Below are 72,089 nucleotides of genomic sequence, written 5' to 3' on the forward strand. Positions count from 1 at the left end.
GATGGATGGACTCAGTATTTTGGTGGGCCAACGTAGCAATTTAAAGACCCAGTCACAACAGAAAGTGACACAGCAAAGGTCATCCATGTGTGTTTCTGAAACAGGCCGTGCTGGAAGCTTGGTTACATCATGACCACTAGCATGGCTGCATGATGAACTACCAGCTGGGAACATGCTAGCGCTGACTGGACACAAAAGACTTTTGTGGATTCATTTCGCCCCTGTGATCCTGGTGATTGGAATCTAATAAATTGCATTTGCTGCAACAGTTCCCAGTTTAAAATGCTGGTGTGACAGAGCCTTACACTTCTTTACGTCACTTCACACCGCCATGTGTAGAATTATTACGTGATTATATAACATCAAAACTGTTTTTGTATGTAGATAAAAAGGAACAATACTACTTGGGGCCACCATAGGCAGCAATTTTTCAATCCTATAATTTCATAGTAGCTTTAACATCAATCTTATTGTCTTGTCATTCTTCACACCCCGATTCTTCCTTTTTATCATCTGTAATGCAGGCCTTCTAGTTCGTGTCTACAGTAAAGCCGCCAGCTGGACCATCCAGTACCGTTACGATGGTTTGGGCCGACGGGTGGCATCTAGAAACAGTCTGGGCCAACACCTGCAGTTCTTCTACGCCGACCTGAACTACCCCACCAGGATCACTCACGTCTATAACCACTCCAGCTCTGAGATCACGTCCTTTTACTACGATCTGCAGGTAGCTGCCCATTATGTCAAATTTTACAAGCAAAGTAGTTCTACAGTATCTCCAGATAAAGACAGGCAAAACATTGGATGTGGAGGAGTCTAGCTTTCTCCAGACAGAGCTCTCAATGACTGTTTATGAGTAACCTTTGGTTTTCACTCTCAACTTTTGACCTATGATAGTCTGTGTGGAGCAGGTTTCCAGACGTGAACTTGTTTTATTGTGAGGAATATGCTTAGTGATTCAGCAGCAGCGCGACCCTCAACAATTAATAATAATAATTGTGACATTATTATTCACAGCCCACCTCTTATCACTTGTGGCGTTACAGAATACAACAGCAATAATAAAAATCATCATTACTATTATATTCATGTCTTAATTGGAATATGTATTGTTGCGCAGGGCCATGTGTTTGCTATGGAGATCAGCAGTGGAGAGGAGTTTTACATTGCGTGCGATAACACTGGGACCCCACTGGCTGTCTTCAGCAACAACGGACTATTGCTTAAACAGGTATGTGTGTGAGTGTTTTCCTGTGGGACAAAGGAAGAAGGCGGTTGAGTGTATTTTGTGCATCTGTTCAAATTCTATGATTGAAATGGTTTTGTGTCTCTTTTTGTGTGGTAGGTGCAGTACACGGCATATGGCGAGGTTTACTTTGATTCCAACCCAGACTTTGTGCTGGTAATCGGTTTCCATGGAGGCCTGTATGATCCTCTGACACGACTGCTGCATTTTGGAGACAGAGACTATGACATCCCTGCTGGGAGGTAGGCAGTCTGTCACTTACTCGCTCTTTGCCAGTCCAAGCATAACATTCTATATAACAGGATGCTATTCCAGCTTTGTCGGTGTCACGTCTGACCAGAGTGTGTTTGTTATGAAGGTGGACAACCCCTGACATCAGCACATGGACACGTGTCGGTAAAGACCCCCAGCCCTTCAACCTCTACATGTTCCGAGGCAACAACCCCATCAGCAAGATTCATCAGGTCAAAGAATATGTCACAGGTAACAAGAAGATATTTATAGTAAAAAAGTTTTGGATAATAGCTAAAACTAAAAGCTTGTTAAAGCTGAATGACCATACATATTTGTATGTATCTAGCTGCCCTTAAAGATAATTTCATTTATTTGTGGATGATACATTATATAGTGAAGTGGAGGGTTTTATGAATGTGCTGATGAAAATGAATTGTAGATAAGTCTGTTGCTTTTCATCAGAAAAAACAGCAACTCACTCTTCAACTTCTTTTATTTTTCTCTATCCCACTGCTGTCTTTTTATGTAGATGTCAATATCTGGTTGGTCACATTTGGCTTCCATCTCCACAACGCAATCCCAGGATTCCCCATTCCCAAGTTTGACCTGACGCAGCCGTCGCTGGAGATGAAAAAGAGCCAGCTGTGGGATGACCTGCCTGTATGTATCCTAAGTGGTAAATGGGCTGTCCCTGTATAGCGCCTTTCTAGTCTTCCGACCACTCAAAAAGCTTTTACACAACATCACATTCCTGCTGATGGCTGAGGCTGCACATCAGAAACAGAAACTAATCCTGAGTGTGGCACAGCAATCACGAACAATTTGGGGTTCAATGTCTTCGACATGCCTTCTAATCTTCCAATTACCTGGTGACCAGCTCTACCTCCTGAGATTAATGAATAAAAGATAACATATGAGCAACAATCCCGTGTTGTATTAGCAGCACACTGTTATCTGTCATCACAACTAATGGGCAAATCCACATTCAACCACATGGAGCAGAAAATGCTGCACTGCACAAACCTTTAAGGTGCGACCAACCAACCGGTGACGTGACAACAGGTATTTTGTTGTTACCTTATATGACGTCACTAGTCATGACTGTATTAGACCAATTATTTGAATTATATTTTATCTTATAAAAAGAATAAACAAGACACATGATAAAATTACCATTAGGAAAGAGAAAAGTATTTTAAACATGCAAAATAAAAAACATTAAAATAAGCAAAAGAGATGAGAAGAAGAAATGGAGAGGAAATTCATGGAGCAATATATTCAGAAAAAGGGCTAGGAAATCCAAACATAACCTGACGTTCACAGAGAAAAGAAAATCAGGAAATGGAGGGGAAAGAGGAAACTGTAGGAAGAAATGGGCTGAGAATAATGAGCAAGACAAGAGAAGACAATAAGGAGTCATCCACCGAGACCACTCATTCATGTATGTCTCGGATTAAACTCGCATTCGCTGCCCATTCCTTTTCTTACACTCGTTCAGTTATTGTGGCTATTTATAAACTTGTTTGGTGGACAGGTTATCAGTAATTCACACTTGTGCACAAAGAGTGAGAGACGGCGCAGAGATTCAGTGAAATAAAGACAGTCAACATGAACACTGAGGACAGAGACAAATATAGATGCGGCAGATTCAGAGAGGAACTGGAGAGAAAACGAGGAAGCGTTGGACTGACTGAAGGTGTTGTTTGAAGTGGGAATGTACTGGACTTACTCGTGCAGTTTGGGTGCAGTAGTGGCCTTTGTCACCAGGAAATCCAGAAACAACAGGGGTGTTGATCAGACGAGTAGTTTACTTGTGGTCATATAGAGGGCTGTGGTGTTGGGAAAATGCTGTAAAGTAAGAACGCTGCTCAGAAATAGGGTTTAAATGGCAGCAATAGTTATGTAAAAATGTAATAATTATTATCATTACTATTATTTAATAATTAATAATAGAATTTAACTTAAAGTTAAATTCACCTCGGGTTCTAGTCTTAAACAAAAGAAAATTGATAGCCAGTTACCTCATTTAGTCTCATAAGATTATCAATGTAGACAGTGGCGACATATTCACTCTTACGCAACATTAAAGAAACCAGCATGCATAACTACAAGCAGTTATTTACAGATAAACAAAAGTAAAACACACCAGGTGAAATCTAACTAAAATGTACGGAACTAAAGGACGAAGAGGTCTGTGCAAAAATCTGTGCAACCTTGCTGTTGGGCATGCCGTCGAGACAGCGGCTGATCGTCGACAACATAAAAAGAAAAAGTCATTATCAGTCAGAAAACGCTACCCCTGACATCTTAAATAAAGATGGCATAAGATATGTAGTATTTCAACATGCTCCTCGTCTCCTCACAGTACACGTGGAGTGAGGAGTGGTGCAATGTAAATCGATTCTGTACTGGGATATGAGTATATCAGAGTACGCTACCCTGAAATGATGTTATAATACTGTGAAATATAGGAACACATAAGGTAGCATTTTTCCATAGGGCAGAGCGGCTTGATAGACTATTGATTTGCGCTTCGACAAGGCAGCATATATCATCAGAACACCGGGAACACCCCGCCAGACCCAGTCATCTAGCCATCATAATTTGGCCCTTGTCAAATCCTGATGCTTGCCCATTCTTCCTGCTTCTAACATCAACTTTGAGGACACAATGCTGCCTAATATATCCCACCCACTGACAGGTGCCATGGTAACCAGATAATCAGTGTTATTCACTTCACCTGTCAGCGGTCGCTGATCAGTGTATAATCTATTAACATGTCTATTTTTGAACTAACTTTTGCACAGTACTGTATGTGCAATATTTGTTTTTTGTGTTTCTAAATATCTTGTTTGTATAATATCTAGTGCTGTTCTGCAAATGTGCCTTCCAAAATGAATCTGTTTTTTTTTTTTTTACGGACAGTAAATGCAACAAAGAGTCAACCGATACACTGTGCAAAGACACCAAGGCTACGTTCAGACATTTTTTTTGGTCGTATGTGACTCAGATCTGATCTTTTCACTTCGCTGACCCTCGCCATGAACAAAAAAAATCATGTGACTCTCTTCCTCCTCTACTTTGCTATCATCTTCTCACAAATTCCCCCTCTTATACCTGAAATCCATCAGGTCACCAGCTCTTTTCTGAGTTATGTGCATGCTATTTTTCCGAGCGGACACAGTGGGGAGAGAGAGAGAGATGTCCAGCACCAGAAACCGTAATGAAAAGGACAGAAAGTTGTGAACATTTGTCATAATTCGGCAGAAATGTGACCCGTGAGAAGACAATGAAAAACGGGAGTCTCCCGTGAGCTAACCTCTGTTGCTTCTTGTTTCCTTCTGTAACCGCTGTTCTAGGTTACTGCTGTGTGTTCGTCTTCTGTGCATGCGGGTCACTTTCAGGCCGCGGACAGTTCACATTGGACTCTGATATATAATATATAATATATAATCCTTATTTGTAGAGCACTTTTCAAAAACAAGTTACAAAGTGCTTTAACAAGTGTAAAGAATAATACAAAAAAAAAAAAAAAAAAAGAGAGAGATAAGAGCATGAAAAAATAATATAAAATTAGTAAAATACAATAAAATAAAAGGGATAAAATAAAGTCAAATAAGATTGGGAAAAGCTCTCCTATAAAAGTATGTTTTAAGAAGGGACTTAAAAAGATATGGGCCACATTTAAGCAATAATGTGAACTGTCAAACAAAACCAAAAAAAATTTATCATTAAGGCCTGCACGCTGAACGTAGCCTAAAATCTATTACACATATATAACACGACAATAACATACCTCACAGATATAAAAACGTACTGAACATGATTCTAAACATTCTTTAAAATTCTTCACCGTTAGAGCACTTGTTTTTTGTTAGCTACTGTTTGTTTAGGGCAGTGTTTTTTGGACCAGTACCAGACCATATAACACCTGTTGAGGGCACCAGGAAACAATATAAATTGGCAAAAAGAAACATATAATAGTTTTAAATAAGCTTTTTTTTGTTAAAAGGCTGGTCGTCGCTGACACACTGTAGCTGCCGGGGCTCCCTTCACATGAACTAACATCGCTGATATAAGCTTTATGGATAAATGGATCAGCCCACTCACCATAAACTGAGTCTGAAATGTACAACCTGAAAGTATCAAACAGTAGACACTTCACTCAGGTGCCATCGGAACTTTGATGATTATTTACTTATTGAAGAAGTCACAATGTTTTCTGAAAGTCTGCTGCAGATTTAGTCTTAATGCCGACGTGAGTTTAGGAGAGACCAGCCCATATAGTTTTCTGTGTTGTCTGTATTATCATGCAGTGTTATTTTAATGCACATGTTAATGATGTCCTAAAGTTACTTCCTCTTTCTCTCATCCACAGTCTATCTCAGGTGTCCAGCAGGCGGTGATTCGTCAGTCTCGGGCCTTCCTGTCCTTTGAGCGCATGCCAGAAATCCAGCTCAGCCAGCAACATTCACACCAGGCCAAACCCTGCCTGTGGTTTGCCACTGTCAAGTCTCTGATTGGCAAAGGAGTGATGCTCGCTGTGATCCAGGGCCGCGTGGTGACCAACGCTCTCAACATTGCCAATGAGGACTGCATTAAGGTGGCTGCGGTCTTAAACAATGCCTTTTACCTTGAAGACCTACATTATACAGTGGAGGGACGAGACACCCACTACTTCATTAAGACCAGCCTGCCTGAGAACGACCTGAGTGCACTGCGGCTCACCTCAGGCAGGAAGTCACTGGAAAACGGTGTAAATGTCACAGTGTCCCAGTCCACAACGGTGATGAACGGGAGAACACGGCGCTTCGCTGACGTGGAGCTGCAGTACGGCGCCCTGGCCCTCCACGTGCGTTACGGGACGACGCTGGACGAAGAGAAAGCGCGAATCCTGGAGCAAGCGAGGCAGAGGGCGCTCTCGAGCTCCTGGGCCCGTGAACAGCAGCGCGTGAGGGACGGGGAAGAAGGAGTTCGGCTGTGGACAGAGGGGGAGAAAAGGCAGCTGCTGAGCAGTGGGAAGGTTTTAGGTTACGATGGCTACTACGTCTTGTCCATAGAGCAGTACCCCGAGCTAGCCGACAGCGCTAACAACATCCAGTTCCTACGGCAGAGTGAGATAGGGAGGAGGTAACACGCTGATTTCTACCCCGTGACTGTCAAAGACTAACAAAACGTTTTAATACAAAATGGATGTCACAGACTGAACTGACTGAAAACTAGCCACTGAAGAGACCCCATGTTTGCAAATTAGTTTTATTCTGAGGACGGTAACATAGTATGTATGGACTGATGATGTAACCATCACCACAAGGCAACTGACCTGACACATTATGAAACTACAGCTGTGATGGTTTGAAACAGTCTTCATGCGCCTGCAAAATTTCAGTCTTTTGCCTTTTCTCTCTTTCTTTTTCTATCTTTACTTTCTTTCTTTCGCCATGTCGTCTGCACGCATGCCCCCCCCCCCCCAGGTAGGCAGGGCTAACCTGAGTGCTATAATCATGTGCTATTTATCTGTGAAACTGGGGGATGTTGACACTTCTAGCCAACTGAGCATTTCAACAGCCATCACAACCAGATGAGCCTGCAAGCATTTAGACAGTTGTAAACTGTCAGAGCAGTAAGTATGACAAATGCCTGTGGAACCCTAACAGATGTTGCAGGTATAATATCTGTGTGGGTCCAGATGTGACCCGTCGCTCTGGGTTATAGACCTCTCTGAGCCACGTCTATTGTTTCCGTGGCTGAAGTCCGTGGAATGGACTGTTGTGGACTCGAAGATCGACGAGCGACAGACACAAAAAAGGACTACAGTTTGTACAAAGGAAAAAAAGACTGATTTTTCTGTTTGGGGTTTGAGTTTTGTTTTTATATATAAACTTGCTTCAGACGAAAAGGGGATATAAAAAAATTACAAAAAAGTGTTTACATACTATTACCTATACCACTATTACTACTATTACTACACCACCATGATCTGAAGTAAACGAAACCAGAAACTTTGAGTTTGGTTTTTGTTTCTTTCTTACTGATATCTATGATCTGTCTGGTCGGTTCTAAAACCTCTCCTCCTAATCCCCTGTGCTTTTACAAGGTCTATAAGATCGTACAGTTTCAGACCACTATCAGCAGCGGCGTGTGAGGGAGCAGGGCAACCACGGCTGTTTGTGATTCTTTGTGGATGTACTCTTTGTGGACCGAGTGGGCTCCCTGGTCCTCTTGTCAGCCCAGGTGTCCTTCACTTCTGCAAAATGTGACTCAGCCTCATAATGCATAGACCTTGTGCTTTTATCGGTCGAAGGTAGTAGTGTTGCTTGCAATAGAAACATGTTGTCATGGCTTTGGGGGGGCAGGGTTGCTGTGAGTAGTAACTAATCGTTGCTTCTCTCCTCATTTTTGCTCGTTTCTCCTTCGAGGGACTGCATCGCCATCAGTGACTTTAATGAGTAACAGTAATAGATCAAAAATCGATGTGGACGTTTTCTCATTGATTGTGGGTCTCTGTACTGTTTTAGAGGAGTTTTCTTTGTGTGTATGTGTGTTTACAAGGGTGGTACGGCAACTTTAACCATTTTCAAGGAAAGAACAGGAACTTTATACAGAGAGTTAACATCATATGCTACCAATCTTTTTTCAGAGACAATTGAGATGAGTTGACAATGTTTTATGGGTTTATCTTTTTTTATTTTGAAGGTTGAGAAATTCCACTTATCCGTACATCAATATTAGTCTCAGAGAAAGTAATTTATGTACAGTGTTTCTACAGTAAAGAATAAAAAATCCTTGAAACTATTGCTGGGTTTTACTGTGTTGTACGTCTGTTTCTTTTTCTCTCCAAACAGTAAAGGAAGTTCCTAGCAGAAATGAACATGGTGTCACAGTGTGATGAACAACTGCATGTCCCACAATTCCCCAGTTGCTCCATGCAGCTTTGTGGTATTGTTATTGTTTACAGATACTTGCACTGATACAGGTGGGAAGTACTGCACCACTTTGAGGCTTGTATTTGACTTTATTCTTTCCATTTTATGCTACTTTAAACGTTTTCAGAGGGAAAACACTCTGACAGCTATAGATACCAGTAACATTAAAAACACAAAAAGTAGTAAAAATACAAAGGAGCAGTGTCCACAGTTGTTGTGGCCCCTTTATGATATGTTTGAGTGATTAGTAGGTTGATCCCCTTAAAACTTCACTGCCCAAAAAGGTAAAGTTATCCCCTTACATTTATCCTGTGACCCTTTCAGAGGCGACACGACCTCTAGGTTGGGAACCACCAATCTAAACTTTTGAACTGTAGCGTAGTTTCATTTTGATTGTTTCTGACTGAACTTTTGTAACATCTGGTTGAAGCAGAAGTACTTTCAGAAACTGAGTTGAACGCAGTATGAATGGTGAGAAGGTGAACGCTTTTACACTGTCTTCACTTTACTTCCCAGCAACTGTCTCCTCCTCTCATTCTTGCTCGAACTTTATTACGACAAACACACTTGGCTGACAGTGAGGCTGACAGAGCGGGTTAAGACTTTGTGCTCTCTCTTTCTCTCTGGCAGCAGTAGCCTTATCTCAGCTGCATCACACTGACTAGTCATTTAGGTTATGTCAACAAGGATTTTCTTTCATTCAGACTCTGATTCATGTTAGATCATTTATGCAGAACTTTGCTCCCTCTCTTTCATGGTTTCTCCGACTGCATTGAGGACAGCAGTAACCTGGGGGAGGAGCAGGGGGCTCCTAACAGGATGGCTGCACAATGTAATCAGAATAAAGCCATTCTACTGTGGATTCCCCGTGTATCTCAGGAACGAGTTATATTAACCAACTTGACAGAATGTCATAGAAAATGGAACTACAGTTAGAATTCTGACTTCATACTCAGAAGTCAAATAAAAACATAAAAATAAAGTCAGAATTCTGAGAACAATTCGATTAATCCTAAATGGCTGCATCAAGTCTGCATTCAGAGACTAATGCCATAAAATCATTGAAATGGCCTGCACATATATGCGCAAACGGGAGTGGAAGAGAATAATATGGATAAATGAAACTGACAAACTCTACAAGATCAGCCTCGATGGAGCAGCAAGAGAATCTGACCAACGTCACGTTGTAACGTGAACCCTGAACATCTGCTATGAATTTCTGCATCCTGAATATGTTATTTAATCTAGAGGCCAAGGCCTTGACTTGGTGCACTTATTTATTAAGTCAATGAAGACTCGCTCTCTCTTTTTTCCTCTCCATCGTCCATCTTTTCCTCAGTCTGCCACTGCTTCTTCCCCATGAGAGTGCTTTGTCACTCCTGCTCTGTTCTTCCCTCAGCAGCGCCTTGGCAAATATAGCATGTGATTCAATTGTAACCACTCCCTGTGTTTGTGTAGTATCTGCCTCGCGCTCTTTGTTTAGTGACCAAAATCAAAGTGCAGCCCAGTCCAGCCATGCAGAAAGTGCTTAATGTGTCTCAGAGGACTGTGGTTTTCAACAGGAGGTTAGAATACCAAGCTGCCTCAGATGAACATATTTTATCAGCGGGGGTTTGCAAGTGTGAATGCCAGATTTCAGGCTTTCTGCACACTCCATACCCCAAAGGCATTTCAATACATGCCCAAACTCTCAACTACCTCCATTGTGAACTTTTGTTCAGCGATCCGTGCAAGCATGAGGGAACAAACAGTAACCAGGTCTTGGTCCAAAATGCTCTTCTCTGGGAAAAATGTGTCCCTGAAATGTTCTTGGCAGGGAGCAACTGTCAAAACAATTAACAAATTTGTATGTTGTCTCCTTATCCCTTCACATTCAGCCACCGAAACGGTTATAAACAACCTTTTAAAAATCGCCAAAACACACCTGACCCTTTACATTTTTCTGCTGTTAAGAAGAGATTGCATTGTTGGTGATATTATCTCAAACCGCCAGCTTCCACTAATTTCTAATTCAGGCTGTAAACTAATGTGTTTATCATTTATTTATATTATTTTTAAAAAAAGTTTTTCATGTCACCTCTGCAACAAAGTCTAAAGGTTGTACTCTGCTGTACATATTTGTTAAATAAGTAAATCTATCTTGTTAAGATAAAGTATTAGACATTCAACTAAAAAAACACCTCCTGTCAAAGCATTGACAGAAATGATGTCAGGGTCTGTATTCCATGCAGAAATGGGCTGCTGGATGCATTTAGTGCCTCCGTGTGTGGGCACGTCAGCAAAAGTGTTGAATAGCAAATATAATACAATGTGTTTGACATTGTGTGTTTGTGTTCAGCAGCTGTATCAGTTGAATGAATGCTTTAGTGTGTGTGTGTGTGTGTGTGTGTGTGTGACAGAGATAGTTCTTCCTGTATGCATGGCAGTCAGAAGGAGAGAAATAATGAAGTATCTGACTACAGGCCCATAATTTTCCCATGAATATCTTGCTAGCAGAATTTCAAACAATACTTGCAGATGGAATATTTGAAGGGAATTGAAAAAACTCTAACTTGGCATTTGGGTTTTTATTAAAAAGCACAGCAAGGACCAACAACACAGGTCAAGATCCAGAGTTTAGCCCTTTATGGGAAGTTGTATTCGTGCGGTGGCAGTAGGAAAAAACTGTACTTTAAAGTATCTAACAGAACATGAAGTGACATTTAGTCAGTAGCCATGCATTTATGATGTACAGGTGCAAAAGCTCATGGAAATCAAAAATCCATCTCAATACATTTGAATATTAGAATAAAGAATGTAAGATGTCTATGAAGATTCTCAGTCATCCAGGTCATAGTTATCCAACGAAGGTTAAAATGAAGGGCAACTGGACTTGGTTGAAGCTACTAGAAGACGTTTCGTCCCTCATCCAAAGGACTTCTTCAGTTCTGACTGACTGGCAGGGAAACTCAGCTATTTAACCTCAGTGGGGTCGTTGGCCCGGGTCATCGATACCGCTGGTTCGTTGGAACACTAACGAACCAGCGGTGACCCGGGATAACGACCCCACTGAGGTTAAATAGAACTGAAGAAGTCCTTTGGATAAGGGACGAAACGTCTTCCAGTAGCTTCAACCAAGTCCAGTTGCCCTTCATTTTAACCTTCGTTGGATAATAAAGAATGTATAATACACAAATGTCCTTGAAGTGGCCTAGTGGTGGTATAGATATATCCAGGTGCCTGACCATGCAGGACTCTATATGTAAAAATGAGCACCTTAAACGGAGTCCTGAACCTGACCGGGAGCGAATGTAATGAAGACAGGATTGTTGTTTTGTGACTCATCCAGCTATAACTGGTATAGCAGCGTTTTGAACCATTTGTAGACGGTCCAGAGACGGCTTGCTGAGGCAGCTGAAGAGGGAGTTAAAGTAGTCTAACCGGGATGAAATAAAAGCCTGAATTATCATCTCAAATTCTGGTTTTGACACAACAGATTTGAATCTGGCAATGTTTCTTAAATGAAAGAAACATGTACGTGTCAAAGATTTAATATGATGATAAAAGTGCACAGATTGGTCAAACATAACACCAAGATTCCCGAGGTTTGACTGAATCACTGAGTGATTATGGGAACTAAGCTATCAGGTGCAACACAAAGGACCTCAGTCCTGTCTGTGTTCGGCTGTAAAACATAATTAGCCATTGAGTCCTTAATGGCAGTCAGGCAGCTGTTCAGTCCAGTCATTTTGTTATCCTCATCAGGCCCAAAGGAGACATACAGCTGGATATCATCAGCAGAAGAGTCATAAGAGACACCTTTGAATTTGCTAACGATGTGACCTAAGGGGAGCATATACAAAGAAAATAAAATCGGGCCCACAACAGAACCCTGAGGCACACCACGGGAAAGGGCAGCAGTTTCAGACATGTAATGGCCCTGTGACACAGAAAAGCTTCTCTCTGAGAGACAGGAGGGGAACCACTCCAGGGCGCACTGATCTCAGAACTTACTGGGAACTGGTTCATAATGTTGTGTTTTTCCTCCCCCTGTATTTTAGCAGCAAGTAAGAATTATATGCAGAGCAACCCTGATGAGATTCAGCTGCATTCAACCAATAAACATAAAAAATAATGTCCTGTAAATGTGAAATTTGTATCAGGGTTTGATGATTAGAAAGTCCAGCCATACTTTACTGTATACTAATAATATATTAAAGTACACGCAGCTTGTAACACAGAGCAGCTCCCAGTACTCAACATAACAAAACTGATTTAATGGGCAGCTTCCACTACAAATTAACTGAATATCAAGGTGCCTCTATATTAATTTGGAACCTTGTTTGAAGGAGATAAAAACAGATTTCAGGTTTTCCCCTGTGCAGACTGCCATCTGATCTGATTCACAACACAAAAGGTTTTAAAATCAAACACTCAAGAAAGTGTGTTCAGCGTCCTTGTGTATTCCTTAGCCCAAAGGGAGTTTTAAAAGACAAAATTGTGAAAGCAGCATTAAAAGACCTTCCGCCACAGTCAGCCACATAGGGCGAAGTGTCAAATTAAACTGTCTTGAATATCTGGTTAATCAAAATATCAAAGGAGGCCAAAGTCGAGGTATCCTTGAGTTTTCCTTTGGACAAAGCGGGGGGCAAGAAGACATACAGAAAAGAGGCATCAAAGTCCCTTTCAATCTCGTCAGTTTTCCTCTACTTCCCCGCCTCATTCAGCAGCTCCCCAAGGTGAGCTGTTTGCATTTTCACTTGGATGCGCTGTTCAGCATTCCAGGGTGGTTAATGGAATTAAAATCAATGACAATCTCTTCTCTCTTGGGGTTGATGTGTCATGGAGAAGAAAAACAAAATACACATAAGTCCGGGACGCTTAAGTATGAGGACACACATGGAAAACAGCAAAAACCATGGATGAGGATGAAAGTCCCCTTTCATTGTCTTTCTAGGTCACACTTCCATCTGTCCCCCCACCCCGGATACATTTTCAAGGACCGGCAAGATGGAATCAGACAGAAGTTAGTGTGGGAGAGAAAGGGTGCAAGATGAGGAGGCTAAAACCCATGGGCACTAGCATCAACCGCTAGCAGTCTCTTAAGGTGTCGAGGAGTGAGGTTTACTCACTGCACAGTCTAGCTGGCTACCGTCTGTTGGCTGTAACAGCCTCTATGCTGCATCCTATGTGAAGAAATAGGGTCGGGTGTGCAAAATCCATTGGTTTAGATAGGCTCAAAGCCGATGTTCCGATGAGCATCATCAAAGCACGTGAATAAATCATGTTGTGCTTTAGTTGGTTCTAGTTAGATAACGTTAGCTTGCCGGCTAACAGCGACCAGTTGCTAACGTTATCTGGTGCCAAATACACACTACTTCACCAGCTACTGCAACCCATATTACCATCCTGTGTATTGTGGAAATTATGTCAAAGTGTTGATTTAGCCTGCAAGAAATGATGGCACGGTATACAAAGCAAATGTGGAGCGATTTGTTTATACTAGCCTATATTGATAGGGGCATTTTTTGTGATGCTGTCTCCGGTGTGTCAGTCTCTGTTTTGGCCCACTTTGAGCATGTGCATCAGGAACACGCTTAGGAAGGTAGTGGTTGCAATCTGAAACCTCACCGCTAGAGGCCACTAAGGACTACACATGGTCCCTTTAAGTGACTAATAAAAAAACACATAAAGACTGCAGACTACTGGCAGCCCGATGCTTCAACCAGCAAAATGGGTCAATACACGAAAAAACAGGTGATTTGAATTGAAGCATGTATTTGATGTAGCTCATTCACATTGGCAATATTACTACTTTGTTTACACAGTTCAAAGGAAGTGCGTCTGCTTAATTTGCCAGTCAAACGCTGTCCTGAAGGACGTTAATGTAAGAATTTTTTTTTTTATGAGTGCTCTAAATCCCACACAGGTAAAGAGCGAGAAGAAAAGGTGACCTTTCGTTTAACCCCTTCTCCAAACAGTAACTGTCCAATAAATGTAAACGCTCTGTATTTGTTTTACACTACATCACATTCACTATTCGTACTCAAACAGAAAATAACATTCACACACATTCATACACTGAAGGAATTAGGGGTTCCGTGTCTTGCCCAAGGACACGTCGACATGTAGCCTTGAGGTGCCGGGGATTGAAGCGCCGATCTTTCAATTAACGGACAACCCGCTCTACCTCCTGAGCCACAGCTGCCCCAATTATAGCTTAGTAACTGTAACTAGGCTCTGCAGGCCTGGCCAGCTTTGGATTTCTCTACATGTTTAAGCAGCGTGCACAGGGATCTGAGTTATCTCTATGAATAAAGATATTGGTCTTTTTTTGTAGTTGTAGTCGCAAACATGTAAGGAATAGATTTAACTTTGTCTTTATCTTCTCGTTGCATGTTGTCGGCCGCCTGCTGCCACCGGGTTCCTGCTAGACACCCACTGCTACAGTTATTATTATTATTATTAATCAGATTAATATTTCTACTATTCATTTGTACTGATGTCTGTACCACTTCCACTTTACTGTTGTTATTGCTTTTCTGTGTGGATACTGGGCTGCTAAAATGATTGACAAGATGTAGGTGCCCATGCGTTACTCCACCATTTCCACCACTGTATGTTGGGTAAAAAAGTCTGTGACATATTCTACAGATGTAGATATTAAAACTGTAGCGAAGGGTGTGATGCTGCCGATATAATGTCTATGACTATGAACAGATCATGCTCACTGTCTGTAGCACAGAAACACACCCCAGCTCTGAATGAAACATTTCCAAAATTTCTGTTGGACTTTATTGACTCTAAAATGAAGTCTTTTAACCTTGTGGATATTCAAGTCGACATTACAATTTTTGCTTTGTGAGCCTATTAGCTGGCCTAATAAATTAAAAATAAAGTTTCCATTTGTGTATTCTTTTGTTGTTGTCTGGAGGCTTTAATGTTCTCAATTCCCCAGATATTAACATGTAGCTCTTTTTAATATTATTTTCTTATGACACTGAAGATGAACAGACTGGGGCCCCAGATACCTTAAATTACATTTTTATTTTAAATATTTAGTTTCAAAAGTAACCTGACAGCCCAAACTTGAATTGTTTAGAATATTTCATATTATATTAAGGATATATTATATATATAAATATATAATATAAATATGCAAATGTGTGCACCTAAAACAGGGGGGAAATGGTAAGATGGAGATTGTTTATGAACCTGACATGATTAACATAAAATAAGAAACTTTACTGATCCTGCACTGGGGATATTTGCATGTTGCAGCAGCTTCAGAGACAGTGGAAAATTAAACATAATATAGAAACATACAGATTAAATGTAAATAAAAATAAGGTAAAAACGAATAAGCTATTAAGAGCAAATACAAATTTCACATTTCGTAATGACTTGAAAATTGTTTTGGTAAGAGCAGTGTGTGAGTGAGCTGCATGTAGAGTGTTTTTTAACAACCGTAGCTTACTGACCTCCTTAGGCGACATGCCAAAATAAATACCAGCTGCCCTCTTGATGTACGCCTGCAGCTTCTTCTCTTGGTCCACAGAGAAGACTCTAGAATGTGATCTGTACCCTGGTGGTCTGCCCTCCTCCTGCAGTACCTGAGCAAAGTGACTTGGCATATGCCATGCGACTTAGCAGCTGCCCTGAGACTGATGTTTCTGACAGAGATGTCCAGAAACGCCCGCTCATGCAATCAGGGCACTGAGAAAATCGCCTTGTTATTTTCGCCCCGGTTTACCCCTACTTTGTATCCCCACAACACGAATGACACAATTACAAAACTCTTCAGTCCAAGGCCCAGCATCACTGTTCCCATTAGGAGTAATAGTTACTGGCGAGTGACATTTATTAGTGATAAAATCTTCTTACTGCATATTCAGGTGCTTAAAACTTAAAAGGCTCAGGGCCCAGGACTATACCTTTCTCCCTGGCATGAAAAGTCTCTTTCTCCTTTTTGATAACTGTAAATGACCCATGTAAACATGATGAATACTTTCTGTGTGTGTTGAGAATTGTAAATTAGCATAATTGACGCCCCAATAATACAGTATAAGCCTCAGCGTCCTGCCCCACATGTCAGCAAGTGTTCATTCATGAAAATGACATGAAGAGTAAAAAGAAGAACTTTAGGAGTTCAGAGATTGAATCATCATTTTTAATAGCGTCAGCAGTGGAATTAAGGGGAAAGGGTTGGATCTGTTTGGCTGTCTGAGTAGTTGCAGCTTTAATAAGTTTCACATTTGTAGAAAAACAGCCCGTGGTGATCGAAACCGCAACAAGCACCATTTGTCTGTCTCTGCTAATATATCAGCACGCTGTCACTCTCTTCCAAAGGCCCGACACACTGAGGCATCCAAAGATTACACTTCCAGCCGACCTTATTATATACAGAGACAAGTTAACCTTCAGTTAGTGCATCAGTTAAGTTTATTAAGTTTAGATACGTGTTATACAATAGCATCAATAGCCAATTTAAATGAACAATTATATTGTTATTGTGGGAGATTCTTTCCTTGCTAATTTATTCTGTATACTAGAAGTGTGTATGCTGTTAATGTGCTCATTTATTGTAGAATTGTGATGGGCTCATGTTAATCCAAAAAGCATTATTACTCAGAAAACAGCACAGGAACAGTGGCATGGGAACCAAGGTCATTTCACTGTACAGAGCCTGGGAAGTTCAGTGATAAGCTCTCGATTTGTTTCATAAAGACAGAGAAAACGCCTTTATAATGAGCAATATATATCCTCCCGTCCTCAAGAAGCCTACTGAAATATACCTTACTTTCTCAAAAACAACCTGATGTTATCCTGTCCCACAACAGCAAACACTTCCAACTGTTGTTGTCCGCTGGAACTAGATGTTTTCTTGTGTAATGGCACCATCAAGTGTGTAAAAGCGTAATGGCATATGATACTGTTTTAAATTTTGAATCCATCAGACTGTTAATGACTTCTGTGTTTTGACTGAGAACCAATAGAAATATCCCAAAAAGTCTGCTAGGAGGAGCACATCTTAGAAATATAAATTGACTGATCAACTCTATGTGAAGGAGATGTGCTGCACTGCGTGAGGCAAATGGCGGTCACACCACATACTGGCTGGTTTCAGGACCCCACCCAATACAGTGAAACTGCACATTTTGGAGTGGCCTTTTATTGTGGCCAGCCTAAGGCACACCTGTGCAATACTAATAAAAAGAAACACTAGGAGCAGACTAACTACAAACTTATACAGGATGTAAAGCTAACAGAAACATAGAGGGAAAGATATCACAAAACATAACACACACGTGTGTGTGCATAAAATCAAATCCCTCAGCTTCAGCTCGGAGTAGGCCTCTCCCTGGCTCAGCTTCCCCTGTGCTGGACCCTGACTCTGCTTTTACGGATTGTACAGCTACATATGTACGAGAGGAACAACAGTAATAAATATGACTTACAATAATCCATTCTCTAATTCTACAAACACACTGTCCTGTACCTGTCACTGTTTTGACTGGTTCCATTTACCTTCTCCTCCTGCTGCTCCTCATCTTTCTTCTCTTCCTCCTCACCAACATGACTGGGGTCATCGTCATCCTGTCCCTCTGCATCACCTCCACTGACCTCAACTGCTAATATACATAAAGACATACAGAGAATCCTCGGTGAAATAGGCAAATTTAGCTGCCTCTTATGCCAACATTTTTTCTTCTTAATTCTTCTTTTTTCGGCATCACATTTCTTTTTCCTTTTTCACTCTCTTCTCCACATTTAGGCTACTGTCTCTGTTGAGCTCATCACACAACCCAGCGCTGACACAACGCCACAATGGCCAGTCCGTCCCTGGCTGGGACGTGCACAAACAGACATCAAAAGGGGGCCCTGCCCTTTTTCTTCCTCAAGAGAAAGTCCCATTTTATATAGGTATCTTTTTAAAATATTGTTACAAATTAAATAGGCTGTAAAATGTATATTCTTGTTTGCGCACAGCTTCCCTGTCAAACAAATATATATCATGAATAAGAAATTTAAATATGAGGTTGGCCGATTTTTTTTTTTTTTGGTGATGAACAAAAGACTAAACTACCAGTACCTCAAGTTTACAACTAATTAGCCAAAAGACAAAAGGTAATAGTTAACTTCTGTCTTGCTAACATGCATGAATCTTGAGCTACTAGGCCTAATAAGTTAGCTAAAGTTTAGCTAAGGCAATATATCAAGGCCTTACAGGCTATTGAACTGTAGCCTACTTAATGGAGACACTACAAGCGAATACAGTAAAATTTGTGTCTAATAATGTCATCAGAATTGCGACATTGATTTGCAAGATAGCAATAAGGTGAAACTCCCCAGGGTGAACCCAATTCACAGGTAGCTTGGAACAATTTATCCCTGGCTGAAACTAGATCCCAGACACTACAAGGGGAAGTGGTTTCTTCTTCCGTTTCTTCTTTGGTCTTCGAGCTCGTACCATTCTTGGAGTCAGGTGTTTTGCAGAGCATTGACTTCAAGAAGGCAGCGGGGGCCAGATGGACTTCATCCTGTTTTGTTAAAAATGGCTGCAGAAACTATAGCGAAGCCACTCGTTTACATCTTTAAACTTTCCATTTACACAGAGCCTATTTCATTGAAACAGGCTTATGTCACGCCATTACTGAAATTACTGAAATAATTATACAAGAACTATCGCAAATCTTTCGGTTTTAGCAAAGGTTTTGGAGAATTTAGTGTCTGCATCAAACTGGTTTTAGATCCGGCCACAGTACAGTTTCTGCTACTTTAAAAGTTATTGATGACATAAAAGCGGTGACTGATAAAAAGTTGTTCTTTATGGCTGTGTTTGTTGACCTTACAAAGGCATTTGATACAGCAGACCATTTCATGTTAATCAAAACCCTGTTGAATATTGGTGTTGGGCACAGAGCTGCAAATTGGTCTCAGAGTTATCTCTCTGAATGGACTCAATTTGTAAAGCATGGGGATGTAACATCTGACATCTGTCAAAGCTTGACCCTCTTCATCATGCGGCTCTTGGGTTCATCACAAATGCTATCAGACACATCACTGCATCTTATATAGTATGGCCATCACTCAAACTGTGCAGGATGCAACACTGGTACATTTTTATTCATAAAGCTATTTTAAGTCTTTTGCCTATTTATATCTGTTTAAAGTTTGCTCATTTGCAAGTTATACATATCATTTAAGATCTAGTGACGGTCTTCTTTGTAAGGTACCAAGAAAGAGGACAGAAGCAGGAAAGAGGAGTCTGTCTTACTATGACCCATCGTCCTGGAATGAACTCCAGTCTAAGTTTAAGATTGGCGCGCCAAATTCCTTAGCTGCTTTTAAAAAAAGAATATCAGACATTCTGACGGACATATGCACTTGTTTTTAATTAATGGTAGGTAGATCTCTACATTTACTCCTTCTAATTTTGTTTGTTTTACATATTTAAACGCATTGCATTTTTGTCTATGTAAAGATCTTGTAAACTTTGTGTTACTTTGTTAATTTGTCTCAATGGCACATTTCCAGTTTAAATAAAGGTATAAATAAATAAATCAGGTGTTAATTATTTTCATAGATTTGACGAGGCACTGCAGGTGAATAGGATAAACAAAAGAACTAAAGCATATCGCCACAGAACTTCCTCAGTTAATGATTTACATGAAGAGTCTTTTACCATGAAATGTTATGTTTAAATATGCAGATTAGATTATTTTGGTTCATTTAAAATAAATTTTCAAATGCAGACAGATAGAGGATATATATATATATATATATATATATATATATATACACACACACATATGGGCTTAAAATAATCTCCATCTAAGATTGTATTTTGTAAGTTTCTTTTCCTTTAGAGTAAAAGAAAATATTGAAGAAAAATACTACAAAAATCTCTAAATTGACTACTGGGCTACATGAAAAATGTGTCCTGCCTTAAACAGTAACTTCATCTCCTCATCTAATAACTATCCATTCTATAAATTTGTTGTATGCTGATATATCTTTTAGTGTTGGGCAACGATTAAATTTTTTTAATTGCGATTAATCGCATGATTTTCTGCGATTAATCACATAGTTATGCACAAACTTGAATAATGAATTCTAAAGTAGTGTATTGTGCAGTTTTAATTAAAATGTCTTGCTATTTACACAAAAGTGCAATAATGTGGTTTGCAAACACTTAAAACAAATAAGGCGATTTTTACCAGCAGTATTCCCTTTACACAGTAGCGATAAAATATTTCGTGTAAATCTCAACGTAAACATTAAAGAGGTGGTATTCTGCTCATTTTCAGGTTCATAATCTTATTTAGGGTTTGTACTAGAACAGGTTTACATGGTTTAATTTTTAAAAACCACCACATTTTCTGTCACACTGCACATTGCTGCAGCTCCTCTTTTCACCCTGTGTGCTTCGTTTTAGCTATGGAGTGATACATCTTGCCTCTTATCACGTTAACATAGTTTTTATTATTATTATTATTATTTTGAAAGTCCGTTGCTCACTGGCTCTGAATACACATCCAGTCAAACCATGGGTCACAGGAGGGGCGGGATGTTGATCAGCCTGCAAATCATCCATCCAAATAACCAGTGGAGGGAGGCTTCGGCACGCTGGATGCAGCGTGTGGGAGAAGCAGATAAACAAAAACAAGACAAGCGATCAAATGCCATAGTGAAGTGGATGCATGCTGGTTAGTACTGGGGAAGATGTCAGATGTAGGAATGTTCTTAAAATCCCAACGCAGGGTTGCTCTGCCCTCCAGTGATATGACAGGAGACAAGTGCTCCGCGAGTAAACGCCAGGCGCTCTATGGAGAGTAACCATGGCAACGGCTTCTGTGCATTACACAGCTGTACTAGCTGTCCTATTTAGTAAACAGTAACAGATTCCAGAAACTCAAAACAGCGAGGATCGGTCATAGACCGTTTATGTTGCTCCCTGATAAAAGAAAAATGTTTCTGCCGATACCTGTTCAGAAAAAACAAACAAACAAGAAAACAGATTTATAGCCTATATGTTAACTTGCTGCTCAGAAGGTCTGGACTTCTGGACTCTGACTTGTTTTAACAAGCTGGATAAAAGGTAATGCTTTGGTTTAATATTTGTTTTCATTACACTGTTTACTTTGAGATTTACAAAACATATTTTATTGCTACTGTGTAAAGGGAATACTGCTGGTAAAAAGCACCTTATTTGTTTAAAGACAAATGACATCTGACATTTAGTAAACAGCGTCCATCTTGACAGCGTTTGAGCACCAACATCATCGGTGTAAAACAGAGACCCTCCCGGGAGTCTTGCACTGACAGCTCAGAAAACTTGACCCATTAATAATGATTGACTGAACATATGTAGATATCTATTTTAGATTTTAAAATATTGCTTATTTCACATTTGATGAAATGCACACATACACTCACGAAGCCTACACATTTGTTAAACCAAATGTACACAACTTTTAATTTTTCTTGGGTAAAAAAAAAAAAATAATAACATGACCGCAACCATATTGTTAACAGATGAAAAAACAAACACATTCACAGAGGCAGAATAGAATTTCATTTTGGAATTCATCTTCTGTAGTCTTATCAGCCGGGGACTTCATTTTCATGATAATATTTCTTCCTCTACAGTAATTACACTTGAGACTTCAGTTAAAAACACCTGCAGGAGTTTATCTGCAGCTAAAAGGAACTTATTGGAAAATAAAGCAAGCTAATAAGTACATAAAAATGAAAATCAATAATGCATTAATACCAAAAAGCGGCAAAATTGCGGTGTGACATTACATTAAACCAAACTAACATGAAGATCATGGGTCATCATTTATCTGCAGGGTGTTGTGGAGCATTTAGTGTTCTTCATCAGAGTGGAGGTTATCTGCAAGATCAAGAAACGATAAGATTAAAGTCTGGAGAGGCAAAGGCCCTGATTGGAATAAGGTTATTAACGAAAAAGCCACTGTGGAAGGAATCAAAGCTGAAATGGTTAGGACTGTAGTCTTGTTGGAAGGCCCAGAAAAGGTTCGGCACTGACTTGGAACAGACAAAAAAACAGATTTGGCCATTGAATTGAATGCAACATTGGTCTGTCAGAAGGGAAAAGGAGAACGCTAAATCAAAACCATATGCCCCAAATGTTTACAACACAGCAATTAAAGTAACAAAAACGTCCTCTGCTGTCTCACCTATAAAGCATCAGACACTGAGCTGGAAGAATAGGAGGAGCTTGACGACGGACATGCTGGTGGGACACTTAACTAAGAGAGAGAGGTGAGAAAGCAAAGAGAGACAATAGAAATATCATTTTGTTTGAAAATATTCTTAGTCCAGGGTGAAAACCTGAAAACTGACTCAGTGCTAGTTTGAAGCTAAATCACATTTTTAACCACCCGTGAAGGTTCCCAAAACTGCAGCTTCACTTCTAACTATGGACAGAATTTACTCCTGGCTAATCTGGTAAGTGCAGTGACATTCCTTCACAATGCGAGAAGGATGGAGCATTAGACTGAAATTCTTTGATTTGATATTCATAACTCAACCTCCTTTAGCGCTCGTGGGTTTTGGGCACTGACTTTCTTTTTGATGACTCTTAGACGCCTCCCGGTGGAGGAATTCCAGGCAGGTAACACCGTACAGCAACAGAAGTTAATTTCATTCATTCAGAGAAGATCCAGTAATTCTGTCTGACAGTCTATAGCTGAATGGGATAACCTGTATTTTTAAAATATGCGCATGGATGACATAATAAAATACTCAACGCTCTATTGTCCTGGTAGCAGCAACAGGGATCACTTCCATTGGTATGATTTGTATTGATCATATTCAGTTTAACAACGTAAAACTTCAATTAAAAGCAGAGACCCAATTACACACCTGTCCCTTTTACTGTCCTGGTGTGGCTACACATTTTGATAAATAAAGGCAGGTCTCAATTAGAGTTCTCTGAATGTATAACACCTCTTTAAAGTCCATTGGGTCACCAGCTTGAGCTAGTTCTAAGCGGTCAGTATGGACATGCTACACATCGTTAGATCGGTTAGACTCTCCACAGTTTAACCCTGTTAATTTTTTACGGAAAGAATTCTGATTTACTGTCATGGTAAACAAGAAAAAAAAGGCCTAATTGTTATACAAGTAATAGTCATACTGGTTGAAATAAACAATTTGATAGTATCCTATTTCCTTTCTCTGCTAGTTTTGTGTGAGGGGGATTAAAGCCTGTCCCAAATGTAGGCTGGGTGAGTTCAGTGGTTTAAGGATATAAAAGCCCAGAGGATTAATTTAGGTTTTACGGTAGATGGTATAATAGGACAACAGAACACTGTTAAAACAATGTGTTAAAATTGTTGGCAGCATACAGTATCCTTACATAATACCACAATAACTTGCTTTTACCTTTATATATTGTGTACCGTGTACTTGTAGCTGTTGCAAGCTAATTTCCTCCGTAGAATCACAGTTTTTCATCATATACACAACACAGTGCTCTTGCTTTGATTGGCAATTTGTTTAAGAACTATACGACTACACGTGTTTAATATAGAGGATCAACACTATAACAGGCAGAAACAGTAACTACATTCTACACGGAGAAGAAATCACTTGTCCTACCTGTTTATTGCTGAGTTCTAGTTTAGTTTCCAGTAACAGGACTCGGCTCATAAGATTTTCCCAGCTCTCTCTGGATATGGTGATGACTTGTGCTTCATTCTGGAATTGGATAAGATAAATAGAAAAGGTGAGGGCAATTTCATGTTGTATTCAATTTCCTTTGCTTCATGTGTAATTAGAAAAATCTATTAAAAGAAGTTATTAAAGAAGTAGAGTAAAGAATGTGTGTTATCAACCTTTTCTGTGTTTCTCTGTCTCTCAAGTTCCTCCAGGCGTTTCTCCAGGACACTGAGCCTGTCTAGCCCTGACAAAAGACTCTCTTGTTGAGCTTCCAGTGCTGAGAGCCTTCCTTCTGTCTCTGATGACTGAAAGACAGAAAAGACATGAAGTTACATGACATTTTATAATGGCATGTATTCAAACTCCTCTGGAAAGCAGTAGTACAAAAACTCAAACCAGATTCTAGGGAGCACTCGAATTAAGTAACAGGCAGAGGCTTTGATCCATGTTTAAACAACAAGTTACCTTTCTAGATAAAAAAAAAAAAAAATTCTGTTATGGTGAAAGCTGCAGCACATTTTTTAAACAAACGCAGTTTAACAAAATATTCATAATTTCCATTTACATCATCTTTACTGCTGGTGAAATATACAAAGATAATCAATCTTTACCATTTCCATTGTATGAGAAGTGGACTATGTCACAACACCCTTTTTATTTAAATCGTATTGGCTCCATGTATTGGCAAAGTGGTTTAACTGAAGTTTAACTCTATTGGGCTGGGCGATATGGCAAGAAAATGTTATCACGATAAAAATTATATATATCACTCGATATTGATAATTTTCAGGATAAATGTTAAATCATTATTTCTTTCGAGTTTAAAGGCAGATTGTTCTGTTTAAAAAAAAAACCAGATGGTTAATTGTGGTTTTAAACTTTTCTTTATGGTCAGAAAATGACACTTGATGCCAAACAGTGGATCAATTAACAAATCTGAGGTACAACATTCTAAACTATTAGGTAATTATTGTTTTACTGCATTCAGTTTCATTAATGACTAATTGATTCATTTAATTACAGTATTTTCCATATCGGTGAAAATATATTATTTGTATTATTAATTATTGCATATATATGTTTTATGTTATGTCAAGAGATGACTTGTGTATTTCACGTAGGTTGAGTATACTGTGCCCCGTCTACTGTAATCCTTGGGCCACTCTGTTTCAACAGGCCTCTGGGGGCTCCTGAGGAAGAAGTGGAGGGGTCTTTGGGGGGGGTGGGGCCCATGGTAATAGTAAATGGTCTGTATTTGTAAAGCGCCTTTCTAGCCTTTCAAACCACTCAAAATGCTTTACATCACATTCACCCCATCACATACATTCATACACTGATGAGCAGAAGCTAAGGTGCCAACTACCCACCAGAAACAGGAATTAACTCATTCATACACATTCACAGCAGGGAGCAATTTGGGGTTCTTGCTCAAGGACACTTCGAGTTTCTGGGGGAGCCGGAGATCAAACCACCGACCTTGCGATAAGTGGATGACCGCTCTCCCCCTGAGCCACAGCCGTCCAGCTGGACTTGTATGACAGATGTAGCGCATGTTGTGATCCATTTCAGAAAGACCATAACACTAAATCTAAAAGGTTTCGGTCCAAATGGTGGAGAAATGCCGTATTTACTCAGCGTCTTCTGACACTGTAGTCTGATAATTGTATCCAAGTCCAAGCACAACTTTCAAAGCTTATTAAAGTAGGTCTACTTTATTAGTACAACATACAGAGCTCCTTATGGCTGTATCCATAAATATACAGCTTTGTTCTTGTTACGCAAGTTAAAAAATATGCATGAATATTTTCCATTGACATATAATAATGTATTTTAGAATCTGAAACAGCCCCGCGGCATTGCCAGAAAACTTTGAACCCTGTAAGAAGATGAAGAAAGAAAAGCTTACACAAAGAATGTCATCCTTGTCCTTCTGCCCTCCTCCCAGCTCTCTGATCCCCATTCCAGGAGAATGGGGGGGGTTTAAACCAGTGTGAGAGGTGTAGGTTACACTGTGGGAGGAGAATGCTTCCACATGGGAAGAGTCTGTGGGAAAAGTCAAGGGATTTTCAATGTGATTCACAAGAAACGGCCTCTCAGATACCTGAAACACACAAAAACACAATGCCATTCAACTACAGACATTTATTTCACAGATTCACATTTCTAATCATTCACCTTACTCACGCGTCACACCTCACCCTCCTCCCTACTGTCAGTTACCCTTTGATATCCTTGTTAATGCTCCCATATATCCAATGACTTCAACATAGCATATTTAATGTGCCCGTGACCTTGTGCCAGCTAAAGGTTTCAGTGACTTTCAGGTAACCAAACACACCCTATGGCAGGAGCACATTCATGGCCCGTAGGTCTTTTGCCAGCTGATTGCATTTACAAAAAAAACTTGCTGAGAACAAATCCACTCATAATAGGCATGTGGTTTGTTTTGTGTAGCGGTCATATTGGCTTGTTAGCTAGGTATCTGTATATTTGAAAAGCCAACTTACTTTTTTTCTTTATTAAGACCCGATTACTTCAAATAGTACATGTCTACTCAGTAGTACAGCAGCAGTGTGGCCGGCCCGCATTCATCAGATCCGGGTTTGAATCCTGGATAGAACACCATCGCATAATTGTGTCGGCCAAATGACTAAATGTTCTTGCCCGGTTTGGTCAAATAATATACAGCGAGATTTGTGTGAATTAAACTATCTGTGCACATTAACTTCAGAAATAGTCTCTGGTTACCACAGAGCAATTACTACGTGCTTATTACGTGGTCCCACATTTTGCTCACTAGGAAAACATGTTACTTTAAGTCAGTTTATCTTTTTAATGTAAGTAATAGTACTAATTACAATGAAAAATAGATTATTGGTGATTCTAATTAATGGTGTAACTACAGTGTGATTTGGAATAAAACAAGATTTCTAAAGTCGTGCAGTGCATGCCCAGGGCAGAGTTTTCAATTTATGCTTGGGCAAAATGATTTCAGTTGTCTCCATGGTAACCTCCTTCAGTCTCTGGCTTTAAGTGAAGCTAATGTTCACTGTTTAATTCACACAAATATCCCGCTGTATATTATTTGACCAGAACGTCTAACTTATTCATCAAACAGGCAAGAACGTTCCTTTTCCATGTACTCATTTGGCAGACATTATTATGTGGAAAAAGAGTCACATTATAAAGTTTTTTTTTATCCAGGCCTCGCTGTACTACTGTGTAGACATGTGCCATTTGAAGTAATCCGCTATTACTAAACGTGTCTTTCGTTGTCAACTTCCGCTGTGGTCCATTTCTGTTGTGGCTTTCGTATTAGCATTGTGGCTTTTGTATTTGGCCTGACATCTCTGGGCCACCGTAGAACTGTAGGCATTGCTGCATTTTAGAGGTCACGTGTTTAAGTTATTGTATTATCATTGAGTGGTGCGCAATAGTATACAGTACTGTGTACTTTTAGTGGTGGTATAGAGCTACAATATACTTACAGCGTCTGCATCAGTCAGCGTCGGATGAACTTGTCCTTTGCCATCCTTGTACGAGGCTGGACATCTGACTCTGGGCTACAACACACACACAAACACACAATATAGAATTGCTGTTTGTTGAATGTTTTTTTGTCTGCTTTGATATTTCAGGTCTCCTCTAAACTTAATTAATGTCAACAAACAGATAGAACACATGATTCATTTTAGATCTGTGGGATTTAATTTAACGCCAAGCGTAATGGCTGTTCCGGCTATTACGACCATCCATTCGTTAAAAGCAATGTTTCCCCTATATGCATTCAGAAGCGGTAATGCACCGCTGCTAAAATTTCACACACAATCATTAGGCCTATTATATCAATGCACTACTGATATTCACTCACACACTATGCGAACACATTAACACTCATCGCTTGGCTCGCTTCCTCTCTTCAAAGGACATCTACGTGACAGGTGCTTTTAGCCTATAAGAGCAATGTAACTCTTGTGTTTGATTGTCCGAGGGGCAGAAAGTGATGGTGAATATGAGGAGGAGGAAAATATTCTGGCAGTAAATGTACTGTGTCGGTTATGGTGTGTTAGCGTCTGTTGTTTCCCCAACTGCTGTAAAAGTGAAGCCACTTTGTGCTAAGTTAGCTAACATCTTACCCTCCCCTTCAGACTGTGTAGCTGAGCAGGAAAGCTTATACAGTAGGCTACGTCTTGGCTGCTATGTCTTAATAATAATAATAATAATAATAATAATAATAATATTTCATTTTATTTGTGCGTGCCTTTCATAGCACTCAAGGACACCTTACAGATTAAAACAGTTAAAATACATTTCAAGGAGGCAAATACAATAACAAGAAAAAAAACAAGACACAATTTAAAGATTAAGATAAAATGGAGAAAAAAAAAGCAGTTCATCATAAAGCCGGTGGAAGGTGGAGTTATGTGGGGCAGGCCTTTCGAAATAAGAGGGTTCTGAGCTAAGTTTTAAAAGGAGGATAGGGACGTCTACGGATGAATAGAGGGAGGGAGTTCCTAAGGTGAGTCGCACAATAGCTAAAGGCTCTGAACCCCATTGTGGACATGCGGGCAGGAGGAATGGAAAGTAGTGAGGAAGAAGAGGATCGGAGAGTTCGGGATGGATGTAGGGCTGAAGGAGTTCAGAGAGATAAGGAGGAGCAAGATTATAGAGTGCTTTGAAGGTGAGGAGAAGAACTTTCAAATCAATACAGTATTTGACAGGGAGCCAGTTTTGTTTTAGAAGTGGAGTAATGTGTTCAGAGACTGGGGTTCTGGTGATAGTACAGGCAGCAGAGTTTTGGACCAGTTTATGAATGAACTTGAAAGAAGGGAGTTACAGTAATCAATACGGGAAGTGACAATAGCGTGAATGAGAGTAGCAGTGTTATGTTGTAAGTGAAGGACGAAGATGGTTGATCGTGCGTAAGTGGAAATAAGCAGACCAGGTAAGATTATTAATGTGTTTTTCAAAGGAAAGTGTACTGTCGAGGATGACATCAAGACTCTTGACATGGGAGGAGGAGGGGACAGTGGAATTGTCTATGAGGAGAGCGAAATTTGGACATTTTGCTAGGGTGGATTTGGAGCCAACAAGAAGAATTTCAGTTTTATCATTGTTTAGTTTGAGGAAGTTTTGAGTGAACCAGGTTTTAACTTCATCTAAGCATTCAGTTAGAGAAGACAGACAGGTTTGGTAGATAAATAGAGCTGGGTGTCATCAGCATGGCAGTGAAATTGGATATTATATTTCCTGAGAATAGAACCAAGGACTGATCCCTGGGGAACACCACTGGTGACTGGGGAGGGTTGTGATTGAACATTTTTAAGTTGTACAAACTGAGCGTGGCCATGCAGGTATGATGTGAACCAGTTCATTGATGTGTTGATGATATTAGCTCAATTTATTAGTCTACATCTCTGTCCTGTACAGACTGGTTCAGCGGGGTGGTGATGGCGCATAGATAAGATGCTTGCCTTTGGTGTGGAAGAGAGACATCCACCATTGTGTCTGTGAGCAAGACACTTAAACTCTGACATGTATAGCAATTGTAAGTCGCTTTGGATAAAAGCGTCAGCTAAATGAATAAATGTAATATAATATTAGGAAAAGAAGTAAAGTAAAGTTAATTAGTGGTCCAAACTAGTCCTTTTAAGCTAATGAGGATATGTTTTTTTGGATTTTAGTGTGCAAATAAAATGCACCCCAGAAGGGAAGTGGTTTCTCATGTTGCCTATTATTTTTTTTTTATTAATGTCTATACAGATAAATATCACAAACTTTAAAATGAAGACGCAAAAGGCAAACATACAAATTTGTCCAACTATTTGTTCAAAGAAATGGTAAAAAAAAAATTGGTCAATATGATTTTTTAAATATTTTTCATTGGAAAACTTGAAATTTTAAAACCCCTGACCATAACTACCACGACCAACACCAAAACATTCCCCTAAAGCGCACATTAAACTGGGAAAACATTGAAATTTGAAGAATTCTAATGTCCATCGCATGCTCATGGACACAAGAACAATACTGCTGTGTTGGGGTTTTCTATTCAGACATACTACGCGCACAAAAAAATTTTTTTCCTTCACCTCCACTGCTACAACTCCATCCTAGGGGAAACACTGAAAAGCTTTGGTTGTCCAACAACCAAAGGATGCAGGCCTAACCTGAAAAAAACGCTAGTGAGATTGATTAACTTTCTCTCACCTGCAGAGGCCAGAGAATACCAGGCCTTTATTTAGAAGTAGGGATGCACTGAAATGAAAATTCTTGGCCGAAGCCGAAAATGAATATAATGAAAAAAATTGCCAACCTCACAGTATGTCTATACAAATCAGCTTCCTATGATATGTAGATTCCTACATCCCATATGTTTTTTTACCCTTTCAGATCTACACTCATACATGGCCTCTCTTGAATCCGATAAATGGAAATCCATTATAGTGACAGAGAACTTTAATCTCATAGACTTCAAATGTAGCTGCGGTCATTTTGTAGCACTTTATATGGTTTTATGCATTCTTCATTCTGCACTGGGGGTGGTTTTAGACTAAGGGGTAGATGTGAACTACTGCTGGCTTCAGTAGCCATAATTTTGTGGGATATTTTGCAGATGATAGTAGGTTCTTACACATCTGCTCTTCGGTAACTAAACCACCTCAATCTGATCAACCTGCTGTCATTTTTTTCTGGAACTGATGCTTAATAAGTTTGGAGAGTCTGTGGAAGAGAGAGTCTCTCCTGCATGTAAACGGTTGTGGAAAGCGCCTGCAAACTCTCAACACATAATGAAATAAACGCAAAACACACAGGAGTTGAAGTAATTGATTGTAATTACAAGGAGACCACAACCTTAACCCAAAGTCAGTCAGGGGTGCGTCTCTCAGATGTTAATATGATACACTTTTATAGCATTTCAAGACAATAACTACATTTGCTTGGCCATCTGCCCAAAGAACTTTCATCCTATCATAAAAAGCAATAGAGCTGAACGATAAATCGTTTTCTACTTGAAATTGCGATATAAAAGAATGCGATTAGCTAATCGTGAAGACGGCGATTACAATGTAGGTTAATTATACAGTGCATCTGACGCAGTTACAAATTCATTCCGTTGTCATCCTTGTGTGACAGATCTGCTCGCCAATCACAAGCGCCGTGCGCCTCCTGTTATGGTCATACTCACAGGGCGTGTGCATTTTACAACAACCAACGAAACTAGATGAAAACATGGGATAATTGTGCTGGTGGAACCGACACAGGCAGCGGCTGTGCTGCAATTTTGTCCGGTGTCAACTCACACTGAAGTGTTTCAGCAGCGAAGCGTTTAGCCTACACGTTGTTGATGTGTTGTTAATTTGCAATTTTGTGTGCTTCAACTACTGCTGTCTGTGAGCCTGTTTGGTTCCACTCTCTGCAGGCTAACATTACATATCCTCATGGAGCATTTGCCTGTCTGATTTTACTGACATACAGATTTTGCTTATTTGTTCAGTTGTCCTTGATTTTTGTTCTTCTACTATGGTCAAGTAGGCTACGTAGTTAAATTGTTTCTTTTTTTGCCTGTTTTAACCAGTGTTGGGAGTAACGTGTTACAAAGTAATGCATTACTGTCATCAGATTACTTTCATCTGTATTTGCAGTAATTTAAGGGTGAGATTAGCTCCCCTTAATAAGACATCAGCTCCCCTAAAAGCATGATTTGTGATATTCAGGGGGGGGGGGGGGGTCTCTATAATATTGACAGCATGCTTTGAAATGAACCTCTATATTTCTCTATCATTATGGATCATGTGGAGCGTCAGACTTCATCCAGCGAGAGGGAACGATCACCGACCATCCGCACTGGGCCGGTGTCTCTGCGATCTCTTGGCCCGACACGCTATGAACAGTTCGTGATTATTCCCTCTGGCTGGATGAATATTACGCATGATCTATGCACTACTGCAGCTAAGGGGTTCTCCACAGCGCCACGCAACTTTCTAAATTCTTCCCTCTCACGGAGAAAAGAAATAAATGTTTCCAATGAAATGTCCAAATAAAGTTTTAAGCATTATAGTAGGCTACTGTACTGTAGCCTTGTTCTTCTCTTGACAAATGTTTGGCTGATGTTCACATCTTTGTTGTCAGCTTTGTAGTATTAAAGAGCATAAAAGAGAGATCCTGTGTATTTCTTCATTATAATAAGGATTTGTGTTGATCTGGGCATACATGAGGTGTAACTTTATTGTTATTGTGCATCACAGGTTATGTTATGCAGTAATCCAAAAGCAATGTAACTAGTAGTGTAACTAATTACTTTCAGCAGTGAGGCAAAGTAAGGCATTACTTAAAAAAAAAAAAAAAAAAAAACAACTAGTAATGTGTAATCCATTACCTTTTTTTGAGTAACTACCCCAACACTGGTTGAAACTGTGTTTATTGTTGATGTACGATCAAGAGTCTGGGTGGGTGTTTTATTTTGAAAATCAACTGGATTCTCTATGCCATTCTGTGTCTGACTTCCTGCCTGGTTCATCTGCTCTGTGCTGCTTGACGCGGCTTCCATCAAAAATAGACCGGCAGAGAATATTGAACTTTAGCAAAACTTCAATTAAAAAAAATAAATAAATGGCAAATCGAATCGTTATCGCAATATCTGGCAGGAAAGTCGCAATTAGATTTTTTCCCCCAAATCGTTCAGCCCTAAAAAGCAACTTGTATAGTATGATCTGAACATACTTGGTCCATGCTCTGAAGTTACTTATATCATGTACAAGAACACCTGGTTCCACTTAACATGATGTCTCAACAGCTCCCTGTAAGGGCCTCATCTACACATTCCAAGACCAACACCAGAATTAAACAAAGCCACACAATGGTTCAAGGGGCCTTCAGTGGCCTCTATCAGTAAGGTTTCAGATTGCAGCCACTACTGTCCCAAGTGTGTGCTTGTGCGTGTCCACGAACTAATGAGTGAGCCAAAACAGAGACTGACACACCGGAGACAGCATCACGCTGCAACGTTACAGTAATATTTTATCAGCTTGATGTTGAATTAATCCATGTTCACTGCATAACACTACACTGACTGCATTTCGCTGACATGATACATCTGAATATTATAAATGAGATTGTTTCCACACATTCTAACAGTTAGACCACAGTAAGTAACATTACTGTAGTATATATATATTTATGTTGTATTATTGTGTGTGTATCTCTCTCAATAAGGTATTTAGAAAAATGTCAAATGTAAAAGTCTTTACTTGTGTGAAACATAGATTGGAGGATATTTGTTTACATTTTGGAAAATTAAGTTAGTCAAATGAACTAATAACAGTTTTTTGCTGTGTGCCAATGGATGTACTGACAACTATTACTGAATTACTTAAAAACTAGAGGATTCTCAGGCATGTTCTGAAGCGTCCCCATTCTTGTCCCTGTCCAACTAGAGATTTTCCTAATCCACACATTAATGATATTAATTTAGTTATTTAAATATATATTTTTGGGGCATCCAAAAATTGATATAGTGGATGCTGCCTTTCAACAGAAAAGGTCCGTGTTGCATCAATCCTGATACTTTCGTCCTGGTGACAAGGTGCAGTTCACCTGTGGTGTCCCTCAAGGCTCAGTGATTGGCCCCGCCCTGTTTAACCTCTACATGCTCACCCCTCGGCCGTGTCATCAGTGTGGCTTGGAATTTCATTCCACTGCTATGCTGATGACACTCAGCTCTACCTCAGGACAAAGCAAACCCCCTCTGCTGCCTTGCCATCATCCACTTGTGCCTGGAAGGCGTGGATGAAGCCAGACCTTCTCCAGCTAAACAGCTCAATGATTGAAACCATCTTAGTCGGCACCCCAACAAGGTCCAGTCGTCCATCCTCACCAGCATCACCTTCTCTTGCCAGGATATTCCACTTTCAACATCAGCCGCCAACCTGGGTGTTAGAATGGAATCTCATCTGACCCTCTAGGCTCACATCAAACATCTGCGCAAGACCTTCTTCTTCCACCTCAAGAACATGCCCAAACTCAGTCCCACACTCAATCGGAAAAGCTTGTCCACACCTTTGACTCCTCCAGGCTGGACTACAGCAATGCGCTTCTCACCGGGATCCCTGGCAAAAGCTTCCAGAAGCTGCAGTAAATCTAAAACAGCGCTGATCCTGTTGAGGGTGCGCAAGCATGACCACATCAGCCCTGTCCTCAATGGGCCAAATACAGGCAGGGCAAAATAGTTCAGGTGGTCTTCCTGGGGGACGATCCATGAGGCCAGGCAGACCAGGAGGGCCACAGAGTTCAGGAGGCTGTCCCGGAGGACGACCCAACAGGCCGAGTAGAACAGGGGGGCCACAGAGTTCAGGAGGCCGACCCGAAGGTCGACCGAGCAGGCCAGGGTGGAACCACAGCTCAGGAGGCCGTCCCGGAGGACGACCGAGCAAGTCAGGCAGATCAGGCAGGAGACTGAGATTAGGTCGTCGTGCTTGAGGACGACAGAGAGAACAGGGCCTCACCTGAGGCCAGACAGGTGACCGAAGAAGGTGAGACCTCTTTGGAGGATGGGCTGGAGACCGGCGTAGGAGGCCTACAGGTCTCACTCCGCACCCATAGAGATGGATCGAGTTTAATAGGATACTAACTGCAAATTTGCATACTGAGTGATGTGATCACTACTCACTTGAGTTTTATTCATAGTTTTCTGTCACATGACATACGCGTTGACCTGGAGGACAAAACAACAGACCAAGATAGCGGCTCACACCGGACTCCCTTGTAGAAACGCTGTTAAATTTTATTTGGATCACCTCTCAACTCAAGAAAAATATGTATAGACACAAACTGCAAGTGTTGGGCACTTGCGATCCATATACAGCACCCGCTGCAGTATTTTCACCGTTACAAACCGCTAGGTCCCTGCCAGCGCACAACTGCGGTAATATTTACATTTACCTTGTAGGGAATCCCTCACCTAACACAGCTCAGGCTCATCTCCTCGTTGATTAGTGCATCCGAAAGCACAACAACCATCCAACATTTTAGCAACACAAAAGTAACTCAAAGTAACATTGTATCACTTGCTTCCTCGTCGGCTGGCAGTGGAAAATAATTATAATAATTCAACAATTTGGTGTCACTAAACAGAACTGTTCGACTGAGTGGTTTAATGATCTTTATGATCTAAAATCCCAGATTGTTCTATAACCAAACACAGAGATGCTTTGCTGCCTTTAATGTTACAGATACAGTTACAGATTGTGCAATCTGCATTTAAGAGTCACATAAACATGTGAAATAATCCATTGAAAGGCTCTGTACCTTCTTTAGTTGGTTGTGTTTCTGCACAACCAAGTCAATCACGTCACAGATGACAGATATTTTCCTTTGAGAGAAACCCCACTGGAGGAACTGCTGTTTGGTCAGAATAGGCTTATAGTGGAAGATATCTCGTAGTACCTAAACACAGACGAATGGATCATTACGGGCTAGTGGCAGGCATCTTCACAGAATTTTGTTATACTTTACAATAGTCTTTGTGCAACTGAGAAAACAGCACTCAGAATGTGTTACCTTATAAAGAGTGTCAGTGAATCGTAGGTCAGTTTTGCCGGTCAGCTCCAGTCCCGCCACCATGAGTTGCCCAGCAATAGGTGGAGAGAAGGAGGTGAGTGCGAAGCTCACTATTGGTAGAAAAGCAGAGGGATCTCCTTTGGAAAGGCTAGTGAGGAAACAACAACGTGCAAGACAACTGAGAAAATGGATAATCTGATATGCGATATTCACACTGCTCAAACATTTTAATCACAGCTCATAGGAGTGCTAAAATCAGATTCACACGCACAAGTGTGCTAAGGCAGAGAGTGACAATCAAAATCAGTCGCTACAGAATCACAAATTTCTACAGTGTGTCAGAACTGCATTAGAACATATCTGGCAAAGTCAATAACACAATCTAACTTCATAATCTAAGACTACTTAATAAATAATTTTATATTTATATTACTCTAAGTGAATCTGGAATAGATGTTCTTTGTTCATATTGGGCCCAAAACAAAACAAAGATACTGACCTACAGGTTATCCGGCTATGCAACAGTTGTCACGTGGATTATTTGACAGATATGTGCACTGAAAGAGACTCTATAATGCATATTTATTTGAACAGACTCTAATTCAAGTGGTGCTAATAAGCATTACATGATGGATGTGCTATAATGGTGTGGTGCATTTGGTATTAATTATGGAATAAAATTTGGTCCGATATGCACAATAACAAACATTAGGAATGCCTGCCAGCCCTCAAGCCAACATATCATACTCATTACTGTGTTGTTCTTTATTTTTTGTTTGTATTGGATATATATGTCTGTGCTGTTACTACTCAACAATGCAAAATATTAAAAAGAAAAACAAGTACAAGGGAAGAAAAGGTCTGGAGTGCTCAAAGGTCAACAAAGTGTAATGAAGGTGCTCTTTGGTGGGGGACAAAGAAGAAAGGTCTAAGGCCCTCTTCTGGCAAAAAAGTATGTCATGGGAAGAATTTGAACACTGAACAAGAAGCCAATGAGCTCACAGGTGAGCAATGCAAAGCATGATCCATGGTTCCAAACCATTTTAGAATAAAACGTGAATGAAGGCAAGTCTGTGCCCATGTGCAGTAGCTGCTCAGTGTTACACTGGAACAATAATGATGTGGTTACAAAAGGCTTTCCACACACACACACGACTTTGTGTGTTAAATGTTCCATTTAAGCAAGATTAAAAAAAATAAAATATAAACTGTCATAAAAAAGGCATGAGAATTTCTTTCCATTTGAGCATACTAGACAATTTGAGTTCATCCTGAGTCTATCAATATCAATAATATTCAACTGTAATACATGATATTTTACCTGACAACACAGTAGAGCTGCAGTGTGATTAACTGATTATTTTTTGCTCGTAATCTAACTACTTTGTTTATCGTTCTGCTAGGTTAGTGTTAAATCACCCTTCATAGTATTTTCAAAAATAAAATAAATGTTTCACAAATCTGAAAGTGTGTTTTAAAGAAAGTTTAGCGTTTCTGGAACAATCTAGTCCAGATTTGACAGCTGCGAACTGGAAGCTAACTTCAGCGTCGTGTTGCTGTTTTGTTAATGAACTGTTAACGTTATGTCGTGTGTTGTTAGAGGGCCTCTGTGTCCCTGAAGTAACGTTAGCTTTACGGGAAGTTTAATGGCCTAACTTAACGTTAGACTTAACTTACCCGTTGTAGTCGACATGCCCGGTGTACTTTATCACCCGTAGGAGAGTTTCCAGTTTACGAAGACAACCTTGCACATCTCCAGTAGACAGCATTTTATCTGCAACCTAAGCGAGACAGAGAAGCAGCAACTTCATTTGATTTGTTATAACAAAATATTAGCTAGCTAACGTTATATTTTAAAACCGAGGTTAGCTAAAACAGAGTTAAAAAAGCGCAACCCTAACGTTAACTACTTCTATTTAAAGTTGTGCTTGAATATTAATCCACAATCACTTACCCCTCCTGTTCCAGAAAATGCTGCAACTCGACGACTTGACGATAACGACTCGCTGTTTTTGTTTCTGCCGGGTTCACCAACAGCACGAAACATGATTGGCTGAAGTCTTTCACGCAACGTAACGACTTGACGTCAGCGACGTTGGCTGTACGTACACTACTTTCTGCTTTTTTTTGGTTTGTTCTTCTGTTTACTTTATTAATTTGTCACATGCGGCGCGTATTTACGCATAAAACGAGCACGTTTGATTCATTATTGTAAAATTAAAAATTGTCTTTCAGTACATCTGTTTATTTTTTTTTAGTGATGACGGAAGAGAATAGGGGAGGGGCAGAAGTGACAGGAGGAGGGCGAAAAAAAAAAAAAGATGATGTTTGTTAGACAACAGTATGAAATGTTCCTCCTGAACCAAATGAGCAGCTGCCCTGTTTTTATTTGGTCTTGGTTTGATGATATGACAACCGGCTACGTTTGATAGCAGAGAAACCGCGTTCCAGCTGTCCTTGTGTGCAGGTCAGGTTGTCAGTCAGAGGAAGCCCTAAACTCAGGTAGGTAACGTTAGCTCGGGTTACGCCGCTTTGTCTTACTCATCGTGAAATAGTGCGTCGTGTTTGGAAAAGAAACGCTAAAAATGTCCCTTAATATGGCGGCAAAAAATCAGTTTTTGCCGACACTGTGTCAACTTAAACTAGCTCGGGGGGAGCTAACTCGGTGTTTTTAGGAACACATCGTGAGTGACAGCCAAAGCGGCCAATCGCGTTTTACTTTGAATGCCGTCGCGTTGTGTGTGGCCAATGGTGTTGAAGGGAAGGCGGGACTACGGGTCAAACTACCGTGCTCGATGGAACTTCCACAACAGTGTAATAGATTTGTTTATGCGACGCAGCCGAGCTGACGGTGGACAGGCTGAGACATGGAAAAGACGACAGGTGGTGTAACTTACACGCTAATATTGAGGTTCATAAGCGCGGGGGAACCGGGGACAATGCTTTGAGCAGATACTGTCATTAATATTTCAGTTACACGTCAGTGCAGTCTGGCACAAAACACTAGAAGCACTGTGAAATCTTGTTTAATATAGGAAACAACAAAGTTTTATGACTGCCACACGTCTCTTGTTAACAAGATGGACTTCAGTCTTGTGCAGGCAAGAATATGTTACAGATTGGCTCCCAAAACAGTCAATTAACAATATGTCTATCTATCTATACACATTTAATTCAGCCTTAAGAGCACAGAAGCTCAAGCACCTAAAGCCAAAGTGCTGCATGCACATTTTACCTGCATGCTCTCACAGTTAAATCAGTCTGCTTTATACCACTTTATTCATTATATTCCCCCCCCACACAGTTTTTCTACTAGAACATCATGCAGAAACATAGAGGAGAACTGTAGATGACATCATGTGACCCAAATATATAATCCGACTTTTTAAAACTCAATAAATAGTGTCTGTATTTTATACAAAAACACAATCAAACTGAATCAAAATCTGATCTACAGAACGCTACAGCGCGAGGAATTTCTGTGTGATTAAACAGAACAGTGAGAGGTTGTCTGACCCATTTTAAGTTGTTAAGTTCTCATCAAAACAGAAGTTTTACCGTGAAACCCAATGTAACAAATCAGCCAGAGGAAATTATAATAACAGGAGGTATATATATTTCCATCTCAAGCTCCAGAGCGAGTAGGCAGATTTTGTAAAAAACCTGTGATGAATTGTTGAATTTGCTAGTGGATAGTGTGACCAATATGATCCATGACTCTTAAACATTCTGCCTAGTGGTTTATACGTTGCTTGAAGTACAGTGGACATACAGTAAGATTACATGTACAGTGTTTTAGGTATGATATTTTATATTAATCAATGAACAAAGTGTGAAGGAACTTCCACCATGCCTGTAGACACTCTTTCTTGTACCGCACTCCAGCTCTTCGGCGAACGACCTGCCTTCTGCTACAGCCAAATATTCAACTCAGATGTTGACTCGTTAGTCCAGAGCACCTGCTGGAATTTTTCTGCACTCCAGTCCCTGTTTTCCTGTGCATAGTTGAGTCTCTTGGCCTTGTTTACATGTCTGAGGCTCTTTGGCCTCAAGTCTTCCATGTACGCCACTTCTGACTAGACTTCTCTGGACAGTAGATGCTGTACCAAGTGACTTTGAGTGAATGTCTTCATGATTGGTGATAATTAGCACCTGTTTGGTATGACTTTGTGCCAGTGTACCTAGAAGAACTCATGATGTTTTGAAGGCATAGGGCGGTCACACCAAATGTTGATTTGATTTAGATTTTTCTTCTGTTCGCTCAGTTTGCTTTTTGTTCGTCGATGAATATAATCTATTAACATGTCTAGTTTTGAAAGCATTCTTACTTTACAGCATTTTTTCCACACCTGTCTGAAAGTCTGTATGTAACCAAGATATTTTAATGCACAAATATAACAAGACAGTAAAAAAAACACAGAAATTACTGCGCGTTAACCGCTGTTGCTGGTGCCCGAGAAGTTGTCTTACTGTGCTGATAGATTGAGCAATACTAATCCTGTGAGGTCTAAATGAGAAGAAAGACAACAGGGAAAGTGTGCAAGCAGAAAGACTTTCATGTATGGTGTCACTGTGCTGCCTTTATAGATGGGTCAGGCACTGTGGAGGCTGCCTCCCAGACAACAGCAGCAGCTTCAGGAAGAGCTTGCCGACCGACTGGCTGACCAAGCGGGAGGTCGAGAGCAAGGTAATCAGAGCAAGACTGTTTGACATTAATGCTTTTTATTTAATGTATGAGTGAAAATATGGGCTCGGTTACAAGTAGTTTTCATCAGTAGTTGTTTGTTACCTTCGCTTTTCTTGTTCAGCCTTTCTTGTTGTGCTCTTCACTGCTCTTGTTTGCTATAAATTTGACCCCACCTGGCTGTTCTTGTTCCTGCGTTTCTGATCATATCAGTTTGTCTTGCTGTTGTTTCGCTCCAAGCAATCTGTCTCCTCTTTGATAAAATCTGAAGTTCTCTCCTTTTGTATTTAAAATGAATCCCTTACAGTGTCATTAAGTAAGTAAGCAAAAATAAATGTGTTTTAGACAACATATTTGTTACATATACAGTAAAATGGGCCATTATATTTATTTTTTACAGTTTACCAAATAAATACTGTACATGGATAATGAAGACACACCATATGAAAATAATATGAACAAAGGTTTTTTATTATTAAGTTAAATTGTAACAACTCAGTGTACCTGGTCAATCTTTAGCCACAATGCATGCTGGGATAGTCTCCAACAATAGTTTAAAAAGACATTAAATGAAAAGAAAATTAACCAGATTATTTTTCTCTTGTTCTAGGGAGGGATGGATGTCCCCAGAGAAGAGCTCCTCAGCACTGTTACGGCCCCGACATCTACCATCTACTCAGAACACGCATGGGAGGTATGAACGCAAACACACACTAAGCGTTACTAACTCTCTCTCTCTCAGCTCGCTCCCATTACATATTTTGAGTGTATTCTTGGGTTGATGATGGTTGCCCCTCCTCTTTCCATTGTTGTGCATACAGTCGGCTTAGCTAGAAATAACAGAGACTACCTTAAGACATAACTTCAGTTGATTCAGACACAGGATGATGCATAATCCTGCATCATTCATGTTGCCTTCATTTACATTTCTTTCTGTTCAATTAAGTTTCCACCAAGGCGCAGGAGTGACCACAAATATTTAGCATATTCCTGCATAATCTGCCATTTTGTACATATTCTTTATTTGTTTATGTTTTTAATTTCTTGTCAATTTTATGCTCTGTATTTATATACTTTATGTTTATTTTTTATGCACCAAGACACCCAAAGTAAATTCCTTGCATGTTTAATCCTACTTGGCAATAAAGCTGATTCTGAGGACACACAAAGTCAGCAGCAGCCATGAGTGGCCAAAGGTATTTGGAGGCAGCTAGAGAGAGAGAGAGCTGACGGACCGGTTGTTCAGCTTAGTGAATCGGGGATTTAACCCATTTAGTGCAGTATGCCTTATTTTCTTCTTCCACAAAGAAAGCCTGGGCTGCTATAGTACCAGAGTACAAACGCAGTGACACAACACACATGGATGTTAGCAGCCAGGTATCCATTTGATTTTTTTGAACATTACTTCCAAAGAGTTGTGTGGTCTTTCCTGTGTGTTTGAGCGTGTTCTTTAAATGAGATGTTTCTTCTCCTTTAAGTTTGCCTAAAATGCAGTAATGTTAAAGAAAGCCATTCTAGTAGGAAAGAGAGGTCTTTGCAAAAATATATTTGCGACACTGTAAACAAGACACTGTGAGCAAATTATATTAAAATCACTTATGAGAAGAAAAGACATTTGATGGACCTTGAGGAAGGAAAAAGTTCTATGACATCGGTTTTAGCGTATCCCGGCCGTCATTGGGTGAGAGGCACTGTTCATCAGGTTTAACTTGCTGGCAAACCACAGAAAGGCTGACTTGAAACATTCAGATTGTACACGTGTTTCTGATGCAGCTGTCACTTCACTTGTTTTCTTTCTTTGTTGTCTCCCTCTTGCTGACTGTAGGTAAAGAACATCATGGTTTTATAGATTTGGAGATGTTGCCACCTGAATTAGGCATCACCATATTGTCTTATCTGAATGCTACTGATCTGTGCCTGGCCGGCTGTGTGTGGCAGGACCTGGGAAATGACGAATACTTATGGCAGGGGTAAGGAGGTCATATGTTTGTGGGGATTAAAACAATGAGGTGGTGTTTTGATTCATGTTCAAAAAAAGCGTCTTTGTGACCGGCAAAGAATCATCATCCTGAGCAGTGTTTTGTGTGATCTGCCATACCAAAGACATTTTATAGAGGAGACGTGCCACTCAATCACATTCTCAGTACCACTCTATGGGGAAAGCCTGTAACGGCAAACATGGCGGTTATCCCGCCCCTCCCGCTAGAAAGCCAATCGTCTGCTTTTAACAGCCGAAGCGGGAAACATTTCAGCCAATCGTGTAAGGGTCTGTTTTACTTTCGTGGTTCATGTGTAGTAGAAGTATAACCGGTGGCGGAAAAATGTCTTTTAAACCTTATTTTGAGGCAAAGTCTTCAAACTATTTCAGCGATTTTTGTGCAGTGCAGTTCTAGCTCTCTCCCCATTCATTCAGACTGTCAACGGCTGTCTTTTGTTTTTGCCTCATTTAGACAGTAAAATTCTATCTGTTTCTATTTCTATTCTATAACCCACGTGTGTCTGTCCATCAGGCTGTGTAAGTCCACATGGGGACACTGCTCCATCTACAACAGAAGACTTCCTGCTGGTTTCTCATATAGAAGACTATACCTACAACTAGATGAAGGCAGCCTGACATTCAATGCTAACCCACAGGAGGTAACACATGCCCAAACATTCATCAGCAAAATCAGCAAATAAAACAAAACCTCTGCTTCCAGCCAACTAAAACTAACTGACAGGTCAGTTACAAAGATAACAAGGTAAAACAGTACCTAACTATGTACCTGCTATTAAAAAAAAAAAAAAGAAGAAAGATAACAAAAGAGGTAGCCACCCCTCGCTGCGATATGATGGATGTGGACTGATGCGGGGAGGCAGGGTGGGAGAAAGAATCAAAACAAGGGGTCCAATCCCAGGGGAGATGCAGTCAGGAAATGAGAGACTTCATGTCATAATCACATCAGATCAAACAATGAAACACTAAGTCCAGAACACCTCTACTGTACAATAAATTCTTCTTTCTTTTTGTGTGTGTAGGGCATCAGCTATTTCATGTCTAAAGGTATACTAGTGGATCATCCGACCGAGCTGGCTAAGTTCATCTTTTACACCAGACGGCTCAACTGGAAAATGCTGAGGATTTACCTGGATGAGAGGTTAACACACACACACACACGCAGAATACCCAGAAAACTCACTACTAGACTATAATGGCAGAAAGTTCTGTGACAGCAGCTGCATTGTTGTATTTATGTCTGTGTGTGCAGGCGGGATGTCCTGGATGAGTTGGTGACCCTCCATAACTTCAGTAACCAGTTCCTCCCCAATGCTCTACGGGATTTCTTCAGACACATCCACGCGCCCGAGGAGAGAGGAGAGTATCTGGAAACCCTCATCACCAAGTTCAGCCACAGGTTTTGTGCCTGTAACCCTGGTCTTGTCCGAGAGCTCGGCCTCAGTCCTGGTTAGTGATTGCAAACATATATACAGAACACATGCTCTATGTTAAAGGTTTTTGTAGTTGTTGTGGTCCCAGGCTTATCGGTATTAATAAAATAATGGATGCTGGTATGAAGCCTGGTCTGTCCTGATCAGTGTAAAATCTAAGCATGTTACTTGCCACTTGTTTGTTTTAAGTCAAATCAATTTCATTTATATGTCCCAACCTACAAAATCACAAATTTGCCACAAGCCGCTTTGCAATCTCTATCCTTAGACCCGCGGTTCAGATAAGTACAAAGCCCCTTTTAATGGGGACAAAGAGCAACAGATGAGGGATCCCTCTCCCGTTATAGCAAAATTTGATTGTGTGTCAACAAACAAACAGAAGGTTAGAGAGATGCAGTAGTTTTCTGAAAGTTTACAGTGGCAGTACAAGCTTGGGCTGTAAGTACCAGGCTTCATAGATTCACTGAGACTGAGCAGCTTGAAGGATAATTGTAAAGTAAACTCCGTCAGACTGTCTGATGTCAGCTGGGAGGTTATCCCAGAGCACTGCCTGCTTCTTTTTGGCTGAAGCGGGGCGAACCCGGTAAGCTCTGAAGTGAGTGAGTGGTGACGTTACACCATTGGCTGGTCGAGTGTTGGCGTTCAACCTTTGGCCGCTGCTCTTTCAAAATGAACAGGTGCAAACAGTTCTGAATCACTTATATCTATTGACAGCAAAATATGATTTACTCAAATGTAGATTTTACTGCTTTGCAACTGAAATCTGTTTAAAACCCTTGAGATATATTAATAGTAAATATTGATTCATTCCTTTTCTCCTAACTTAGGTTATTTGCTTAAATCAGTTTTGTGGCTGTCATGTTTTCCACTGAAATGTAATGAACAAATGTCATATTCTGCAGAGCCCGTAGACATCTTGGAATTTTTGTATTCAACAAAGTGAGAGAAAAAAAACCTCACAATGGGTACCTCGTCTCTGCTGATCAAATGAGAAGATGGTATCAAACGGAGGCTTTAGTCTGCTGTGTTGAGTGTGGGCTGAATTACAGAAACGCCTCTGTGTATTATGCAGTACAATTCAACACCACCACAAACTGAACATTATAACCTTCATGCAGAAGATAGGATTTAATGCCGGACTTTTGTATTAGACTATACTTGTTTTACCTAGGTGCAGCTAATAACAGCCAGCTGAGTACATACAGATATCTGTAAATCCAATAGGAAATATTCTATATAGACCACGAATAATCAAGTTACAAGGTCGATTTTATTTACTGTATTACAACACAGACTGCATAACGAGATGAAACTGCAGTTCCCTTTATTTTACACTCGACAACCAAACGTTATATACAAAAATGATATACATGATGAATGGGTGGATAAATAACAAGCCAGTACAAATATTTTACATTATATTGGACATTTATTTTGTATCAGAATGAAGTAAACTAAATTTGAGGTAGAATTGTGAACAACATATTTGCAGATGGTGACATTTTGCATTTTAGAGTTGAAAAATAAATGTGTTAGTGTTGTCTAATGACACGGTTTCTATAATACACTGAACTTTTTTTTTTGGCATTTCTATCTGCAATTTCTTGTTACTTATCAGCCAACATGAACTGACATAATATCTGTTGGAAGCTAAAATCATCCAATTGTACACACATTGTATTCAGTTGTGTGCAGTGATAATTTGGCCTGAAGGTGGCACTAGAGGAAAGCTCTTGGATTGTCCCAAATGAAAGAGGATGTAAATCCGGGGGATAAATACATTCAGGAAATTTCAAAGCAGTAGGATTAAATTTTAATGTTTCTGGTGTGTCGGTCAAAGTTTTGACTTGATTGTGATCCTACAAGACAGATCAGGGGGTCATCAAGATATCTTTGGATTATTATAATATATCTAGACCCCAAGCAGACACGCGTGTTTAAACCCTGCAGCTGGAAGGCCGAAATCTCTCGTGACAGTTGAAGAAATTTTTAAATCTACTCCACCCACATGTGACCCACAGAGACACCAAAAGGGAAATAGTCAAGGTTTTATTTTATCCCTGGCCTCAGTATTGCCAGTGGACCTTGCATTAACCTGCTAGGGGCTTTGTTAATGTCAGCAGACCATACAGGAACCAATCCCTGACTCTGTTGCTGTTAAGTCCTTGGACCTACTCGTATGATTAGTAGGATTAGTGTAATGGTTCGGAGACTGAGGCTAAAGATGGATGGATCGCAGCCTTTTCATGCTGCTCTGCCCCTCCATCCCTCTGGAACGGATTTTGCAAAACAGTGGAAAACAGTTTAGAGTTTATTAGTAGCGCAGTACCTGTCAGTTTCTGTGTCTTACTTTGGTTCCTCTTATAGTAATATTTTGGTTAAGGATTTGAATTTTGAGGTCCAATGACATTTCTGCCGATGGGGCACTGACAGCTCAGTTTGAACAGCTAACACTAATGACCTGTTCTGTTTTAGTGCCACACAGCCGAGCTTTGTGTTAAAGCTCGTGGGATAAAACAAAAACTGTGATCACGGTTTTCCTCTCATCTCTCTGCAGACGCTGTGTATGTGCTGTGCTACAGTCTGATCCTGCTGTCCATCGATCTGACCAGCCCCCACGTCAAAAACAAAATGTCCAAGAGGGAGTTTATCAGGAACACTCGCCGAGCAGCACATAATGTCTCGGATGACTTCGTAGGCCACCTCTATGACAACATATACCTGATTGGCCACGTGGCCGCGTAGCTTTACCTACCAGCTGTCCAGCAGAAATCCTCATACTGCACTGAAGAATACGAGTTGGTGATTGACACATACATGACAGTAAAGTATGGAACACTGTATTATTAGATTTTAGATCAAAGGTGTGAAACACCTGAACTGTCTTTAAAACCAGGTCACTGCAAAGAAGGAGGTTTTAAAGTTGAACCATGAAGACGAGCTCTGATACTGCACTGACGGATGGAAACTACTGATTGGTGGAGGAGGAGCACCACTGCCCTCAGCCTGTCACAGATGCCGGGACAGTCATGCTGATTTCCTATTGGACAGGATTTGCCTCACATTCCCCAGTAGGACAAACAGCTCCATTCTTGTAGGAAGCGACACGGGACGTTAGACGTGGCTCAAGGCTAGCACAAGATCACTCACCATTGTTGCTTGTAGAATTAGTGTTACTAATGACGAAGGTACGTCAGTTGACCTTGATACACTGTCCAGGGGTAACAACCAGAATGTCCAAGTGTCAAGATTCAACTAAGCCTGGTTTTCTCTGGCACATACTAGTTTATTTATTGTTTCATTTTATGAGTAAGACGAACAAGACGACAACACATTGGGCCTCGTGTGTGAACATTTTCGTATTCTTATCTCCTACTTTTTTCATTGAGGTGTGCTTGTATGAGTGTTCCAAGTCAGAGTCACTAAGCTCGATCAACTGCACCTAACAAACGTAACGTAAATCGCTCGCTTCAGCTTCATGAATGTCACCTGTTCGTGATGCGCTTGTGAGATTTGATCATTTGACAGAAATAAAGAGGGAATAGTTTGACATAAAGTTAGGCCCATGACTAAGACGAGAGAATACGTGAGAATATTACAGCCTCCCTGCAACCGAGAATGATACTGGACAGTGACCTGCATAAATTTTCAAATGCAGAGGTTCCTGTGCCAAAATGTGCCAATAAAAAGTACAAAATCTAAAACACCTTTCAGTAAATTGGCAAGTCATGTGAGAATATGGTGGATAACAAAATATTATTCTTGCGTTACATTTGTTTTAGTTGTGTATTTTATTTTAGTTCTTTTCTGTCTCATCGTTGAACCCCAGATTGATTGAGATTATTGCATCATAATTCTGAAAGTGAAAGTGTTTTTGTCGCCCAGTGGAGAAGGTCAGACATGACTTGTCCGACAGGTCTGGAGCGATTGTGAAGTTAATTTGTATCTAAGAGAAAGTTCTAGAGACTGGTGAACACCACAAATGTGAAATTATTTAAAGGTCCCATGTTATACTCATTTTCAGGTTCATACTTTTATTTTGGATGTGTCTTCCGGCTGCTCTGCCTCAACTTTCAGTGATTTACGGAGATCCTGATGGACAGATAGCTTTACTTGTTGTTAGCAGTTACTTTAGCTACTGACTACTGCTAATGGTGGCTAGTTAGCTCAGTTAGCCATGCAGCTATCCATCCTATTAACTTACTCTGCGCGGACTGGAAGCTTGGCGCTCCGGGGGTATGTTGGTGTTTACACCTCTGTTAGTACGGGAGCTTTTTACTGCTGGGTGCGCCCAGTTCAGGCAGAGTCAGCTGATAATGGCAGCTACAGTTAGCAGTAGCTAACAGCTACTGTAGCGATAGCAACAAGTAAAGCTGTCTGTCCATCAGGAAATTCCTTAAAAAACAGAGAGTTGAGGCTGGAGAAGGTCCGATGCTATTCAGATCTGTTCATGACATCGTTAAGGGAACCAAAATGAAACCGCATGTTGGCGCACACATTTACTGAAAGACTGAGCAGGAGTAAAGGAGAGGATTTTGTTTTAATTCAGCTGAAAATATTTTGCATAATATGGGACCTTTTTAACATGCATGAATTCAAATGGATTGTTGCATAATACATTTGATGGACATGCAGGTAAAAAGCAAAGTAAAATGCACATTCTCCGTGTTGTAGGAACCAACTAGCTGACTTCTGTGCGACTTTTAGTCCAGATAATGATGATGAAGATTATTGAAACTGAATGTATTAAAACTGTTTCTTATACATGACATTAGGGAAGAATTTAATCATACTGCTTTGAGGTGACGATCTTTTTGTGCAGCCGATAGAGCACAGCAGCGTCTACAGTATGTGATGCTGCTTTATGAAGGAAATAGTAGAAGTCAGGGTTCGGTGATGGACCTGACTCTAATTCTGGCATCATTATCAAGGACGTGTAGAGAAAGATAATGTCTGCAATTTTTAGCTTTTGAATTGTCCTGGAAGGATTAAACCACTGGCTGAGGTTCAGGAAATTATTGTGTTTTAAAACTAATACTGATATAATTTTATATTTTTGCACAATGCACATGTATTTACCGCAATTGCCACAGGTTTAGCTTTAGTCGTAGGCCTCCATTGTTTTTTAAACTCCCTGGAAAAACAACCCAGTGAAAGTTTTCTTATTTAACAGTATATAGTATTTTTCAAATAGTGGAAGCTTATTATTCTTAACAGGGGCAACAAGCCAGAAGAGAAGATGTGGTGGCTGACAGGCATTCCAGTGGTGTACAAACGACTTCAGTCAGAACATATTGATGATTTCAAATATTCAAAGACATTAAATATTTCCAGCTGTTGCTTTTTAAAAGTAAATCAACTGAATAATGCCCATCAGACCTGAATGCAGGACGAAAGTCACTTCTACCCATGAGTCCCAGCGGCTAACATGTAGCTGTGACAGTGATGGTGGAATGGAACCATAGCAACAGCCATGATGACACAGTTTGTTAAATTGAGGGGGTTTATATTATAACCTAGATATCTAGTTGCAATACCAATCAACATTTATTTCTTTTTTGATTTGTTTTGTATCTATATAGATTTTGTTTAAAAAGTCTCTTCATTAGAGGCTGAGTTCAGAATTTATTTTAATTAATAAATAATGTTATTGGGGATTCCTCATTGCTGATGATGCACACAGATCAAGAACTTTATCTTCATTGTTTTCTTTAAAATTATGAAGGTAATAAACTTCCTGTAGTGTGATTTTGTCTTTATAGTTACCAGAATACTTTATGACTGACAAAATGTACTGAGAAATTGTTCCAAATATTTGACTTATTAAATCTGTGCTTGATTTTACAGACATGTTTTAACCACCTACAGCTGTACAGCGTAACACTCATTTTATTTGATCCTCTCTAAATTTAAACAGTTCAATTCATAGTTCAGTGATAGATGTGGTTCTCCTTCCCCACGAGATGAAGGTGAAGGTGTTTCCTTCCTCTCTCTCTCTACTGCTTGTGGCTGGAGGACTGCGATGGCACCCAGTCACATTACTATTTCATGTGGTTTGTCAGCTAACAGTTAAATAAAGTATTTGCATAAACAAGCAAATAAATAATTATCAATCTAGAGTAACTGAGTCATCAGACACAATCAGGTGGCATTTTTAATAAAAGCATACAAGCAAACAGAACATGCACTAGTCTGATCCAAGTCATTAAAAAGCAGATGTGATTTGGTACCGATATTCTCACTTGGTTAAATACAAATCCTATCCTAACAGGCCACACTACTTCTTGCAGTTCTGTATGTGTATGTGTGTAAGCGTTAGCGCTTGCATGTTTGAGATCAAACAGCCGAAAGAGTAAATCCTCTCCAGACACAATATGACCTTTGACACTTGACCTGTGTTAGTGTGTGTGTGTGAATGACCTATCCCTGGGTGATGTTTGTTTTATGTACTGCAAATGAAAAGAGAGCAGAGATGCACGACCTATCCATACACACATGTACACATACACACGCACACAGAGGTAAAACTTTCACAAAGTGATTCTTCATTTTAATCCTGATAGATATTCAAATATACAAATACCTATCTGCAATGAAAACAGAACTGACTCTGAAAGAATGAATGGAATAGTGTCTGCAGCAGTTTGAGTACCAGTAGCGCTGCGGTAGGAGCTTACTCAAGTAATTTGTATCAGCTGTAACAGGTAAAATACATAACTGAATATTTCTAATAAAAGATTGCCTGACCCCGAATAGTCGAAGATTCGATGCTTCGACGGACGGAGCCTGATTCGACTGTCAATCTCACAGTCGAAGATTCGCAGCGAAACAAGGATCACGCCATTTTGGCGATATGGGGGTGCTCAACATCTGATTTTAAATAGATCTACCAGTTTTCTCCCAGTAAGTTAATATACAGCCTATTACAATGCACATTTCAATGTTTAATCCTGTAAATAAATATGTAAATAGAAAAAACTTTCAATAAATAAATAAAGCGTGAATAAATCCAAAATTGTAACCTTAACCCTGGGGCGTCAGTGCGCATGTGTAGGCGTAGCGTGTGTGTGTGTTTAGTGGCAGAAGAGGAACACTTGCTGAAGAGACGGAGCCCCGGCTTCACTGGCGTTGTGCCGAGTTGTCCGTACCTCACGGGACGTCGGATCATTTATCACCGTTGATGAACCACACAGAGAATATTATATCGTTTTGAAACAGCCGGCTACTTGAAATGATGAGGTACCGCGACGTGCATGCAGTTGTCGGCAGCACGGCATGCACGCAAAAGTCTGCACAAGACCGGTGAATCGCAGGCGAGAAAGAGAGAGAGAGATAAAATGGCCAACAATAAGCAATCACCGTGCACAAAAACACCCATGATTCGACAATCAGTCGACTATAGGCAGGACTTGACGATTCTGATTCGACTATGTAAATCCTTAGTTGGGGACAGACCTACAATCAATACTTTTACTTTTAATGAATCTGACAACCTTATATTGTCTAAAACAATGTCAAAAAAACTCTACCAAAAGTAGTTTATTTGTATATTTAAAGGATCTCCATTAGCGGATGCCATGGCAATCAGCAAATTGTCCTGAGGTCCACAGCTGACATACTTTACAAAACACATTACATTAAATTGCATTAATATATATTAATATCACAAAATATATTGTACATTATGGCACAGAGTTATACCTCCTAATATCTTCTAATAGAGCAGCCCAGAACAAGTCTGGCAGCCCTGTTTTGCACGACTTGGAAAACTTGGACGACCAGCTTTAGAGCAATAGCCAAGGTGACACAAAATCAGTGATTTAGAAACTGCACCCAACTTGCATGACTGTACATAAGGAGAACACTTTCTTGTGACTGCAATAACAGCCCATTTCAGTTATTAATGTGCTCGGTCCATAATAGTTGACTGTCAACGAATAGGCCCAGCAATTTGGCTTTGTCCATGTGTCTCCATTTTAAGCTTAGACACCAATTTATGTTGTGAACCAAAGACAATACCTTTAGTTTTAGATATATTTATGGTTAATTTTTGTGTTTTGATCCAATCATATACTACATTCAGCTAGCTAGACAAAACTTGATTTAATTCATGGCATGTGGATGCTGCATAATAAACAGTGGAATCGTCAGCATACAATGTTACACCTGCATTTTTCACAGCAGAGGGAAAAAACTGGAGTGGTCCCAGACAACTTCCTTGAGGTATACCACATGCTAAACTACTACAATATGATAGACTACTGTTGTAAAAGACCTTTTGTTTACCAAAAGTAGTGACATGAAATGAATTAAATAGTTGAAATAGTTCAAAATAGTTTATAACCTTTCTGTCTATTGAATATTTTAGCACCGTTAAGATCATCACTGAAAAAGCTATACTGTGTATATGAGGGGAATGCACTGCTTAATTCCTTCACTGTGTGTGTAAGAAAAGGACAACCAATTGTGCCACTGTGAGCTTCTCTGTCAGGGATGTGCCAGCAATTACTTAAGAGGGCTAGTTCAGGTTTTTTGAAGAGGTATTTATTCTCATCTGTGTATTACCTGCAGTAAATGTTATCGTCATCATTTCCCCAGTTTGGAGAAGCAGAGAGTTGTACCGTCAGGGAAGGTAAGCAACATACTGCTGTGGGCACGGTCAGTAGCAAAACAGATTTTAGCCACCTAAAAGAAAAAAAATCTATGTCAATTCATGTGTATATATTTAGAATATTTATAGTGCTTGCCGTCTGTGTTGCCCTTAGGGCATTATATGAACAATGCTTTTATTTTGAAATGTGTGTGATACTGTGTATGCTCAAGGACTTCCTGGTTAGTCATTTCAGGAAGCCAGCCGAATCTGTTCCCTTGCTTTATGACTTCATCCACTTTGTAAACGCCAGAGAGGCAACATCGTAAGTAAATTATTTCATAGTTGTACTTAAGTGAATGTTTAAAGATAATATATACATGGAAAGCACATGTAGCTAACAAAATGGTGATTTGTTGCAGTATTTACCTGTCTGATAAGATGATGTTAAGAGCCACAGTAAACATCAAGAAAAGCTTAACTATGACTCAAGTCATGGAGGAGTTTAGCTAGTTGGATAGCAGCAGCTTCTATGCTGTAGGAAATACAACATACCGTCACACAGCCATTTGCTTTGGACATACATTTTCTCAGCCTTCCGTAATCTTATGCATAAACCCATCCTGAATAACACCGCAGGGGAATATTTCCATTTTTGTTGTATTAAAGAAGGCACTGAATCTGCCTGTAGTTGAGAATTATCAATTGCTTGTTTGCATGGATGTGAGGAACGTTGCTGATGATGCTGCGTTCCCAGCATGTAGGATTACTATAAGATAACCTCATTAATTTAACACTGGTCACTGATGTGGTGGAGTGAATCTGGGATGTTCCAGATGAATGTATTAATGTGTAATGTTGTGTGAAGGGAAATAATGAACACCACCATCCAACACAATGTAACCCGCCAGGTCTGTCTCTCTCTGTTGCTGCTGATGATGTTGACCCAAGTTGGGTCTCAGGAGGAGGAGGAGGAGGAGGATGATGATGATGATGAAGGGGCTAGTGTTTATTTAGTCCAGCTCAGACCGGTGGGCCCGGGTCGTCGTCTGGTGGCGTCCCAGTCCAGAGAGCCTCACTTAAGACTGATGGAGATGATGGATGGCCTCCTGAGCCCCAGAGCCTCTGCACTTCATCAGCATGAGCAGCCACTGCTGCTGACACTGCAACACACACACACACACACACACACACACACACACACACACACACACACACACACACACACACACACACACACACACACAGCAGGCTGGTTCACACAGTGCTCCTGCTAACACACACCACTGACACTGCAGGTACTGCTGCTACTGCTACTACGGCAACTAACACTGATCTACTACCTATTAACTATTACTGCTGCTGCTACTGGTAATAATAATACACATGGATTTATTATTATGATACATTACACTATTATGGGTTATGGAATTACAAGCATGATGTAATAATAAGAAAAGTGATAGAATCATCTATTAAAGTAATATTTTTCTACTCTTTTTATTTTTATCAGTTATGTAAATTAAAAAACAAATTAATAATGATTGAAATTAAGAGAGAGAAAATGAAGTATATAAATAAAATTATAACAAATAAATAGATCAAATACGTTACATGGCAGAAACACCCAAAGAATCTCCACGCCAAATCAAATGAGTGCCCTAAGTAACATAACACCGAGATAGCATTAGCACATTCTTACAAAAAATATTGATTTATCACCACAATTTCAATTTACATAGCACAAGTCCATTCTTTTAAACACCGTTTCAGTCATTACAAACTGACACTGTGCAGCCAAAAAGCTTTGCGCACATTTCTTTTTATTTGAGAGGAGATCTTAAAGTTTTCAATGATAACAAATATGTCAGGCTGCATTGGGGGAATTTATCTGCTCAACAGTGTAGCATGCTCCCTTTGAAATGTAGATTTTCTTACATCAGAAAATGTACAACATTTGAGAAGCAGAGGTGTTTTTGAAACTTCTGTATCTGACTAAGAGCCATTTGTGGCTTGGAACCAAAATGTTTCTAGTGTAATAAAATCAAACTTTTACAGGGAGTCTCAGGTCTTTGGGAGGCAAAAATCACAATTACCGTTTTGGACTCAGCATCTGGACAAGTGTTTAAAATTCAAGACCGAATGTTTTCCATTTGATGCAGTGGCATCAATATTTTGATTTAAAACATTTCACTTCCACGAATAGCTGGAACAAACTTATAAACATATTAAATTAAAGGGAAATTGATATTAAGGGGGGAAAATAATCAATACACTCAAATCTCTGTACTTTTGATTTGCTCCACTAAATGTATTTTCTGTACTTTTTATGCAGTTTCTTGTCAATTAATTATTATACAGTTAAGCCAAAGGTGTACTAAAATAATAATTAATAATAATTACAAATGCAGATGCCATTTGCAGTTTATAATTAACTGAAGGTGCTTCGTGTTGGAATTGTCCCTGGTGCTTCATCAGATCTTGTGTATTGGTAAATGAATGTTGTGGTGGGATTCTGCTGCCACAAGCCTGTTAGCATCCAGCAGCCACTGAAAGCTGCCCAGTAAAATGCAACTCCTAAATGAAAAGCACAGCCACATGAAACAGAGATGGAGAATCAATAAAAGCTCAAATGAAAAACAGAGGATTAAGATAGAGAATGACAGAGAGGATATTAACCCATATCCAATGACACGACAGAGAGAGAGAGACTGACGCAATTATGGATGCAAGAGAAAACAGAGGATTTACAGAGAGAGAGAGTGGAAGAAAGAAATGTGGGAGAAAGCAGGATTAACTGGTATCACATTGCTGCCTGCTGCGAGCCAGGAAGGACTGGTGGCCATTTCATATGGTGGATTTAAAAGTTCAGAGCTCAGCTTCAGCTCTTGATCATACAAGATAGTTTTCAGAAATCGGGGAAAAAACTGACTCTTTATGACCGAGGAATACATAAAACTAAACCTTTCAAGTGATAATCCGTTTTTATATTCCACGCACTGGAATAATGTGAATATGAGTCCATATTTATGAGGGGGAAAGAAAAAAAAGCTTTGAAATTTAATTTGATATTTTGACTCTAGTGACCTTTTCTTGAAGCTGTTTGCCACAAATAATTTTGTTCAATAAGACGAGAATATGTAAAAAGTTTTAAAAGTATACATATGTTTATTTTTTTTACAGGGACATTGGACATTATTAAACATTGCTGTGAATGCTCTAAACCAAAAAAGGCTGTTTGTCTTCTGGTAGACATGTTACATTGTTATCCCTAAAAATAAAATAAGATTAAAATTTAAATAATTATTGAAAGGTTTAGAAGCATGCAGAGCATTACTAAAAATTTGAATTTTAAAGTTAGTTAGGTTTTAAGTAAGGTTATACAGGAAATCATTATGCTACATTGTCTGGTACTAATTAAAACATTAACACACATACACAGCATGAAGGCACTAAAACGGGACATATTAATGTTAATAGGAACGTACTAAAAAGGCAACATTGTGCTACATTATTAGGCATTAATGGAAACATGCAACACGGAAGATTTCAATACACGTATGTGAAAACCAACACGTGCATAAAAAATAAATAGGTCTGGGACATTAAAAGCAAGGCCATAATGAAAACCATTGATGCAGTTCACACCCCTGACTGATAAGGCAAAGCAAGGGCTTAATGTAGCTAAAACATTAAATGATGTAAATGTAAAAAGATTTATTAGCATGAGTAGAAAATACTACGTAAAACTACGTAATCCCATTGGATAATAGGAATCTGCTGTGATGATAACAGCAAGTTGAAAGCAACAAGTTGAGAACTATTTAAAAAAATATATATAAAACAACTTCCTTGAGTGAAAATCAATGGGAGCGTATAACCCAATGCGAACATATATATGTGTGTGTGTGTGTGTGTGTGTGTGTGTGTGTGTGTGTGTGTGTGTGAATAGCAGTCATTGTTGTAAATGTCCAGTTCTGCGGTTTGAGTTTTAAGTTTAGCTCAAATTAAAGCAAGACTGACACTTTCGAAAGAAGACTAGAGAAGACTATCTCCTTACGAATGAATTACGATTATTATGTTACTATTATTATTATTATTATTATTATTTGTTGTTACTGTCATTGTTATTACAAATATGTTCACTCGCCACAGTGGCTGCTGAAAAGTGGGAATGCCTGCATGAAAAGTTACTAAAAGCATGGCTATGCATATGAAGAGAAGAGCGCTGTCTACAGAAACACAGTCAGCTGGATGTCTAAATAAAGATGTCACAGTATCTCTCATACCGTGTGACTGACAGGTGATTTCTGCAAAAGTCATCACAGAAACACCAGGGCAAACAGCTATTTTCCCTGGCTGGACCAAAATATCTCACAGATTAGCACTTTATCATTGTAAAACGGACCTGTTTTGTCTTTGTAAGTCAAACTGAGATAATATTCTCGTATAAAATTCCAGGTTGGGTTATAAGGCATTTCTCACAGGCTTTAAACACACCTTTGGCCTCTTAACTGCTGCTGTCACTGTGAGCTAAATCAAAGCTAAAGCCCTCGAAACAGAGCCATCAAAACCACAGAAACCACCTCCTCCAAACACAGGAGGATTTACACCATTTCTGCTTTCTGTCTCTCTGCCTGCTGCTCTTATTTCTCTCTGTCATTATACAAGCCTGCTGTCAGCCGCCTGCATGGCAGAGCTTTTACTGCATAAGCTATGTACTAAATTCACTTTGATTATGAGATCATTTTATGTTTCTCATATTGTCAATATGATTAGTAACAGTGTTAGTGAAGATTATGATTCTGACCACTGTTATTTATGATGAAAAAGCCTTAAAGCAAGTCAGATAAAACAGCCTGTGAAGCATAATACAAACAGTTGGTTAAAAAAGCTTTGGACACTTAACGTATTATAGGGCACAGGTTTAATACAGTATACACTTGCAGTCACCAGTGCAATATACAATATTTAGTTTTTGTTGTAGAAGCAGTGCTGTATAAATGATTTTACTTTTAACGTTTACTTTATTTATTGATCTGTTCATTTACACAATGTATATGTTAATTTACTTCAACTCATTTTTCCCTATTGATTATAAGATAAGATAAATCTTTATTTTCCATTTCTGGAAACTTGTCTTTGGCTTTACCAGGTTCATTAGAAAATACATTAAAAACATCAAACACACAACAAATAACACGGGGCACATACAACCAGTACATTTAAACACAAAAACCAATACCAACTGGAGCTTCCAGTAGGCCGGTTATCTCTTATGAATTTATCAAAACAATGGCGCGAGGGATAAAAGAGTTTTTAAAAAGGTTTTTTGTTGCCCTGGGTACCCTATAACGCTTTCCTGAGGGGAAAAATTAAAAAGCAGTGTTCTGTCCAGTATGGTTCCAGTAAAACTTCAAGATTATGATGTTATTTGCATGTTTTGTTATAGAATTTCAACAACGTAAATGAAAATAACCACTAGTGCGAGAGGACAGCTTCAATACCAATGCCACTGTCAACCTGTCCTAGATTTTATTCTAATTATTTTCTATCATTAAATATTCCCTCTCTAACTTATTAGTATGGTTGTGACAATTGCTGAATAGTACAGTACAATAGTAATCATACAAAGAATACAAACTGAAAAGTTAAATGAATTCCTTCAATTCTCAGACTGATTAAAATGTCTACTTTTCATATTTTTTTGTTTAATTGACTACAATAACGAGAAACTAGAATGAAAGTCAGCCAGTTGCTCAGGTTGGTACATACTGTACGTAAACCAACATATTCCTGTTGTGGCAGTTACACTCCGGCTCTTACTGTGCATCGTGTTGGTTGGTGTTCAGTCTGGAAATTCAGACACAGACTGGCAAATATTTCTAATTAAGCTAATATGTAGTTCACTTTTAGTATTAACACCAGAATGGAACACTTGAATAAGAAGCATTTTCCCCTTGAAATGTAGTGAAATAAAATGGAAATCCTCAAGTGAAATTTAATTAATCTCTGCAAATTATCCTTATTGAGACACATGAAAGAGACACGAGCTTTGCTAAAATGGATGCATATTTCATTCAAGCTCAACATATATCAAACATGTAGTTACAAATCTTAATGCACCTGGATGAAGTGTATCTAACGACCCCTGACATTTAGCTGAACCATGCACGTAGAACAAAGCGCTATCATCAAACAAGCAACCAGGCCTTTCCCTTGCTTCCTTTCCTTGAAATGAGCTTTGCTACAAATTGCTAATCTGAATTTCTTTACAAGCTTATCAGCATATGGATTACAGAAACTGAATGTGTACTGTTAAAAAAGCATTAAAATTGTCCGATTGTTAGTTACGGAGGGAATAGACAGTTGAAAACTTCCATATAACACTAACTACATCCTCAGCAATGAAATGAGTTGAACTGACACCTCAAAAACTGAAAATTGTAAAGTTTTGTAAGTTTTTTAAGAGGCAAAATCTGACCAGACCATTAGTTTTTCATGTTTTGTCTCAGACCCTTCTAGCAGCTGTTATCCACATTGTTGTCCAGGCTTTCTGCTTTCAGCTGAAGACTACGCTGCCCATGTCTCAGCTCTCGTCAGATGTTGTGCAACACTCAGCAGCAGCTGGCATATCCACGCAGCCCGAGCATAGGCGCTCTCAATGATGATTTATTGGTTAAGAAGACACACAAGGACATGATCACTGTTAGACCACGTTTTCTCTCTGTCTCCCTGTGTCTGTCTGCTGGTAGATTTACAGCTCCAGGAAAGCAGAGAGCTGCTAGCTTATGTTTTCATCACAGACAGGAAGGTAGGAGGAAATTGAACGAGGTGAGTGCTGAGCATTATGTGAAAGAAAAAAAAATCCTCAGAGGGTTTGCTGATGCTGTCTGATGATAGATTCTTTAAAAAATATTTTAAAAAATATATATATAAATATATATATTCCCATCTTTGCTCTGTATATGTTATAAATGAAAGACCACAATCAAAACATACTGCAAAAGTAGAATCACACTGCAGGATGGTGAAGTGGCACGCACTAAAAATAACTGCAGCTGAAAAACACTGCAAGTCAATGCAACCCAGGGGCTCCAGGCCAGACAGAGTGTAAGTGGGATAAGCTGAATAAGTCAGAGTTTCCACTTGGGATAGGCTTTCTGGCAGATCCACTCCAGTCTATTCTTTTTCGCCACAGAAATAGTGACTTGTGGCATCAGTGCACTTAAAGAGCTGATGTGTTGCTCATGACCGAAGCCAACCAACCAAATAAAATACGGTATTCCTCCTAATCCGGTGCTTCTTCCAACTCTGTTACAACTGCATTTCTAAGCATGAAGCTAGAAAAAAGTATTTACGTCAGCTACTGATCATTTTTAAGTTTTGAAAATTTTAAGTTTGTTCTGCGGGTGGCACTCAGTAATACGACAAATGGCCATTGATATCAAGGGAGCATGAATGTACTCAGGAAATTTCATGAAAATCTAACAAATAGATAATAGAATATCTTATGTGCAAAATTTCGCCTTAGAGTGGCACTAAAGGGAAGCTCAGTGAGCGTCCCAAAAAGCTAAGGGTCCCTCCTCTGGGGAGCATGTGTGCTCTCTATAAGCAGCATGACTGTCTGACTATTTTGGTATTTCTTGAGTAGAATATTTAACTTACAGGAGTGGTTAAGGAGGTCGTCAAAATGATTACTATTTAGCCAGGACCAGTAATATTTATGTTAAATTTCATAGTAATCTGGACAGACAAAGTCACACACCAAAGAAAACATTTCCATTCACGCTACCGGCTCTGTGGCTGTTAACAAACTGTAGGTAAACCGTGTACTGCACAGCATACTTACCTGGAGATGAGAAGGATGAACCTGATCCTGAATCAAGACCGTTGGGTTAAATAAAGATTCTTCACTTCGGACAAGCATAACGCTAGGTAGTGATAATTCTGTTAACTCATGTGAGGGAATGCCACTGTCGCCACCTGCTGGTGTAGCTGGTAAACTGCCTGTCATACTTGTTGATTTCCTTGTTGAAGTACACATCGAACAGAATTCCACAAATAAATAAATAGGGTCACAAATGTGATGTCTCCCACAAATTGACAGGAAGCGATCCACAAATGTTCAAAACCTGTTTCACATGTACAAATCGCTCTGTATTTTTGTGGATATGATTTTACACAATACAAATGTAAAAAAAAAAACATATTTGTGGATAGTGAGATGTTTGTGGATCATGGTACACAATTTTGGTTTGTCTTCTGAGGTTTACAAATAATAAAGTCCTAATAATGGCGCTGACTTTTTTAAAAGATTAAAAAAGTCATGGGATGAGCAAGGGGATTCGTCCTCTGGGGACCATTACTGTAAAAAATGCCGAAGTTGTTGAGATGTTTTAGTCTGAACCAACGTGGTTTTCTGAGTTACCAACCAACCAACAGACAATGCCATTCCTCCTGGTCATGGCTTTAATTTGACTGAGAGGTTAAATACTGATTAGTTAAAAATGCAGCTTTATTCCCTTCATACAGACGTAAAAAATCTTGAAAAATTACAGTTTGTCAGATGGCAGGTCAACTGCTTTAAGCCAAGTAAAGCGCCTCTTAATAATAAGTACTGATGAAGTGTATTGACATCTGAATAAGTGGTCAGAGACACATTTGGCCACATTACCACCGACCTGTTTGCAGTATGTCTTCAAGTCCGCACAAGCATTTTCTGGACTTACAGTACAATGTTTGCAGCCAATCAGTGGTAAGCAGTGTCTCTAACCAGTGTTTGTAGTTAGCTGCTGTTAGCAGTTAGCCTGCTAGCTAGATATACACTGTAGATGATGAAAGGTCATGCGTGTGCGTCCGCTCCAGCCATCTGTTAACCAGCTGTGGAATGATGTCTCACATCGTACCTCTCACTCTATCACTTCGCTGCTCCCTCGCTCTCTCCGACCCCTCCCCTGACAGAGGGAGAGGTGAGCTGAGCTAAGTGGTGCAGAGATGCTTTATGGGTAAAGAAAAACTCTCTGAGGAGCTTAGCTCACTGAAAACTTATTAACTTCACTCCTGACACACACACACTCTCTCTAGGGTTAGACTGACACACTGTGCTCCGGATCACTGTATTTGTAATTACTGTGTACTGTGTAGTGTAGCCTACTGTAGTGTAGTGTAAATAGTACTGCTGCCAACAATGCATTAAATTGATGCAAGGACTGGATCTATATCTAATTACTAATTACTATTGCCAGAGGAGGGTTGTTTGGGTCTTTAGATATGGCTTGAGATGAATAATTAGTTAACTATTGTGTATCATTTTATAAAGTTAGATTTAATATATTTTTATATTGTGCCGATCAACTGTCTCTGGTTTTAATGGACATCTTTAACACCTCACTGGGAACATGCCACCTACCAGGCTGCTTCAAGACCTCCTCCATCATCCCCGTCCACCAAAAACCAAAGACCACAGGACTTAATGACTACAGACCTGTTGCCCTGACCTCTGAGGTAATGAAGTCTTTTGAGCACCTTGTGTTGTCCCACCTCAAAAAAACCTCAAAACCATAATGTTAACCACACAACCTGTATTTAAAAGTCTAACTGGATGTTGCATATTTATAATTGCTTACTTGCTTGAACCAGAAATGAGGCTAGAGGGGTCCCTACAGCATCCTATTTTGAGGCGATGGGCCACTGAGTCAAGAGGAAGTATTTGACGAGCTAAGAGTGAGAATGTGTTGCAACCGTTTTTAAGGCAGGGCCTAAAATTTAACAGCTGTCAAAGTAACAGAAAGTTTCTTCCATTCATAAGAACAGTCTATCTACACTCCCTCCTTTTTCTTTTACTATAAAATGGTTGAACAGAAAATGTGTACAGCTGCTACGTTATTTGCTTGGTATTTCTCTTCAATCACATTCATCTGATTTAAATTAATTAACCAACTGTAAATGATGTTCACTGGTTCTCTTTTGGTCCATTGCAGGGATGCAGTAATAGTGTGACGCTGGACCACATACCACAATAACTGTTTTTATCTTTTTTGTATAAAACACTTATTTACACTGCCTGCTGATAACTGCATTCAGTCTTATGTGTATGTCCACAAATTTCACTAGCAAGGACCACATCTCATCAAGTTTGCTTCTGCATTGTGGAGACGCTTCGGCACCCGGGCACGACGAATTCGCCCTTCTCCAAATGGTTCAGTGATGACTGGACTTTGGATGTAAGCTGACCGTCCCATGGAATCAGGTCCCAGTTGGGTTCGGGAGGCAGACAGGGTGACTAACTCAGGTGAGTCCTGAACCATCCCTTAGTGATGCTGCTGTGGGCCTGGACTGCCAGGAGATTCCTTATGATGCACTGAGCTCCTCTCTCCTCCTCTTTCTCTCCATCTGTATGCATTCTTATCCCATTAATGCATGTTACTAACCTGACTTCTTCCCTCTCCCGTAATTTTTCACTTTCTCATCCCTCTTCTCTCTCCTTCTGATGATTTCAGTTGGTGTTTCTGGCTCTGGGAATCTTGATCTGTGGTTGTGGGCCACCTACTCAACACCCGCTGCTAAGTTATTATTAGTCCTATTGTTATTATCATTATTGGTCTATTTTTCATTAATTATTTTTTCTGTTGTATTTTTATTTTTATTTTTTTGTGTGGATATTGGGTTGGGACTGGCGACCTGTCCAGGGTGTACCCCACCTTTTGCCCGATGTCAGCTGGGATTGGCTCCAGCCCCCCGAGACCCTGTGCGCAGGATAAGCGGTTGATGATGGATGGATGGATGGATGGATGGATAGTGGGTTGGGCTGCTTCTCTCTCATGGGCCATTCTGCTGCAAACCCCCAAGACCAGATGGATATTATGTGGGTGAGTCAGCTGTTCATTGTAGAACAAGGTGATCCTGTTCCGTCTCCGAGTTAGGCACAGCACGGTCTGTCCAACGTGATGAGATGGAAGAATCGATTGATAGCAAATGAGGGAATAATGCATAGGGCGAAAATAAGGAATTGAAGACCAAAAAGCTGATCTGGTTGAACTTTTCAATTCTGAGTGAAGCCTGAAACACACTTGTGTCAACAGTGAGTCTGAGAAACTGGAGGGATATGGAGGGGCTCCTGTTCTCTCTGCAGACAGTGGAACCCTTAGGTCAGAGATTACCAGTGGGCTTGATGTGGCTTCGCCTGGACGGGAATGGAGCAGGAAGACAGCCTGATAGGGCTGCACGGGTGGCGAGGATGCAGTGGTTAATTTCACGGTCAAATGTGTGCCCCAGTATGTGTCCTCGCTGAACAGCTGAAGATGGGCTGCGCCTTCGGATTCGGATTCAGTTTAATATGGAAAGAACTTGCTGATACAAGAGCTGTGGAAGGAAGCTGGCACCTGGTGCAGAAGGCTGCAGCTGACGTGAGCTCCAGGACTAGTGAAGCTGGGAGGTCCTGACTTCCCAGTGCCAGGATCCCCAACTAAGCAAGCTGCCACTGTTGCTGTACAAGGGCAGGAGTGAGGCTTTGGCATCCTGGTGCCAGGAGCACAGGCTAGAGTGAGCTGCCCTTCTTGGTATTGGAGCAACTCTATTAGACCATGTTTTTGTGCCCTCTACTGATTGTTAGCAGACCTACTGCATCATTTCTCATCAGTCTGCACTGAACTTGACTGCGGCAGGTGTGTTGTTGTGAAGTATCATATGACAGAGTTTTGTTCTCTTTGGGCTCAAAACAGGAATGCTATCTTCAGCTGGAGACTATAGGTGAACAGTTGCACGGACGTCACGCCGTGTGTGATGACGTCACTGGGAAGAGAGATGGTGTTCATGGAATTGTGAGTATGACATGATGGCAAACGAGCAGCAAGGTTTTGCTGTATTGTCTGCAAAAAGGATTCTGTGCAAATAATGTTTTATCCGACGGGGACAGCGAGATTGAGTCCGTTCTCAAGATGAGGTAAGTGGTAAGCGGCTTGTAATAATTCACATTATGGAATGGTAGCTTAGCGTCCTCGAGGCGATATTGCTTGGTCTCGATTCTGGTGAAAAATATGAGAGCTCAAGAGGAGGAGCGGGTTAGGTGGGTATTTATAGGAAAGCCAGATGTGGCATAATTGAGGTGTGGTCCTGCTCCTGAAACTGGACAGGATGAGTAAGTACACCATTACCTGTATCTGTTCAACCAACTAACATATCTGTACGCGTACTCGGATTGGACGGTGCTTAAGCCGGATGTAGGCGGGACTAACCAAAAGCCTGAAATGTTATCAACATCCACAAGGGCCTAAATTCATGTTCAAATTTGAAAAGACATTTGAATAGAAAGAAGACTTTGTTTAGGCATTTTGTCCAACTTTCCCTAGATAGGCTGTAATGTTTGTACCGGCTTCATAACAAACTTAGCAAATAAGAGCTGAACCATATTCTGCTCCTGCTGCTGCAAACACTCCAGGGTTTATCCTGCCGGATAATAGTGGGACCGGTTCTGTAGCTATCTAACAGCTAAACTGTCAGATGACATTCTTTGGCTGTTTGGTTTCTAATGTGGATACATGGGGTCCTTGACAGTTTGGGAAGTCCTGGCTTTTCTTTTCAGTGCATCTTTAAAACAGATCTTTGAATCACAAAACATCACCAACATCATTAAGTCCTTGTAGAATACAACCTGCACACAGACTCCCGCCCTGCTGGAAATATGCTCTTGCGACTTGTGCCCTGGATGTTCCTTGACACGTTATGGCGTGCACGTGGCTCTGTAGTGTTTTAGGCTTTTAATTTGCAAAGGGCTTCAACTTTAGGCTACCATTTATCATCATTGCTATCATCAGCAGGTAAACCTCTCTCTCTCTCTCTCTCTCTCTCTCTCTCTCTCACACACACACACACACACACACACACTAAACCCGCTTTAATCACAGGCGCCATTAACATCATCACGGAATTATGTGGAAATCAACACCGAGACATAAACTTCCTGTCACTTTTAAATTTCAAACGAAAATGCTCTAATTATCATTCTGCCTCGTGCACTGCTGTCATCACCGTGCAAATGCCAGTTTGCTTGGTTCTGGCTTTATAATAATAGTTTTATAACTGGAAATATTACCGTGGATTCAGGACTACATATAGACTTTGTTTTGTTCTTCTTTCATTGTTTTTATTTTATTTCCATTTTACCAGTTTACTAGTTAACTACTTAAATGTTATTTGTGCCGTTTTAATGTCCTCAAACCGCAGTCACTGCAGCAGCACAATTCTGGCCCTTCTTTGTTTGATTTCTTGTGAGGAAATTCCCACGGAGATTTTCAAGAGTAATATCCAAGAAGGGCAGCCTAATATGTTTTAGGATTATATAAGAAGATAATGACAACAGTTTTACGTTTTACAATTTAAACGTTTTTATAAATTATTATGATTATTATTTTATGTAAAAAAATTAGAACAGTATATAATTTATGTATAGGCCTATTTTTTTGGTAAAGCAGGCTCTGGCCTAGGCTGCTATGTTATATTACAACTAATAAGCTTTATTTCTACACCGGAACATAAAATTCCCCAACACAACAACACAAATTAATTAAATAGGCTATACAATAATAAAATATGTTGTCAAGACTTTTCAGGCCTTTAATTTGGGGTATGCGCGCGTATTGCAGTGTATTAGTAATAACAAGCGGACCTGCATTTCTTACAGAATACAAAGTTTTAACGGAAGATATTTATCAGTTGCCCGAAACCCGATTCATACATTTCTACAAGTACTTAGTCTACATCGTAATTTAACAAGTAGTTCTTATATTTCTCATCTAAGACCTCTTTTCACAAAAATCACTGAATGACGCAAAACACACAAAGAAAAGAAAAACTGAAGTTGCTTACACAACAAAAGCTCTTAATTTGATTTCTAATAGGTTATAAAGTTTATTTGCAGTGTTTTATATAGACATTACACTGTTCTGTGTACAGAATAAAATCGGCAACATCGTTTTACAACCAGCACGAGCGGCAATTCTTGGCTTGCGATGAAACGCTCTTGTTATTTACTCTGAAATTCATCCTTTAATCTCCTCCAAGTAAACAGAGATGCTGATCTGAGTTTATTGGAACTAAAATGTGTAAATGAATACACGACATTGTGCACGCCTTCGCGCGCCTACCCAACCCAACAGACTTTATCGCGCGCTGGAAATAAACGGGATTCGCTCGCGCTGAAGTTGGCAGTGTGTTGTCCGTAGCAGGGCGCGTTCACGAGCCCAGTTTAAAAACTTAATCGGAGCTGTTTAGTTATTAAGCCTCTTTTAGCTGTTATTCATCACGCTCACGCGCTTCCTTTGCCGCAGCTGCCCCCTCCTCTCTGTCCAAATGCTGAAAACGGAGCTCAGATGAATCAATCAGGAGCTCAGCAGCGTGTTCCAGTCATTACAGAACATTAGCACAGCATGTAGTCTGGAGTCACTGACAGGAGCAGAAAATATCAACATGATATTCAGGTGAAATGCAGCAGTTCTAGTGAAGCCATGCAAACATTAGCCTACAGCTTAATTCTCTTTCTACTCATGTCAGAAACGAAGCTGCATGCAAATAAATGCTGAGGTGGATGATAACAACAAGGTGCATTTACATTTACTTGAATATTTCTACTTTGGGAGACTTTTTTTCCTAGAGATTTGTCTGGTTTATGTATAAAGTGGTTCATTTGCAGTTTGCACTTTATTAGGCACACCAGTAAAATCTAATGCAATGCAAAACAGCTCAGAGCATCATGCAGAGCAGTAGAACTCCGCCACTATGAACCTCTGTGATAAATATAATATTGATTATAATAAAATGATAACTTCTGTAATGAATTGCATTATATTACATAGAAGTACCACAACTAATAGTCTGTCCTGCCCTTTTTGTGAATAACAGTAGTGTGAGTATTGTCATTTATAGTCAATTGTTATTACAACAAATTGGAATTATGGGTCTTCAAGATATTGAATTTCTGTTATATTCTCTGATGAGCCTCTATATATACATTTCTATTATCTGGATGTCTTTATGCTGCATGTGTGTTGACTCTTTCCCTCACTTTCTCTTTTTCCATGTGCGGTTGTATCAGTATTCATGTTTGTGTCTGTGTGTGTGCGCATGCTCGTGTGTGTGTAAGGGATATCCTCTTGGCCTTGGGAAAAAAATCAGCGAGCGACAGACTGACAGAAAACAGACTATGGCATAGAGCTTCCTCTCAACTAATGAATTCCTGATCACATTTACACACACACACACACACACACACACACACACACACACACACACACACAAAGGCCTTTTTAGCTGCAAGCCCACAGACTTTGGAGACCGAGGGGAGTTTCTTTAAAATCAGATGTTGCTAGTTACAGAGTAAAAATGTTAATAGTAAGCTAAAATAGTGATACAGTATTTTTACCTGGAACATATACATACTTTTGTTATTAGTACATTTATTTGCTGCTAGTCTGGTAATAAATTACAAACTGTTTACCACACCGGCACTGCACAATTAAAGCTATTTCAGACGGAACCGCATGATCTGGTTGCTAGTTTTTCTTTTTATAAATTCGCTGTTCTTTTTTGAATTGTATCCTTGGTGCCAAATATGCAAAACTCATTACATTACACGTGCTGGTAGGACATTAAAGGGCATTTAGACTTGGCTCATGCAGAGTTCAAGGAGGTAATGAGATGAAGGAAGACAGATCGTCTTTACTGCCGCTTTCATGTGAGGAGGCCATCTGATGCTGCTGAGTGCGGAAATGGAGAAACAAGGTTGGGGTAGTGTGGAGTGGCCTCTCTGACCAGCAGGGAGCAGAATAAACTACTAAAGTCCACTAGATGATGTTAGAGAATACTGCTGCTACTACTGCATTACCACCCCTACTACTGCAGATACTGCTACCACAGCTACTATTACTGCTGTTACTTCTACTGGTATAATGATAACAGTTACATCTGTTACTGCTTCCATTGCTACTACTGCCTTAATGCAACTTCTCGCCCGCTAGAGCTACTTTCAATGTAACTACTGCTTCTACCATGACAGCATATAGTACTAGCACTAGCACTACTTCTACTAGAACTTGTAGGGGAGAAAAACAAGTACCAACTTTGTCACCAGTACGCAGTACCGACACTACATTTTTCCTCTTTGGCATACAAGGACTTTTTCTTGTGCACGAGCACTTCTCACAAGGTGGAAACTGAGTAGAGAAAAGATTGGGTGCCGATACGTACGCTAACATGTGAACAACATTTGAATGGAGGGAGCTGGTCAAAGTGCTGACAAATGAATACAGGTAACTCTGGAGTGCACTCTGTAAAAATATTACAATCAAGAACTTCCCTAGTTGCATGTACAGGGGATGGTTGTGAGACTTTTTAAACCCACTCCACCCCTGTCAGCCATTGTTTCACAAGCACCAAGCATGGTGGTTTGAAATTAGCTGGGGAAACTGCATCACATGTTTTCTAAAAAAAACTACTTTTTAATCTAAGTCTAACAATTGTATCTACAATAGCATATATACAAAAAAAATGTAGTCTTGGTCAAAAAATGTACCTCCTTACCTCAAAATCAATTTTTTCTCTATATATCTCCAGACTTGATAACCATCATGTCTGATCGGGATGGAAGAAGGTAAATATTGAAGGGATCTAATGACTCCTATCTTATCTCTAATTGGTGGAATTGGTGTTGTTACAGGTCTCCCCATGTTACAACCATACCCGGTCTCCCCTACTGCTATGATGATTAATCAGCTCTCAAAAAAGGAGAATATCTTATTCAAGTGGAATGTAGTATGAATAGACTGTTACTTGACTTAATGTTTCTCAGAAATAAATACTTCTATATATGTATATGTATATATGTATATGTATAAAAACTACTAAAGGAAAACTATAAAAGCCGATATTTTGAACAATAATCTAGATTAGAGTCAATCACAGCAAAAGATCATGCATCCTGATGGTAATCATTTCAGTGCCCTACTCTCTCCTCAGTTTAATGATGCTCACCAAAGTGGTAACCGTGTTTTATTTATAAAGCATACAGTAAATGGAAATATCCTCCCTGATTATCATATGTAGGTTAACACAGGGCAAACAATACAGTGACATGTGTTGGACAAGAAACAGGCCAGCTCAGATTATAAATACATTTTTGTTACTTAGCACAGAGTAACAAGTAACAATTTGGTCAGTTTCTGCATTTATGTAGCTTTCAGTGAAAGAAAAATGTGAAAAAATTGTTTAACATTTGCTAGAGCTAACTGTCTGTTGGACTGGGCAACAATATTTTTTCCTTGAACGCTCCATCCATCCATCATCCATCCATCATCAACCGCTTATCCTGCGTACAGGGTCGCGTGGGGCTGGAGCCAATCCCAGCTGACAGGGCGAAAGGCGGGGTCCACCCTGGACAGGTCGCCAGTCCATCGCAGGGCAGATATCTATTCACTAAAGATTAAACCTAATCTAAGTGAGTTTTAACTGGATAAATGTGGTCTTTTATCTAAGAACAGGTTTATGTAAGCAGATATAACAAGTTGTGACTAGAGGCGGAAAGTAACAAATTACGATTACTCATGTTTTTTGTGTATTTGTATTTTTTATAGTAGTTTTTTTAAATCTGTTATTCTACTTTTCCTGAAGTATGTTTTGTTTAAAGTATTGTACTTTGCTACCTTTAAAATCTACTGAGTAAAAAAAAAAAAGTGCAAGGAAAAACTTGCGACCACTTTGGTTTCATCATGATGCAGCATAAGCTGTGAAAAAATGCTCTATTAAGTTACTGCTATTGCAAACCGAACATTTCCTGCTGCAGCAGCTTCACTTTAAAAGCATTTAACTGGCGAAACACAGGTTGACTTTTATTTTGAAGTAGTCAGGCTGCACACCTCCACCTTCTCAGCCAGGAAACCAACTCCTTTCACTTTCGCTGTTCGCAGACTCATGTTGTGTGCAGCATAAAGTCAGATCACGGCTGCTCACCTAAATATGGAAAATACCAATAACAGACCACAATAGTTTGTTAAGCTGCCCAGACTTCTGTGCCCTGTGGTATTAAAAGGCATCTGCTGTTACCATAGTAACTACAGGTGTCTCATGCACAAAAACATCGCAGCTGCATAATAGCGTCAAAACCGGTTGATTAATAAATCACGGCAATCAGAGTTACATTTACAATTACAGATTTTAACCATCACTCCTCAGTGAACTCCTTGGCTGCTGTCTGGGAGCATTTTCTAGTTAAGTAGGCATATGTTGATTTACCATTATGGATTTAGGCCTACCGTGTTTTTAAGGAGTCTGTTCACACTGATATCAGCTAATAAAAGCGTTCATTTTGCGAAAGTTGAAAACAATAAACAGTAATATCATTATCAATCATTACAATATCAATCATTTTAGGTTAAAAAAGTAACTAGGTAACGTTTGCTCTGAGTAACTTCTTACTTTTACATGAGTAGATTTTTATACCAGTAACTTTACTTGTACATAAGTAAAAGTTCCTAAAAGTAATTGTACTTTTATTTTTGGACTCTTTCCACCTCTGATTGTGACACATTTGAAGATAATAGAACACAACAGCCAACATTAACACAAGATGTACAGTATTGCAGGTGGACAACCTTGATATTTTATCTTTCAGGCTGAGTACGTCTATGGATCTGCATGTATGTTTATCCTGGTCTAAGATGCCAACCAGCAAACAGGTAACCCTCATGAAACATTATTTTTCTAAAGCTGAAATGTGCACATGTAATTTGGCCCTTTCATTTATTTAATATTATTAACTATGTTAACTTAATATTATTTCACCAATATCAATTACCAATGATCTTCTGAGCAGTTTTATTCACCCGCTGCAGAGCCCTCCGGTCCTGGGCCGTGCACCTCCCATGCCAGTGTGTGATGTTTTCAGTCAGGATGCTTTCTATTGCTGCTCTGTAAAAGCTGACAAGAACTTGGTGTGGGAATTTGGCCTTCTTAAGCTTCCTTTTAATATATAGTTGTTTCTGAGTTTTCTTCACCAGCGTGGTGATGTGAGACGACCATGTCTACTGTTCACCTGCTCCACCTCAGCTCCACTGATGTGGACAGGAGTGTCTTTGTCTGTTTTCTCCAAAAATCAATAATCAGCTTCTTGGTTCTGTTGACGTGGATCAGTACAACCTACTGCTGCAAATATATTATTACATCTCTGTGCACCAGTCTGCAAGACTGTTGATATACTCCTGATAAGAAGTCTCATCATTGTTTTAAATTCAGTTGATGATGGTGGAAGGGGTAAATCATTGAACTGAAAACGTCACAGTGCATAGAAAACACAGCTTAAAACCATAAGAAATAATTTGCTGCACTTAAATACCTTTTTGCTTTTGTAGATATCACTAACCTGTAAAAGAAGAGCAATAATGAAGCACAGGAAACTTGCTGCCATTCGTCTTGTCGGTCTTCAGAAAGGTCCGTAGTTAAGAAAGTCTTAATTTCTGCATGCGCTCTGCTGTCCCTACTGTTAGTGGCATACATATAAACACACGAGCAGTGTTGGGCAGTAATGATAATATTACTTTTCCCAGTAAATAGTAGTGTAAGGAGTTACTATTTCTGAAGTAGCAATAATATTACAGTTACTAATCTAAGTAACGCTGCGTTACTGAATGCACCATCCTTGACGCTAATGCGCAACTGTGGTCAGCAGCACCAGATCTTATGTTGTTCAAGCCAACTGTAAGC

At 39.8% G+C, this 72,089-nt stretch overlaps 3 protein-coding genes across 22 annotated transcripts in view; 2 read left to right on the plus strand and 1 right to left on the minus strand.

Moving 5' to 3' along the window:
* Positions 1-8,275, plus strand: part of tenm3 (teneurin transmembrane protein 3) — an 818,277-nt gene extending 810,002 nt beyond the window's left edge. For all 13 annotated transcript variants that reach the window (XM_046046662.1, XM_046046670.1, XM_046046663.1 and 10 more), the window contains 6 exons: positions 525-727; positions 1,121-1,231; positions 1,346-1,488; positions 1,605-1,729; positions 2,010-2,140; positions 5,859-8,275. In XM_046046662.1, coding sequence (XP_045902618.1) covers positions 525-727; positions 1,121-1,231; positions 1,346-1,488; positions 1,605-1,729; positions 2,010-2,140; positions 5,859-6,614 — 1,469 coding nt within the window. In that variant the 3' untranslated portion in view covers positions 6,615-8,275. The remainder of the gene's footprint in view (positions 1-524; positions 728-1,120; positions 1,232-1,345; positions 1,489-1,604; positions 1,730-2,009; positions 2,141-5,858) is intronic.
* A 13,672-nt stretch (positions 8,276-21,947) lies between these two features.
* On the minus strand, positions 21,948-39,692 carry cep44 (centrosomal protein 44). 2 transcript variants are annotated; one of them, XM_046047420.1, is made up of 10 exons: positions 39,486-39,692; positions 37,315-37,418; positions 35,638-35,785; positions 35,386-35,523; positions 27,567-27,641; positions 25,985-26,179; positions 24,255-24,383; positions 24,019-24,117; positions 22,593-22,664; positions 21,948-22,285 (listed from the first exon to the last, which is right to left on the minus strand). In XM_046047420.1, exons 1-9 carry the CDS (start codon positions 39,486-39,488, stop codon positions 22,593-22,595), a joined length of 963 nt encoding a protein of 320 aa, XP_045903376.1. In that variant the 5' UTR covers positions 39,489-39,692; the 3' UTR covers positions 21,948-22,285. The 2 variants fall into 2 exon arrangements, with proteins under 2 accessions (XP_045903376.1, XP_045903375.1); XM_046047419.1 differs by lacking the exon at positions 39,486-39,692 and adding an exon at positions 37,592-37,748.
* Positions 37,955-49,829, plus strand: fbxo8 (F-box protein 8). 7 transcript variants are annotated; one of them, XR_006824784.1, is made up of 9 exons: positions 38,358-38,520; positions 40,225-40,324; positions 40,932-41,015; positions 42,147-42,291; positions 42,832-42,958; positions 43,340-43,458; positions 43,570-43,766; positions 46,308-46,552; positions 46,647-49,829. XR_006824784.1 is itself a non-coding variant. In XM_046047413.1 (8 exons), the coding sequence occupies exons 2-8, from the start codon at positions 40,225-40,227 to the stop codon at positions 46,493-46,495; spliced, it is 960 nt and encodes a 319-aa protein (XP_045903369.1). In that variant the 5' UTR covers positions 37,955-38,139; the 3' UTR covers positions 46,496-49,829. The 7 variants fall into 7 exon arrangements, 6 of the variants coding, with proteins under 6 accessions (XP_045903369.1, XP_045903368.1, XP_045903373.1 ...); XM_046047413.1 differs by lacking the exon at positions 38,358-38,520 and adding an exon at positions 37,955-38,139 and having other exon boundaries at positions 46,308-49,829; XM_046047412.1 differs by having other exon boundaries at positions 46,308-49,829.
* Positions 49,830-72,089: the final 22,260 nt, after the last annotated feature.

The sequence above is a fragment of the Micropterus dolomieu genome, linkage group LG04, assembly GCF_021292245.1.
Source record: "Micropterus dolomieu isolate WLL.071019.BEF.003 ecotype Adirondacks linkage group LG04, ASM2129224v1, whole genome shotgun sequence".
Lineage (NCBI taxonomy): Eukaryota > Metazoa > Chordata > Actinopteri > Centrarchiformes > Centrarchidae > Micropterus > Micropterus dolomieu.

Coding starts and splice junctions, on each gene's coding strand:
- fbxo8 (XM_046047412.1), top strand. CDS start 38,362: ATGCCGTCGCGTTGTGTGTGGCCAATGGTGTTGAAGGGAAGGCGGGAC. Junction 42,292..42,831: donor GACGAATACTTATGGCAGGG/GTAAGGAGGTCA, acceptor TCTGTCCATCAG/GCTGTGTAAGTCCACATGGG. Junction 43,767..46,307: donor AGAGCTCGGCCTCAGTCCTG/GTTAGTGATTGC, acceptor ATCTCTCTGCAG/ACGCTGTGTATGTGCTGTGC.
- cep44 (XM_046047419.1), bottom strand. CDS start 37,684: ATGTTTCGTGCTGTTGGTGAACCCGGCAGAAACAAAAACAGCGAGTCG. Junction 35,524..35,637: donor TCACTGACACTCTTTATAAG/GTAACACATTCT, acceptor GTCTGTGTTTAG/GTACTACGAGATATCTTCCA. Junction 24,384..25,984: donor ACAAGGATGACATTCTTTGT/GTAAGCTTTTCT, acceptor TCTGTCTTTCAG/TCATCAGAGACAGAAGGAAG.